The 72,089-nt window shown below is 38.6% G+C and overlaps 2 protein-coding genes and 2 long non-coding RNA genes across 7 annotated transcripts; 1 reads left to right on the top strand and 3 right to left on the bottom strand.

Moving 5' to 3' along the window:
* Window positions 1-17,838: 17,838 nt before the first annotated feature.
* Window positions 17,839-26,213, top strand: LOC147487494 (magnesium-chelatase subunit ChlD, chloroplastic-like; the record flags this gene model as incomplete). The annotated part of the gene is made up of 14 exons (XM_086570826.1): window positions 17,839-18,126; window positions 18,294-18,472; window positions 19,034-19,118; window positions 19,200-19,516; window positions 19,744-19,867; window positions 20,822-20,914; window positions 21,606-21,703; window positions 22,065-22,209; window positions 22,387-22,587; window positions 23,480-23,635; window positions 24,014-24,121; window positions 25,461-25,559; window positions 25,661-25,814; window positions 25,912-26,213. Coding segments are annotated over 13 exons (1,923 nt in total), but the record flags the coding sequence as incomplete, so codon positions are not given.
* An 810-nt stretch (window positions 26,214-27,023) lies between these two features.
* LOC147487493 (uncharacterized) lies at window positions 27,024-29,012 on the bottom strand. Its single transcript, XR_015201105.1, has 2 exons — window positions 27,681-29,012; window positions 27,024-27,596 (listed from the first exon to the last, which is right to left on the bottom strand). It is a non-coding gene; the product is annotated as an uncharacterized LOC147487493 (long non-coding RNA).
* A 19-nt stretch (window positions 29,013-29,031) lies between these two features.
* On the bottom strand, window positions 29,032-31,235 carry LOC147487492 (uncharacterized). Its single transcript, XR_015201104.1, has 3 exons — window positions 31,156-31,235; window positions 29,264-29,408; window positions 29,032-29,152 (listed from the first exon to the last, which is right to left on the bottom strand). It is a non-coding gene; the product is annotated as an uncharacterized LOC147487492 (long non-coding RNA).
* Window positions 31,236-32,557: 1,322 nt separating this feature from the next.
* Window positions 32,558-35,699, bottom strand: LOC147487491 (uncharacterized). Of its 4 annotated transcripts, none has more exons than XM_086570827.1 (5): window positions 34,248-35,699; window positions 34,087-34,132; window positions 33,923-33,991; window positions 33,699-33,838; window positions 32,558-32,648 (listed from the first exon to the last, which is right to left on the bottom strand). In XM_086570827.1, the coding sequence occupies exons 2-5, from the start codon at window positions 34,118-34,120 to the stop codon at window positions 32,589-32,591; spliced, it is 303 nt and encodes a 100-aa protein (XP_086426953.1). In that variant the 5' UTR covers window positions 34,121-34,132; window positions 34,248-35,699; the 3' UTR covers window positions 32,558-32,588. The 4 variants fall into 4 exon arrangements, 1 of the variants encoding a protein (XP_086426953.1); XR_015201101.1 differs by lacking the exon at window positions 32,558-32,648 and adding an exon at window positions 33,259-33,356 and having other exon boundaries at window positions 34,248-35,698; XR_015201103.1 differs by lacking the exon at window positions 32,558-32,648 and adding an exon at window positions 33,259-33,356 and having other exon boundaries at window positions 33,699-33,835; window positions 34,248-35,698.
* Between the last annotated feature and the right edge of the window lie 36,390 nt (window positions 35,700-72,089).

Here is a 72,089-nt window from a genome sequence, read left to right as displayed (position 1 = left end):
AGTACTCTAGCCTAGATTTCAGAAACTTACTGCTAACAATCATAGATACTCATGTAATATATTTATAGATAGATGCAAAGATTATTACCTACGTATTAACCTAAGTTTCTAACAATTATTACGATGCATGACTATGTGAGACTTCTAGATTGTTAAAAGCATGGAGAAAAGAACAATACCAATATTCCTAAGTGTATAGCATGACTTATTTATTTATATTTTTAAATTTTTGAAATTTTAACTAGAAAACAAATGCATATTATGTCTATCTATATATCGTATGAGATGTCTTAATTACACGTGTTTCTATGCCCCCCAAACAAGAAGCATGCATGCTTTGTCCTCAAAGCATTGTAAATAAAGAAGGTAGGAAAAATACCATTGAATTGGCGTGAAATTGAAACATCTGCAAAACAATGTTAGAGCGTGCTAATATAGGAAATAAAAACCATGAACTCTATAAGAGTTCCACCCATTATGGGGTTAACCTAATTAAATTGCTTGGGACAAGCGGACACTAACAGAAACTAAAACTTACCTCCACTCCGTTGTTATTCGTCATCTTAGGTCATCCTCTACTTCTATAAAGAAGTGAGGTTCCTTCAGCGATCTGCCATGCTATGATAATTTGCCGGGCTTCGCCATTTATCATCTATGGTTGCTAACCTATTAAGTGCCACTTGGTCCGATGGGGTGTAGGGTGCAACTTTGGTGAGGTTGTATCCGCCACCCATGCCAAGTCATTGCGGAAAGATCGAATAATACTATTGGTGGGTCGCGACCGTGTCTACCTTAATCCAATCCGTGAAGCGTGTACAAAAAGCGGGGGAAAGAAACATAGCATAATCGTGAAATTAAAGCGAGGCATAAGAAGGTACTTATGCCTCATGGTATAGGCTCATGCTAAACTAGACATCAAAGTTACGGGAAGGTCATAGAATCGGCGTCCATTGGCTAAAGCAAGGAAAAATTTGCAAGTGGCGTCATTCACGTAAGAAAACGCCATTCCCTAAAATGTTGAGCATAATCCAAAACATAGCAGTTCCTATGTTCATGGGCCGGGCTACCAAGAACAGCGTTATAGTTCCCTTGGTCCTCAATCTGGAAAATGCCCGCCCCATAAGCCTCGTTCAAAGACTCGTAAGTGTAGACATGCATATTATCGACCCAATAGCACCATGGGTCTTGTATCTCGGCCGGGCATAGCAAGTCCAAGAACAAATGCTAGCAAGAACACGGTAATCTCCATTGGTTCATCGTCAATGTTGATGGAGAACACTTGTTCTCCGTCCGGTCTCTCAAAGAAAATGCAGTTATTATAAAAATAAGATGCAAGTCTTTGGAGAATAAAGTTCAGCCGGTCTTACCATAAGAGGTTCCCAACCAACATATGTGATCACCTCGCGAAACCAAGCACCGTAAGTAGTGCTTTGGAACAAATCTTCGAAAAGACTGTTCGGTATCAATATTGGAGATGTCATCTCAAAAATGCAGCTTTGGAATAGCTGCGAATGATCCGGATACTCTGTGGAAAACTGGAAAATTTCGGGTCGAGAGAAGTCGGTAGTGGCCTTTAAGCGACTTCAACTTATTAACTTAAGGCGGTATCTTTGTATTTTGATTTCCAGTAACTTAGCTGGTCGAATTTTGACTTGAAGCGGGGCTCGACCAAATTTTTTCGACAGAATTGTAGAGTGAAGGCTCAACTAGAGCGGCTTGGTGCGCCTCGAGGTTTGCGATTTTTTGAAAATGGAGGCGAAGCATGGGGAATCGCGGGTGTGAAGGGTGAGTGATGGAGTTTAGGTGTAGTGTGAGTTGTGAGGATAGATTGTATCAAGTTTATATAGGTATAAAGTTGCTAGAATGGATCGGAAAGTTGCCAAAACTAATTACGGCGGTTTTAGAAATCCTAAAATTTCCAAACTCGAAAGCGGAAACAACTCATATCACGGATTCTCGATTCAAACCGATTATCTCTTATTTGGATTTTATGATTGAATGTACCTATTTAATCTAGATTTCATCCTACAATGATTCTCAATCATAGATAGGCCTAAACTCCATATTTTCACCTTACTCATGATGAGAAATTCTAACACTAGGGTTTTATAAAAATACTGACTTGACATAATCAAACCACCCCAAACAAGTTGGGAAGGTGGGGTCAATATGAAACAAGCACACAAAATGAAAATAAACCCTTATATTAAAATTTCATTGAATTATCACTACAAGATTCACATTCTTGAAATAAAAGTTACATTACAATAAAGACAACAAAAGTAAATAAAACAACAACTTATAAAACACAAATAACTACGACTATCACTCCTCATCCTCTCTAAACACCTCGCCATCGGTGGTGGAGGGCCTGTGAACTTCAGTGGTGGCTCACGGGCTCGGAAGGTCCAACAGATCGTCGCCCTTCGGCGATGCTCATGTGTCTCGTGTTTGTGTCCTCGGAGGCAGAGATCCAATGCGAGGTGGGAAGCGTGCTAGCATATCCACTCTAAACGGGGCTGGGCTTCTATCAAAATTCTCGCCCTTTTGCTCCCATCTCTCATCCTCCCCTCACGGGTGCGGATCTCGAAGTTGTGGTGAATGGTCGCCGTCGAGTCCGGAGGTCTGCGAAGTGTTGAGTGACGCGATGCCCCTATGTAGCATAGTCATGCATTTCGGCATCGACCAACACCTCACGGAAGGCATCCGTATCAAAGCAAGTGCCATCCTCCTCATCCTCCTCCGAATCATCCCTCTGCGTCCCCGGCCTCCTCTTCATTCATTCCCAGCTCCACCATCCTCTTCATCTCTATCCTCCCCTCAACCGGACTTGTTGGACACACTCCCTATAGATACGGGTTCTTGTGCGGGGTAATGTAAATCCTCTCGTAAGTCGGAGTTGCCTTCATCTTGACATGATCTTAGTAATAAGCACGAGGGAGAGGTGCCAAAGACCTTCCGACCCCGATCATGCTCAAGAAAAACTCCGGGATACAGAAATCGCGACTTACGCTCACGGAGTACCCATAACTGCGATGGAGGCGAGTCGGACCGATGTCCGACCTTGACCTTCCCTAGGACATTCGACCAATCCATCGGGCTGTAGCCCGGTGGTTGGTCCTCGTGGATGCTGGCACACAATGGGAGTTTGGATTGTAACTCCCATTGATGGCGATGCGCCCATCAACGGCTCTACCCGTCAAAACTGGGGCTCTCGTAGAGTGGCCTCGGATGGATTCTAGGCGGAATGCCTAGAATCTCAGCCAACGATCCCGTAGTCAACTCCGCTTCTTCTTCCTTACCATCACAAAAATCCTACTCTCCTCCAACTCCCCGGTGTTGTAGAACCGTCGGACCAAGTCTTCGTGGTAGAAGTCTTGGTCGAGTACCCTGAACTACTCCAGTCTCTACTAGCCATTTTCACCGTAAAGAAAAGCGAAATGGTGCGAATGAAAACCTGCTCGGTATGATTGGCGTTGAGCCATTTAGAGTTTGATTACGGTTTGGGGGTTTGTAGAGGTGTGGTAGTTGTGGTTTAACTTGACCGACCTAAAGAAAAGTGGTGGTGGTGGAGGAGGGGCGGCGCAGCAACAAATTTTTGAAATTTTGGTCGTTTTTGTTGGGTTAAATTGGTGGAGTTTGTTTTGATTGGTGTTTGAAGTCGATTTGGGGTTGGGATTTGATTTTTGGCGTGGGTTTATGGTATTTCTTTTTAATTTTGATTTTTCTAGGTTTGGAGGTTGTTAATGGCGGTGGAAGATGGAAAAGATGAACTGTTGCGTGAGAATGTAAGCGCTGGCCTTGGCTCTCCATGGGCGTGGTGGTATGAAGTTGGGCCAAGCCCAAAATCGAAATTTTCGATTTTTCGATTTTTTTTCGCGAATTTCAAATCAAAATTCCCGCTTCGTTACATGTCCGATTTTTGCGAATGATATATGGAAATGATCAGGAGAGAATTTCCTATCCAATGATCCATAAAACACTCTATTCCGACTTCGGATGACATACGAGATAGTGGAAAACGCCTCGAAGTGCGTGCATGACGTAAGTTATGCGAACGAATGAAATCTAAATGAATAGATCATGTCAATCCGAATCGTAATACAATAAAACGGCCTAAGCAACTCTAATGGGACATAAAACATTTTAGTACAGAAACACAAACACTCCACCCCCAAACAAATTTTTTACAACGAAGCTTAGAAAATTTGTTTTTAGCAGTGGGTCTTTTAGAATCAGATTCCCGAGACTTCCTAGATTACTATGTTTATTTTTATTTTTTATTTTTTTATTTTATTTTTAGAAGGAAAAACAATAAGCAATAAAGACATAATTCACACCATAGAGAAACATGACTCAAAAATCCGAGAAAAACATGCAAGAGTGAAAGCGTGAACTATGTGAACCGTGGACTTAGGATCCGGTACTTACAGACCACACACTCCATAGGGAGGGCCCGATTACCTTAATGGTGCACTCACCAATATATTAAAGTGAAAGGAATTGCACCAAACACGAAGTTGAGTCGTTTATAGTCGGATACTTTCGAGACTTTATCTAAAACATATGTATGAATATCTGAGTTGATCATATATCAACAACCGAAATAGTTGTGGATCATTCCATAAATAAATATCGGAGGAAACATATCCAAACACAATGAAACACCAAGATTCCCTATGACCACCCTAGTGGAATCCAAAGCGAAGTCGGATAACCCTATTATTGTAACCTATCATGCACCTTCTTTTTCATTTTGAATGAGTGGGTGTTTTAGTAAATAAGTGTGGAAAAGTGAATGGTTGTGGAGGATATGGTGGATATGGATAAGTTTTAGAAAGGCAGCTTGTACACAATGAGGATGTGGTTTTAGCATCGAACTCATTCATTGTGTGTGTAGGGACTGTCTCAATTCTGAAAATGAAGGTGTCAAATAGGTTGTCCTTCTGAAGTATCCGTTTGCTAGGAGGATTTAAAAAATTATGAAGCACAGAAGAAACAACAGGATCGAGTGCAAACTCGAGATTCCTTTGAAAGGGTGGAAGGAGGGGCATCGAGGTGGATGTTGTGCAAGTTAGTTCTTGATAGGGTGAAATTTCACCTACTCGAAAAAACTCATCAAATTCCTCATCTAGATTGGTCATATCCACATTACTATGGTAGTCCTCTACATCTTTGAGAAAGTCATCTATCCCGTCCTCATCAATAATATGTGTATCGACTAGTGTAGGAATGGAAATATTGGAGTCTGACTTTCCAAAGGAAAGAATTTTGGGCATATGACTATCGGGGAACGTGTTGTTGAAATAATCTCGAGCAAAGCTCTCGATCATGCTAACCTCTCCATCCATAGGCGAATCGGGTAACTGTGTCCTTGTTTTAAAAACATTGACTTCAACAGCAAGATGGCCAAAAGACATGGACATTGAACCATCACGGCAATTAATGAGCGCATTGGCAGTTGCCAGGAAAGGACGCCCTAAAATAATCGGGACAGAGTCGTTAGCGACTTCCTCAGATCGAGGACTACAAAATCAGCCGGATAGTAGAAATCCCGCACTTTTACAAGCACATTTTCGACTACACCCTTAGTGGTACTTAATAGACCGATCACCTAAATGCAACGTCATTTTAGTGGGTTGCATTTTGTCTAGACCTATTTGTCTATACAAATAAAATGGGAGTAAGTTAACACTAGCCCCGTGTCTAATAACGCAGATCGTCGATAGGAATCTCCTAAGGTGCATTATGCAATGGGGCGACCGGGGTCCTTGTACTTAACAATTCCATTATGTTCGGATAAGGTTGGGAATTGTTACGTTAAAAAATCTTTCGGTATATTTGTCTTACGCCCTAGTAGTACACAATTCCTTAAGAAACTTAGCATGATGTGGTAGCTTTTTAATAGCTTCGAGGAAGGGAAGGTTTATAGTTAGATTCTTGAAAACGTCCCTAATCTCCTCGTAACTTGTATCTCTAGTTAACATGGCTAATTTTTGTGGAAACGGTGGTTTCTGTCGATATTTAGCAATGGTATCACTTGGATGTTTAACCATGGCTTTCTGTTTCTTAGGTTGTGTTGTAACTGGGACCTCTACAGTGGTAGGCTCTTCAGTTTCTATTTCGGTATCTAGTAAAATAGCAGGTGTAGGGGCTACTGGTGGGGTAACTATAGGCATAGTTACCTTGTTATCAACCACTCTACCCGAACGGAGAGTGGTGATGGCATTTAACTCACCTACATTTTCATATTCATTACTAGTATTATCGGTGACCTCAAAGGCTGTGTTTGTTGTTTTAGGATTAGGTATTGCGTTACCCGGAAACACACCTTTGGGTTGGGCTTTATCTTGAGCCAATTGTTGGTTAAATTATTTACGGATTGTAGAAGTTTGTTGGTTGGATTGAGCCATGGTTTGGAAAAGTTTTTGGCTCACTTGTATAAAGGTGTCAAGACGATCCGGTTATGTGGGTGTAGTGGTCACGGGTGGTATTCTTTGGAACTATTTCCGTGAATTATTTATTAGTGGATTTTGATAGTTATTATTTCTGGAACGATACCTCTATTAGCATTATAATTATTATAATTACTTTGACCTTGTGCTTGACCTTGTCGAGGTTGCACTTGGTTGTTATAATTATTAAAATTACCCCGACCCGTCCTTGTCGTAGTGGGTCTTGGTTAAAGCTTTGCGTAGGCCTAACATATTGATTATTGTACCCTTGAGGTGTGGCGTTTTGGTTATTTCTCCAACCGAAGTTGGGATTTTGTCTCCAGGCGTTAGGTTCACTATTAATGGAACAAGCCTGTTCATAGGCTATAGGGACGGTGTGAATCGGGATGCTTCGGGACTCAAACGAAACTACATGGATTTGAATTTACATTCATGACGGGGATTGGCTTTTGTTGTGCGTGAAATGGCATCTACCTTTTTAGTGAGGGATTCAATTAGAGTTTTAAGCTCAGGATCGATTTAACCTCAAACATCGGGTAGGTTTTAAGCGTGGAAGAAGAACTAGCGGGCGGGGATATCATCACTACCCCCAGTTGTTATTTCGCTTTAGTTTGATCCTCTAAAAATTTATAAGCCCTCGAGGCTCCTTTACTTAAGAAACTACCCCATTTATTATGTCTAGGACTTCTTTATGGTGATGTTGAAGTCCTTTGAAAAAGGCGCGAACTAACGTGTCTTTTGCTAAGTTATGGTGTGGACACTCTATAAGCAGATCGGTGAAACGATTCCAAGCCTCTGAAAATGATTCATGAGGATTTTGTCGAAAAGAAATGAATCTTGGAAAGCATCTCATCCGTCTTTAGGGGTGGGTAAAATGTTCCATAAACGGTGAACAAGTTTAGCCCACGAGTCCATTGTAATTAGGGCTTTGGGGCGTTAACCAAGGCGCCCTTTATCGGCTAAGGTGAAAGGGAATACCCTTAATTTAATTTGTTCGAACCAACCGTAGGATGGTGGAATGTTGTTAGGACTTGTTCAATCCTACACGCGTGTCTTTGGTAAGTTTTTCATGGTCTAAACCATGAAACACGGGTAACAAATTAAAAATATTTGGAGGGATTCTCGAAATCCCCGGTGGGTCCGCTAGAACGATGCAAGATTTGGGGCTATCGCTCAAGGCTTTGTAGAAGTCCGAGAGGAGTCTCTCTTTCTTCCCCATTATCTCGGTGGTGTGTGTGGAATAGTAGCTAGAGGTGTAGTGTGTGGTATACTAGATAGACTTGATTGTTGATGTTGTTGTGTATTTACGTTCGGTGTTTTGTTCGGCCGGACCTTAATCTCATGCAAGGCTAAGTCGAGCTTAACTAAACATGCAACACTCCAAACAATTTCGATGTACTAGTATAAACCTCTAACGAGGAGATCGCGAGGTGTGGAAGAAAGGAATACCCTGCGGCCCTTGCTTCGCTTATGAATAGCGTCTTGTGTGCAGCGTGTTAAGTGTATATAAGAGAATAAAACACTGAAAAACTTGACAACTCGAAGTTGAAACAAACCGTGGAAATCGAAAATTTCAGCTAAAATGGCGGGCCTTCTATCTTTGCTGGCGGGCCGTGAGTAAATTCGAAATTCGGTAACTTTAGCGTGGTCGCTCTTCTTTGAAGCGGGCGCTCGGTTATAAACGAGTTCCAAATAAGATAGCGCTGGTCGCGCTCTTTGTATGCTGGCCTTCGTGTATTTCCTCGCTGAATTTTTCCAAAACTCAAACGGCAACCACGGTATGAATCAAACAAGGGTGGGTGGGTGAAATGGGACTTAAAAATTACTAATTCTATTATGAAAACAATGCTAAAGTGCAACTAAGATGGCAGCGGCGCCATTTGATAACTATAAAAATGAGTAGTCTACCTACGAAATGAACGATGACTTCAATCCGTAAGTAAACTATAACTTCTAGTTTTACGTGCCTAAGTTATCAAATCTTCAACTCTCGAATCTATCGAAATAGAATGGAGTACGAAGTTCGTTCCACTCCTAGTTCCCTAGCATGGATGTTTTCTAATCTAACTAGTCGCTTTTAAGTCCATGAGAGTTTTACTGAAGGGAATTATACTACGATGCAACTACCCACAAGATGCAACTAGTCGGTTATCGAATACTAAGGGAATGCTACGTTGATTCTATGATAAGGAGTTAGGGGATTGATTCCACCTTAACTCAACTTAATCCACTAACGACGAATCGTTAAGAAATCGAATTGAATCGCTTCCGGCAAACAATTGGTTATTCCTAATCTCTAATTATACATGGCATTTCTACCAATCATAACTAGCATGTGAACAATTAAACCCATTCTCATGGTGAACTAATCATTTCTAGAGTGGAATAGAAAATACGACGACTCTACGATAATCGGAATCAAGCTTTCATCAAGGCTTCACAACCCCCTAATGGAGGTTTAGCCTTGAATCATTCATAATCATTTCCATTTATATTAAAACTAAACATAATATAAAGCATTGAAATTTATTTAATTAAACAATAATGAAATCTAATTTAATGACTAAATTGAACTAAGGACATGAATTGAAATTAGATCTAGAATTGGAATTGACAAAATCGAAATGGATAAAGAATACTACTTTATTTATCTAATCAATCAAGAACAATGATTCAGAGATTTAATCTAAAACAAGAATTTAAATGGAACTAAAACTTAATTTAATTAATAAAACTAGATCTATAATTCTATATCTTAATTTAGGTCTAACTAGCTACCATTAACAAAGAGCTAAGCTTTTGTTTTTATACATCCAGATCCAAAATTCGTGCATGGGCTTGGAGCCATGGGTTGGGCAAGAGAATCAGGCCCAAAACCCAATTCTTTCAGTCCAAAAAGGCCTCTTCAGCTGCAGTTGACTTCCACAGACTTTTCGTCCACTTCTGCTCCTCTGATTGGGTCAAGGCTTGGATCATTACAAAGCTCTTTCTGAGCCGGTCGTTTTGACATAAGGTATGCCCAATTCAGGTCCGAGTCCAAAGATACGGCTTTCGGAAGTTCTGGCGACTTTTGCTCCCTCAGTATCTCGCTAAAGTGGTACATTTTCGCACATAATGGACTTTGAAGCCCGAAATGCATAAAAGCAGCGTAATCAGTGTTAACTCTTACTTATTATTCACATAATTGGTCTAACAGTATGATTATTAAGGGGTTAAAACTACAGTTTTGGGCTCTTATCAGCTAGTATTTGTTTGCAAAATATTATAGTGGGAAAATATGAGATTTGCCAATTTTGTCAGTATTTGTTTGCAAGGTTTTTTTCGCAGCAAATAATATTCAAACTTTTTAGAATTATTTTTTTTGGTTTTCAAACTCAATGAAGTATAAAAAAAAAAAAGCAAAAAACAAAATAAAATGATAATAAATAAAGAAAAGTAAAGACAATACACACAATCAAACACTTCAAATTAAGGGATCCACAATCATTGAATAATGCAGTTGTAGTGATGTTAGGTTAAAAACCTTTTAGACAAATTTCATGTTGTGATGATACTCAAAGACAAGTTTGCAAATGCAAATTCATTACAAACCAATCTCATAAATGTTATGAATGTCGCCGCATGATAGTCAGGTGTTACGACATGGGAATATGGGATCGAGTATGAAATGCTGGCGTAGACCCAGAAGACCTATGCACCAGTCTTTTGTATGCAAGCCCAGCACCTTGTAAAGAAGTGTTGTGAAGTAGGTCACGCCTTGGATATACAGGAGAGTATTGATAAGAGCCCAAAACTGTAGTTTTAACCCCTTAATAATACTACTTTTAGACCAATTATGCGAGTAATAAATAAGAGTTAGTGCTAATTATGTGTTTTTATGTATTTTAGGCGTGGAACTCAATTATGTGCAGAAATGTGCCACTTTGGCGATATAAAGGAGCAAAGGGTTGGTTGCTAAGAAGTTTTGTGATAAAAGCCAAGATTCAAGGAGACAAAGCCTTTATGAAGCCCAGTCAAAAGCTGAAAAGTCAACACGGGCAGAAATAGTGCACAAGTCAGCAAAACTTTCGAAGACTATATCTTTGGACTCAGGCCTCGGATTTGGGCCTACCTTACGTCAAAACGATCGTCTCGGAAAGAGTTTTCTAATGGTCCAAGCCTTGACCCAATCAGAAGAGCAAAAGTGGACGAAAAGTCTACTGAAGTCAAAGCCAGCTGAAACGGGCTCTGTGGACTGAAGAAATTGGGCTTTGGGCTCGATTTTCCGGCCTAAAACATGGCTCCTCAGCCCATGCACGAAATTATGGATCTGGTCTCCTCCTTTACATAAAACAAGACTTAGCTCTTAAGAAAGAGATAGTTAGATAGCTTAGAATAGAAAGTAGCCATTAGAATAGCTTGTAGATCTAGTTTTTGAATTTCAATTAGTAATTAATTAGTTTCATTCCTTGTTTTAGATTAATTATTTGAATCATTGTTCTTCATTCATTAGATAAATAAAATAGTAGTTCTTGTTAATTTCGATTTTGTCATTTAAATTTGTTTAGATCCAATTTCAATTATTGTTTGTTATTCATTTCCTAGTTATTAATTTGGATTTCAATTCTTGAGTAGTTAAATTAGTAAAGTTCAAATCTTTATATTTTGTCTAGTTTTAATTCAATTAGAAATGATAGTTTGATGAATCAAGGCTAAACCTCCATTAGAGGGGTTTGATGAAGCCTTGATGAAAACTTGATTGTGTAGTATAGAATCGTTGTAAGAATCTATTCCACTCTAGAAGGTCGTTGATTCGCCATGAGAATGGGTGTACGACCTCACATGCTAGTTATGAATTGGTAGAAATGTCATGTATAATTAGGGATTAGAACGACCAATTCTTATCGTAAGAACATAAGAATTGGTTTACAACAAATCTATGCTAGTTTATTAAGTTGGTAATCAAGGTGGAATCAAATTTCCCTAATTCTTTATCTAGATTCAACTCTTAGCATTCCGTCATTCCGTTATTTGTATCTTGTTATTTGAATTCACATTGTAGTATAAATTCCTTTCGTAAATCTCTCATTGACCTTGGATAGACCATCAATTATAGAAAACTTGAATGCTAAAAGACTAGGACTGGAACGAATCTTCTATTCCAACTCTACATTAATAGATTCGAGAGTAGAAAACAAATATCTTTGATAAGTCTAGTATAAGCAACAGTTTATAGTTTTACTTTCGTTTAGAGTTTCATCGCTTTATTCATTAGTAAAACTATCTTTTTACAAATATCAAGTATCATATTATTAAGGGGGGATAACACACCTTTAAGAAGTGAAATATCAAAAGAAAACTGGCATATATTATAAAATGTAAAATGGCATATATTCTTTGAGTCAATAGATGCTTACAAAAGCTTGGGATGTTACAATAGAAATGAATTACAAATGGAAATTAAAGGCATCTCTCTTGCACTCAGTTTATGCTGGAGCCAGAGGAAGAAGTTGATGCATCTTATATCCCTCTCGTGTAATTGTAAGAAATATGGAAAACTTGTAGCAGCCGTAGCAGCAGCAGTCCACTACACTACTAAACCACCTGCCACCTACACTACTACACCATCACACACCAGTCCACACACAGATACCAACCAGCACACTCACCACACTCCCACCACTAGGCACCAGGCAGCAGCAGCTGTAGCACTAGGAAGCAGCAGTAACAACAATAGTAGCAGGCAGAAAACAGCACCTAGCACACAGCAGCAGCAGCACCCAACACACACATCAGCAGCAGGCAGAATGAGAACCAAGCACACAATAGCAACAACACCCAACACCCAACACAACACCACACACACAACACAACACCACGCCACACATACAACACTCTCTACCACATGACACACAACACACACACACACACACACACACACACACACACACACACCTTCACCACACCATACACTACCACCTCCATCACACCACACCACACCACACCACATCACACACGCACACTACCACCTCCACCACATCACACAACCACACACTATCACCTCCACCACACCACACACAATACATCCTACCACCACACAGACACACACCTAATAATCGTTACTTCTAAGAATTAAACTAACACTATTAAACTGTTTGTTACTTCAAACAACAATATTAATACTTTTAAGATCAAAATGCTAAGGCCCTGTTTGGCAGCATGAATTGCCCAACCTGTAGAAGGAATAAGGCCATGTGTACTAGGTCTTAGTGTTTGGTCTGGTCCATTTTATGAATTGGGACCACAACTAATGAGTAGGGTATAAACCAAGTAGATTGTGAAACCAGCAAAAACGTGTATAGTGGATCTTTAGGTTTAGGTGAGATACCATAATACACGAGAGAAATACAGGAGAGAGAAAGCATCCTTTTATTATTAATTCGAGTTATACACTCAAAAGATCGAACCTTCTCCTTACCCACTCATTTTCTTCTCTCACAAACTCTTCTCTTCACCTTTCCAAATTAAAATTAGAGGTCAGAAATAGGAGCAAGCAACAAAAAAAACATAAACGGTCTATGATTTCTTCTTCTTCACCGTCTCCATTCTGATCGATCGACCACCACTTTGATTCTTCCATGAAATTATGTTGAATTGAAGTTTGGTTTTTCTTTTTGAAGTTACTAATACGTTTTCTTTGGTCGATTTGTGTGTGTGTGTTTTTGGGATTTTTATTCAATTGGGAGAGTTTAAAAAAAACAATGAAAAACAGTACGAGACAATCCCTCTAAAAAAAATGGACCAAACAGTTTCTAAAGTAATTACTTTTGGAGTATCCACCACTTGTTTTCTATACCCTAAACATGGTCAAGTACTACCGAATTTTACATGGCCAAATAGAGCCTAAATAGTCTCATATTCAGTAGTCTTCAAACAACAGTATTAATACTCTTCAATATCAATGTCAATGAAATAGTCTCATATCCATTTGTCCATCAACGAAATAATTTATATCATATCAAACCATGTCCAGTCAAACAACAGTCAAGCATATTACCATATCCATCAACGAAATAGTTCAACAAAATCCACGCGAGCCTTGTTCAACAAACACAATTTTCAGTAAAATCAAAACCAAAACCAAACCAAATAATACTAATTACAGTGAGAACGAAATCAAAACAAAAAACGACCCCCTTTAAATCAAAAACAAAAAAATCATACCTGATGGCGGCGACCTTAGGAGAGCTAGAGAGAGATTACAGTGAGAACCCCGAATCCAAATCTGAGAAAGAGAGGGAAAAAAACAGTGAGAAAATGAGAGAGAGAGAGAGAGAGAGAGAGAGAGAGAGAGATGTGCGATTGTTAAATTTACAACCAAACATGTCAAATTTCTTGAAATTATTGGTTGATTCATAACATATTGAATTGATTAAAGAGATTGTTAAGGAAATCTCACTTGGCTGTTTGAGTTATTTGAGTGAGAAATTAAGCGAAATGAGAGAATACCTGTCGAGAGAGAGATGCGAGCGAGAGAGGTGGAGATGAGTGCAATAGATAGTGGCAAAAAATTTTGCCCTAGTGGGAAAATTTGGGTGATTTTTCTGTTGGCAAAAGAATTTATGGGGGGAGGTGGATTCTATTTTCAGTGTTAGTTTTATCTTCGGCAATAGAATTTTAACCTTTTTTCATGAGTAAATATATTTGAAAATGTATTTAATTGCTTGTTTTCGCTAAGTGTACAATCATTAGTACATGGATAAAAATTTCAAGATCTAAAATAAGTAAAAAGTTTAAAACAATGAAGAAGCAGGCAAGGTATTCATGCTCACCTTGATGCTCTCGGTGCATAGTGATTTTTTATTTGGGAAAAAGAGGACTAAGAAATGGCATGGAAGGTTAGCAACTACTATAAAAGGTTGTATTAAACTATGATGGAACAACATTGGAACACATTCCTTGCTAACTCACTCGGTTATTTACATTAAAATCAAGTATGGCAAGAAGTGCCAAGCATAATGAAATTACACAAAACTGACAAAGATAGATTTACAATTACATCAATATCAAGTGTGCATACCGAGAGGCTCTTTGAGGGAACGACTGCTAAAGGAGTTAACATATTGGGCTACCAGTTCAACCGAGGCAAGCAATGTGCCTTCCTCATTTGCATCGTTTCCCACTTGAGCAAGTTACGACAGGAGTACGTCCTCACAAAGAAACTACAATGAAATTTTTATTCTGCCTTCAAATGAAGAAGTCAATCACATTTTGTTGCTATGTTACTTTACCGGTACGAAATGAAAATCTACCCAAACTGTTAAGACTGATGTTCTCTTTGAAGTCTGCTGCAACTAATTTGTAGAAGTTGGTACCCCCTTAGATAGTAATGCTGAGAGCCACAGAAGCAATTCTAGAAAATATGTTGTAGTTAGAAGTGATTAATTTACATTATTTAGAATTCACCCAAAAAAAAACATTATTTAGAAAAAGAAAATGGCACTTACCATAACTAATGGGATCCTACAAAAAAGAAAGTGGTAGAACTCTCTTAAAAAAAATAATCAAATGGCACTTAGGAAAAATTGAATTCGATCAGAGATGAATTCTCTCGTACCATATATGGTGAATGATTGTCACATTCAATCATGTTAAATACAATCAATTCTAATATTCATTATTGCCAAAAGTTATGGCTTAAAAGCGCACAATGTACATGCCATGAGAACTTGATGGCTACTGAAATGCATTGTCCACAACATAAACAATCACCTATTCAGTGGATACATGAGGAGGGCTCACATGCACCAAATCCATTTGTTAATATGCTTAAAAAGAAAAGGATAGCATATAAAGAGACATTACTTTCTTTTTTATGGTGGACAACAACAACATAAAGAGAGGTATCCATGCACCCAATAATGTTCCCATTCATTTCATCATGCTTTAGCAACAACAACATCAGTAGAAAATGCAACAAAGCCATAGTCCCTGCTCTGCCAAGGAGAATCAAACACTGCCTGAACAAAACAAAAAATATAATGGTTATATAGTTCTCCACATCTTAAAACATGAAAGAAACTTAGCTCAGTAATAAAACACAAAATGGGTTAGAAATCTCCATGGGTTACAAACAACTTTAAAAAGTTAGTGTATTATAGATTTGTTAACTTTTTTACCGTTTAGATTAAAACATAAATTATAATTATAAGTAATGCACATAAATCCCCACGAAAAAAAAACAACAAAAAAAAAAAGCATGAGTAGTTAGTACACATAGCGATAAAATAATTTGGAATTTGGAACTATCCTCCACATTAGTTTTTGAAGGCGCATAACTGACTAAAACAAATATAAGATTTAATCCAAGAAAAATGGGTAGTATACCATACCTCTACGTTTAAAACAAAAACTTGTGGGGTGCAAGTATCAAATAGTCGAATAGAAAGAACCAAAAAGATGAAGATACGAACTCCATCCAATATACCCAGTATAATTTAATTGTACTCAGCAGACTAAATACAAATTACGTATGAAAAAAAAAGAGTAAATGGAAGATAGATAGAACCTAGAATTCTCATTATGATAAAGCTTGGTAATTTTTTCACATGAGAAATATTAGTAGAAGTGATGAATTGAATCTTATTCAATAAATAATAAACAGTAGTGAATTATTAGTACAAGTGGTGAATTGAATCTTATTCAATAAATAATAAACAATAGTGAATAAATAAAAATATTCAATATTATTCACTAAATAATTCAAAAACATAATAATCAAATAGTCAATACACAGTAGTGATTAAAGCATTGGCAACGTTATATATACTATCCCGAACAGTAGTGATTAATACATTGAAAACCAAATACTATCCCAAAAATATAGAATTAAATTCAACATTCTGTACGATAAACACATAAAATTAGTTTACAGTTTTGTAGCGGTGAAATTAAAAGTTTTGAAAAGAAATGAAGGGAACCATAAAATAAAATATAAATTTGAACTTCGTGATTTCGAATACGCTTTTTGAAACATAAATTTGAGAGTTGCAAGTCTTGGATTTGGAACAATGCAAAAAACAAATGGATTTGGAAGTCGCTAAACAAATGGATTTGAAATTATAGTGATGATAACAAAAAGATAAGTGTATCTCCCCTCTTCCATGACGAACGAAGTGGTGGCCGAGCAATCAAAAGTTGAAGAGACCTTTGGACGGTATTATTTTCTGTTCGTGGGAAAATAGTTAAGACCTTCGACCTTGTGAGAAATAAAAAAGAACAGTTTTAGAAACCTGAAACGATGCGACAATTTGGAAAGTGGGAAACTGTTTAGGTTTAGTGTATAATTACATATATGCCCTTCTAATGAAAAGCAAAATTTGAATTGGCTGTCCAACTTTACGGTACCCTTGGGATTTAAAACTTTAGCCTAAAACCAAAAATACGGGAACTAATCGAAAAAGCTAGTATCCACTTTATATATAAGATTACTAGTATACTGCGTAGTAGTGGGGGCGTGAGCGGAGAGATTGAAAGGGCGTGGAGAGTGGAGAGGGAGAGGGGAGAGGGGAGAGGGGAGAGGGAGAGGAAGACGACGAGAATAGATGAGGACAGACAGAAACCAATCAAATGACATTTTGGCCACATAGCCCCCCCTTGCCCCAGAACGTTTATTATTATTATTATAATTTTTATAAAAAAAAAAAAAAAAAAAAAAAAAAAAACAAACAGGGTGTTATAGTAACTTTCTTAGAGTTACTATTAAACTTAATTTTTTTGGCTATTTATCGTTAATAGTTTTGAATTGATGAATGTTGATACATTTAATTTAGTTTAAATGTTCAATTTATATAAAATAAAATTATAAATATTAATTAATTTCCGCGTCTTTTGCCGCGTCTGCGTCCTACTTTTTTGAGATATAATCGAGTCGCTGTGTCAGTGTCCGCACGTCAGTGTCCATGCAACATAGGTAGGAATAGTTTCCACTAAAATCAACAAACAGGCTAAGATTATATACTATAGCTCTTCAGTAGGCACAGTAATATCATTAGTAATCAGATTTCTCTATGTATTATTTAGAAGGGACAAATAAGAATATCCCATTCAAAATCAAATCTATTTTATGTGCTTCAAGAAATAAATAACTTAAACAAAAGTGGAAAAGTAATCAAAATAAGGCAATTGAATAACAAAAGTGTACCTTTACATGGATCATGGATGTCAATGAAGATCCATATTCCACAAAATTGTTATTGCCACCAAATCTTGGTAAAAAACAAAATAGATTGGGCCAAAATATATGAAACGTTATTGCAGTTGGGCCAAAATGAGGACATGCAGAACCTCATGTAATCTTTAGCCTTTATCTTAAAAATCAATCATTCCAATGGCATGTAGATAAGAAGACAATCAGTTATATCAGTTGCTTCTTCACTCACCCTCTCAAAATGGTTACCTTGCAAACAGCTTCAACCTCTTCTTCTTATTCCATTTTCTTCCTTCTTTAAAACCAACTCGTCTCCTCAACCATTTTCTTAGACCCACTCCTCTTGTTCGTCCTTTTCTTGTTTCTGCTTCATCTGCAACTATTGAGTCAGTCAATGGAGCTGCTTCTGTCGTCTCGGAACCGAAGAATGAAGAGCAGACTCAATATGGTAGACAGTATTTCCCACTGGCTGCTGTTGGCCAAGTGAGTTTTTTTTTTTTTTAACTTTTGGCTTGTTTATAAGTACTGCAATTATTGATATTTTGTGAAATATGTGAATGCTTGGCTTGTTTTTGTTGGTGCACCTTTGAATATTTAGGCAATGTATGAATTGTGTAAGAAGAACTAGTGTTTTTATGTTATATATATAGGATGCAATTAAAACTGCACTATTGCTTGGAGCTGTTGACCGTGAGATTGGCGGGATTGCCATCTCTGGAAAGCGAGGAACTTCCAAGACAGTAATGGCGCGTGGGCGACATGTGGTTCTTCCACCAATTGAAGTAGTTGTTGGTTCATTTTCAAATGCCGATCCAACCTGCCCCCAGGAGTAAGGACACTGATTCAATTTAAAGTAGTTTTAGCATTCATATTCGACTAATAAACATGGGACGTAGACATCGACAATTCGACATAGCTTAATTCTGAATGCTTGAGGCATCTGAATGATCAATGTTAATCGATTTCATTTAGTAACAACAGCAGATATATTGTGATACTACATGAACGGCATTTTCATGATCTAAATGCTCACCTAGAGCTGGATGTAGAATTGTGCACTGGCATTATTTTGGTGGACACTAAATTTACTTTTTCAGTTGACAAGGCTACTCAAGCTGATTCCTACTGCTGAAATTGCTAAGTGGGAGAAGTGCCTGTTTAAAAATATCTCATATCTCATTCTCCTGCAAGCCAAAGGGTCTTAGTAGATTAGGTCATGTGCGTAATATCCATCAGGAGAATCTACAACTGCAACTAAAACAGCCTTAGACCTCACAAGTGACATTCACCATATTTTTTCATTTTTTGAATGCTTTGATGGCTTTAAATTAGTGCATTAGCTTAATATACCTCTGTAATTTCTGCTCATGTGTTTAATGTACTGTTGAAGATGGGAAGATGGTCTATCTGAAAAATTGGAATATGATGCTGCTGGAAATATGAAGACGACTATTGTGCGGTCTCCTTTTGTCCCGGTATTACTCATAAATTCATCTGATACGTTTGGATCCTAGATCTGTAGTTTTTCATAATACTATATTTACATTTGACTGCAGATTCTGCTTGCTGTCACAGAAGATAGACTTATTGGGTCAGTCGATGTCGAGGAATCTGTAAAGACAGGAACGACTGTGTTCCAACCAGGACTTCTTGCTGAAGCTCATAGAGGTGTTTTATATGTTGATGAGATAAACCTTCTAAATGAGGGTATCAGCAATTTACTGCTTAACGTTTTATCTGAGGGGGTTAACACCGTGGAAAGGGAGGGAATCAGCTTTCAGCACCCATGCAAGCCACTGCTCATTGCCACATATAATCCAGAGGAAGGTTCTGTACGTGAACACTTACTAGACCGCATTGCAATCAACTTGAGGTAAAAATGTCATTTATATTGGTGAATCACTCCAATTTTCACTTCCCACTTTATGGTTTAGTAGTCTGCATTTGCAATCAAGTACAATGATAGTGTTTTTTCATATCAAGAAAGATACTTCCTTTAAAAGTGTGAGGATACTTTGCGTGGATATTAGACATTCTAAAAAGATGTCACAGATGTATTATCTTTCTTAGTTTACCACCAATGAAACATTTCCTGTACAGCGCAGATCTTCCGATGAGTTTTGATGAGCGTGTTGCAGCTGTTGGCATTGCAACAAAATTTCAGGAGTGTAGCAATGAAGTCTTCAAAATGGTTGGGGAAGAAACGGATCTAGCTAGAACTCAGGTAGCTTTCCTGTAATACAAGAATCTTCTTATATATGTGCTTCAGTGCCTATATTTCCGTTCCATGCAATCGTAGAATAATGTTTAGGATTTGATTCCCAAAAGGATTCAATTCACTATTATGTATATGGTATATCTAAGAGTCATTTTAGCTTGTCATACTTGAATTGTTGCGGTGTGAGTGTTTGTCCAAGAGTTTTTCGTAATTTGCTCGCTCCTTGTTAAACCCACATCCCCTTTTCGTAGTTTTTCGTAATAGTACTTCTCTCTTTCTGCTGTTTTCTCTCTTGTTATAAGCATAGTTTTCATGTTGTGCACAGCAAAATAAGATATTTGACTACCTGCATCCGAGTCAATCCTAGAATAGAATCATATGCGCAAGTTCCGTAAATAACTTCTTTGTTGATTCTTCGATTTACTTCTGATGATTATTGATGCATGGGCATGGAAGCTTCTAATTATATTATTAGTAGTCTTATTAAGTTAGAAGACTTTGCTACTTGTTTTAGATCAAGGTTATTTAGTAAGGTTTCTATTTTGGCTTCTAAATAGAATTAGGAACAAGGTTAATTAGATAAAGGCATCTAGGCCTTCATTGTTAGTGGGTTATTATTGATTATTAATTCTTTGTGAATTGTTCTTCATGTTTGAAGGTTTAAACCCTAGATTTAGGTGTTTGATTTATTATATCTTATCGATGTTCATCCATTGTTGAAGCTTCCGCCAACAAGATACATCAATTATTCTACATGAAATATTTGTCTTATTATATAATTGAACCAGCATGAAGTGTAAGATCATTCTTAAGTCTTGAATGTAGCCATGACTTTGTTTGTCTTGGTGACTGATTAGTTTTTCTCATTAACTTTTCCTCATTACAATGAACATAAACAATACCTGGTTTTCTGGGTGGGCAGTTAACAGTTGAGTTATTTGTAATCTTTTAGTGGTGCAGATCATTTTGGCAAGGGAATACTTGAAAGATGTCAGTGTCAGCAGGGAGCAACTGAAATACCTGGTTATGGAAGCCCTGCGAGGTGGTTGCGAGGTTTATATGCTTGAATCTCTAATGATCCCTTTTCGAAGTTTTAATTCAAATTGGATTGTCATTTGAATGTTTTTAAATAATTAGCTAGAACTAATTAGTTAAACGTTTCCAATTTATTATCCTAGGTCTTACCTTCTCTGTATGGAAAAAGGAAGTTGCATAAACACCTTGTCTATCGTCTTGTTCAATACTTTGAATTTCCATACAGCTATACTTAGACATACAGCGGCAGAAACGTGTTACGAATATGTAGGTGATACGGTTACTAGGTTACTGTTTTTTTGTTCGTTTATCACCCATCAAAGGAATATCAATCAGGAAAAAGTCAGAAAAGGAATGCATATGAGAGTTAACCCTGCAGGCGGTAAACTGTAAATGTGTTATAGCAGAGTCCACATACCTAGGAATCTTGGGCACGTATCATTTTTATAAAAAGGTCCCTATGATAACTTCTATTGTGGGTCCAATGTGCCCATCATGGCCCACAGAACCTCACTACTACTGAACCTGATCATAACTGCATTTATTCTTTATGTTTTTACAAGACAGAAAATTATGACATCTTGTTGAAGATGAATTGTGGTGTTTAACTAATGTTCAACATGATATGTTGGTAAACATTTCTATTCTATTATGTAAATTGTAAAGAAAGATATGAAATGTTATTGTGTAAAGCTTATCATCTTTACAGGGGCACAGAGCATATCTTTATGCCGCCCGTGTTGCAAAATGCTTAGCTGCTCTAGGGGGATGCGAAAAAGTCAATGTGGATGACCTCAAGAAAGCTGTCAAGTATTAATGTTTTTTTTCTTATACATTGCACTCACACAAAACCTTTAGCCAATCATGGATATAGATGGAATGGACAACATAATTATTAGGCTACTGATTTTGAAAGTATATTGGACTTTCAAGCGATACCTGTGCTACTGACATGATGAGAACACAACTATTTTTTCGTAGTATCAAAATGCAGATGATGAATTTAGCTTTTTTCTTCTTTATTCACCCAACTACACAAATGTCCACATGTAGTAGGGGAAAAATATCTCGCTCTTCTAGCCACATATGCACACAAAATGAAGTGCACAGTGCAGGTTAAGTCAAACACAAAATTTCTTGTCTAATTTTTTTTCTCCCATGCAGGTATAGAGCTGGTCATTCTTCCTCGTTCAATGATCAACGAGAATCCACAAGAACAGCAAAATCAGCCGCCTCCACCCCCTCCTCCTCAAAATCAAGATTCTGCAGAGGACCAGAAAGAAGATGACCAGAGTGAGGAGGAAGATCAAGAGGTTTCTGCTAATCAAACGTGCACTTTCGCTGTTTTCTCTTTACATACTGCTTGATGAACCATTTGATTCTCTCCATGATCATTTTTTGATTATTTAGCTATTGTGGCCTCTCTCATATGAAACTTCAATTCCACTATGTAACGCAGCTCTGTTTATTAAAGTTATTACTCTTATCAGGACAATGAGAACGAAGAAAATGAACAACAGCAAGGCCAAATACCTGAGGAGTTTATCTTTGATGCTGAAGGCGGCCTTGTTGATGAGAAGCTTCTCTTTTTGGCACAACAAGCTCAGAAACGAAAGGGAAAAGCTGGACGGGCCAAGAATGTTATCTTTTCAGAGGATAGGGGGAGATACATCAAACCAATGCTTCCAAAGGTTGATTTTTTTATTTTTATTTATTTATATATATATTTTTTGTTTCATTAGTCTTGCTCCATTTCTGAAAATTATGCCCTTCCTGATATTTCGAAAAGAAAAAAAGGTTATGTACCCTCAATATCTTACTTCTCTTGATTGAGACTACATTAGTACTAATCACTTAGTTTCAACCTTCCTATGTCAACCTGATTCCTCTAAAACGCCTCTAGTCACAACCCAATATGATTAGCTAAGGGATCTTAGTCTAATATAGCTTAGCAGTAACATATGTATTAGAAATTAATTTGATTTATTAAGCTGGCCCCAAGGGTGTAGTTGCAGGAGTTGTGCATACGTATATTAAGTCCAGCACCCTCATAGTAATCATAAACTGTGCACCAACAATGTATATCGAAGGGATCATGGTAAAAACAGCAGGCACAAGACTGACCACATACACATTGCGGGCAAACAGTCTATGTGCATCCTTGCAGCTTCAGCATTATTGCTCGATAAATGAACAACAAAATCTTATTTATAGTGATAAAATTAGTCAAAGGATGTGGTCGAACCTTTGAACTGTATCTAAGTCATGTGTCCTTTGAACTATACAACAAGTATAGCAGTAAGTTCTGCTAAAAGTCTGATGTTTGCTCATGGCTTATATGTACGACTATTCCTACAATTTGATGGTCTGAACACTGAAAATACACAAAGAGATCACATGTGCATTGGCTTACTAATTGTGTATTCCTGGAATATAGAATTGAACATGGAAATTGGAGAGAAATCAAAGTTGCAAACTGAAAATTCCAGTTAATTTGAGTAAAGTGACTGTAGATAAATCTTAGACTTTTCATTTTCTCTACAGATTGCCTATTTTTCTGAACCTGCATTTTGGTCTTAATAGGGTCCAGTTAAGAGACTAGCTGTTGATGCAACTCTTAGAGCAGCTGCACCATATCAGAAGTTGCGAAGGGAGAAAGACACTCAAAAGATCAAGAGGGTATATGTAGAAAAATCTGATATGAGAGCTAAAAGAATGGCACTCAAAGCAGGAGCATTGGTAATATTTATATTCTTTACTACAACTAACCTTCTGCAGCTGTTCTTCTTTGAAGCTGATTGTACTGCTGTAATGAAGCAACATGTTTGTCAATGGTCGGGTTCTCTAGTTGGTTATTGCATAATTTGGATTGGTAATGGTATATTGCAATCTATAAGAACTTTAGTATAACGATAATGATTTAACTACAAGCAAAGGATTTAGTTATTAGTGCTGGAAAGATTATTCTCCTTCCATAAGTCCTTGTTTTTTTACCAGTGCTGAAATCAGATCTGAGATCTTTAATCCAGTATGAACCACTACCTACAACCCAATATAATATTATTAGCATCAGTAAGTGCAGATTATTTTGTTCTCTAAATATGCAGTTCATGGCAGGTGATATTTGTGGTTGATGCTAGTGGGAGCATGGCATTGAATCGAATGCAGAATGCAAAAGTTGCAGCACTTCAATTGCTCACAGAGAGCTATACAAGCAGAGATCAGGTGAATTCAAATTATCAATATGATCAATAAATTCTTGTAAAGAAAGTAGTGGTATTCTCCATGCTTATACTGCTAAATGGGGTGTGTATTTTGACTTTATTTGGCATGAAACTTGTGCATGAGATATGTATTGTACATTGGTACATCAACCAAGTAGACCAGTGCCTTAAATCTTCTGGGCTCCATAGTGCCTCTTTGATCTATATAGAGTCCAGAAAAGGTTTGGCAGGCTGATGATAGGTCTCAACCTTGAAAAGTAAAACCACTACTAAACTGAACTGGTTTTTTCTTTTATATTTTGCATTTTGGATATGGATAAACATGTGTTGGAGCAATGAATTCTGGAATAGTATGGTAGACAATTTGTAAAAATTGATGCAGAGCAAATTGCATGAGGATGTGGCATTTGATCCGTCTAAGTTCTAACACAAAATTGCAGAATATGGTACATTCTAACACCTGGGCCTGTCTAATGAATATGTGAGAAATACATTGCATGTTAGTTCTTGAGACTAAACCAGTCTGTCTACATATTACTAGTTTTTCTGTGTTTCTATGTTTGTTTTTATTTTTTTTCCCATGTGTGTGTGCATCTCACTGGAAATTTCATTTCCACCGAAAATGAAGCTTTTAAACTTTAGGTACTTCTTTAGTATTAGTTATAGCTCCAGATAGAGTTGCATGGGTACAAAACCCAGTTAGGACAATTATGCCAATCCTTCTTTTTCTTATGTATCAGTTATATACTTATATTTTACTCTCTAATTGTTAGCTATGAAGCACCGATACGTTCCTAAGGGTGAAGTATCCGTGTCCGATACGTGTCCGACACGGATACGCCCCGATATGCATCCGATACGTGTCGGATACGCGATTTGGAGTATCCGATTTTATAATTAATTTTTTAATTTCCGACACGCGGGGGATACACGGGGGACGGTAATCTCACACATACAAGAAATTTTTTTGGAACTTCAACAAAAAAAAAACAAGTGAAATAAAATCTAAGTTAAGAAGAGATGCAAGAGAAGAAAGATGAAGTGAATCCAAGTTATACATGTAAGTTGTTGCCTAATGTGTTTGAATTGGTCATTTTATAAAGTAGAATTGCCATTTTAATTTGAATTTGGTGAAAAATGCTCAATTATATAATATTTATATATATATTATTTAAACGTGTCCATGACGTATCCGTGTCCAATATTTTTGAAAAATGTCGTGTCTGCGTATCCGTGTCGTGTCATATCCGTGTCGCGTATCAGTATCCGTACTTCCTAGACTGTTAGCACTGATAATATGGCACAAGTTTCTATTATTCCATTTCGTGGGGATTCTGTAGAGGTTATTACCTCCATCTAGGTCAATTGCAATGGCCAGGAAACGTCTTGAGAGACTTCCATGTGGAGGAGGTTCTCCCCTAGCTCATGGTCTTACCACGGTAACCAGTTCTTAGAGATCCCTTGGTTTCTTCTATTGCTCATTGCTATATCGATAGCTGCATTCTTATATGATTCTTCTTACAACTGCTTCGGTTGTTAGGGTTGGGCTGAATATAGAGAAGAGTGGTGATGTTGGTCGGGTGATGATTGTTGTTTTAACTGATGGGCGTGCAAACATATCGCTTAAAAGGTCCACTGATCCTGAAGCTGTTGCTACTGCAGATACACCCAAACCTTCTTCGCAGGAATTAAAGGTAAGGCCTCACATCCCTAAGAAAATTAATATAACTTCTTGTTTATTTCGTAGCTCATATTTAAATAAACTGACTTGGTCGTATAATCTCAACAAAGGATGAAATTTTGGAAGTGGCCGGAAAATATACAAGTCAGGGATGTCTCTTCTTGTAATTGACACAGAAAACAAATTCGTTTCGACTGGCTTTGCCAAGGAAATTGCCAGAATTGCTCAAGGTAACGTTGATTAAGAACACTTTGTAAGATGACCCACCAGTGTTATGTTTATCATCTTTGAAGTATTTGTTTTGAAAAGTTTCATTAGAAAGGGGGTGTTTGGATCCTATTTATTTATTTATTGCCAAAAATTGTTTATTAGGGAAAAAACATTTTTTGAAAAAATAAATGCAGTCCAAAAACTCGATTTATGATAATTAGGTTAAAAAACTGTTTTTATTTGAGGGAAACACTGTGAGCGCTAAAGCAAATTAACTGCCCGATGTTTTAGAATTTAGACTTTAGTATTTTACTAGTTCTTTAGCCTGTGCGTTGCACAGGCTAATCTATTTGGATTGGTAGAGTTTAAATTTAAGAAAGTAGATAAGAGTAACAACATATATAGAAGTGTAGAGTTTAAATTTTGTACTGTTATTCTTGATCCAGCCATCGTGATTTCATCAAGAACATGACTCCGGTACTTCATAGTCTAATTGCATTTGTACTCATTGACTCAACCCCCGGAGGTTTTGAACTGGTATATCCAAGGATGGTCCGACTCATAAGTAATTTCTTGACTTATAACGGTAGTCCACATGCATCTCCTTCTCCCTTTCTCTCTTTCGTTTTTGCCACTCCCTCTAGCAGTCTTCATATCATGTGACTAAAAGTTTGTAATAAAACAGACATCTTATGGAATTCAAGGCATAAAGGGTCGATGAGATCTTTGCATTTGATATACCCGGAATCCTAGATTATTATAAAAACACGCCAATCGAGAAGCACGGGGTTAAACCGCAATTTTTTTCATAGACCCAATGAAGATTTTCGCAAACAGATTATAACTATAACCCCTAGATAAGAGTAACAGATATAGAAGTGTAAAGAGTATATATTATATACTAAGCCATCTGAATTCTTGTATAGAGTAAAGAATTAGATGGTATACAGGCAACATAGATGAAGTATATATTGCGTACTAAGCCATTTGAACTTAAAGTTTGAGTCAATATGTCAAATTCTTATCTTGAGAAAAGACTTGGATGTTATCTGACAACAACGGTTGAAAGTATATGAGGCAAACAAAATAATGGCTCGTGATCAAAGTTATTTATAGTTTCTGATTCGGTAATAAATATTGTCATTAAACATTAGAGTTGTTTGATTTTTGTTAGATAGAAATACACTGGAAAGGAGGAGGATAAGGATTTGTTCTAAAAATAAGGGAAGAGGATAAGGAGCCAAGCTCATATCTAAACTTTGCAGAAAACGAAAGAGGCCAGTTTGCCTCAAACACAACATGAATATAATTCTGACCTTCTAAGCCCTAGTTGCAAGTCTGCAACCTAACGCCCTGTCATATATTAGAGTCCATTCCACGATCTAAATGCAGGATGAAAAGGGAATCTCAATCCCATTTGTATTAGAGTTTCAATTTAAACAGCATATGCGTGCCACCCCTAGTATTATTCATCTATTATTACAAATATTATACTAAAAGAAGTCAAAATAAAATAACTTATATAGATAAGACAGTACACTCCTAGCCAACTTCCACAGTTATCCGACTATCATCAATTTTACTTCTACAAACAGAACAATTTAATTTTGCTTAGTAAGTGATATGTTTATGTTGTAGCTGGTCTTGAAAACTTTGATATCATACTTACTTTATAAGTTGTCCTCTTTATTCTCTTTGACTTGTAGGTCAAGGTAGAGCGATCATTAGGAGCATCATTTGTATCAAACTATAAAAAAAAACATCAGAATCATTTAATTTAAATGTAATACGGTGGGGAAATCATATTATAATATTAAAGTGTCATATAAGTAAAGTTAAAAGGTATCTTTGTATTTGTTTTGTGAGAGTTTACCATCTTGGAAATCAAGACGTTTTCTTCCGAGCAATCATTGTCTTGTTGATCAATAACTATTTGATCTTGCAATACATAACAATTAAGTGTACTTTACAAAGAAAAATTACCTTTTACGCATAATAGTAAGTGAGTCGGATACTAAACCTTTTGGACATTCTCATGTATGCCACCAATCTAGATTCTTTAAGGCGAAGAGGCGCGTTCATTTTGGAAGGGCAACGGATAGCGGCCACATATGGCATAATAGAAATGTCCAGAATCTGTGTGGGCTACATAAGGGGACGCTGAATGTAGCCCATTAGAAGTAACTAAATTATATGCTGCTGCTGAAATGTTTCGTCAAATCATCAGCCCGAATAATAATAAGTGCTATTGGGGGAACAAAAACATAGATATAATGAACCTGAATAATAATAATAAGTGCTATTGGGGAACAAAAACATAGATATAATGAAGAGGTAGCCGTAAACTAAAAAAAAAAAACATTTATTTTAATATATTCTATCGAACAATATAAACAACTAATCTGGAAATGAGTTACATTGTTTTTAAACAGTATATTATATTGTTGATTTCTTTAACGACCAATATACGTAATCTGCATAGATTGCATTAGTTTACCACCGCTTATATGTTAAGATCTTAATGTATATAAGGTCAACAATAGTCACACTATATATAGGAGTATGAGAGAGATGATTGTCCTTGGAATATGTAGAAATAGTCCCACCATCCTTGCATACCTGCATATATATACATATATGGAAACAACCAAGCTTAATTTAAGTTGGAAAAGTGGGCATTAGATGTCTTTATACTCAATTTTAATGATAGTTTAGGGAGAAATGCGAGAATCATTAAAAGTAATAGTACACTTGTTAAATGCTCATAAAGAATTGATATTTTTATTTTGTAAATCTAGTTGCCACTGTACCCAAGTAATTTCTGGGTTGCCTACGTACCTAGGGGATTAACTGTCACCCCACTTACGGATCAAGCGACACGTAGTTCTTTTATCATACAACTAATATGGTTACAAAGTTCATGTAGATGTAACGGCTCGAATTAGTTAGTTCCATGTAGAAATTCTGATGTGAATCCAAGATAGCTCCCTATTCCACTCCTTCAAGTAGTAGTCGGCATCGTGCATCGACCCTTTGAAAGTGTGTTCACAAATGGGTATGAGTCGACGTGTTTTCATAACTCCTGTTGCATTTAACGTTGGCCGAGAAGAAATAGAATCTTTAATCATCATCTGTAAATAACTGAAAAATTTGCACATCATAATAAGCTATGTAGAAGAGAATCATAATATCATTTACAGGGAACAGATACATCTAGGGTTGGTAAGATGAGTAAAATCAAAACAAATTTACCTGATACTGTGCATTTATTTCCATCACATAAGATTCGATACAATTGCAACAAATGAGCGATGGTGTAAAAGTATATCCAAAGTCTTTGTTTGTTTGATTTCCAAAGCCGGCTGAAATTGCATTCAGTCACCAGACTGTAGGAATACTGCGTAGATAAGCAATGCACAGAAAAACATATTAAAGTTTATTAAAGTTTTTCTCCGTAGCGTGTAATGAGACTAAACAATCTATAAGCAATTACTATTTAAGAAACAGTTAAATAATTCATATCAAAATTGTTATTATATACATAAACCAATAACTAAATGTAGCTCATTTTTTAAATTCTTTTTTCATAGTGAAAACTGAAACAGTGGTTTTTTTTTATAAGGACCATCGACAAAAGTGATAAATGACATACACAATTATAATGGAATGTTCTACTCTAAACGTTGATACCTCTAAACCAAGGCAGAGAGCATGTATTCAATAAGAATTAAAATTTTAGACTATCGCAGAAAGAATACTGCGAGCTAGAACTAATTGTGAGACACCAATTGAAGTCGCCGATAATTGAATGAATGCAACAATCTTTACATTAAAACCACCATTGTCACCGGGTAGCGGTTGCTGAAGAGCCTCATGGTGCATTTCGACTGACTTAACTTCATTGGTCTATCCAATAGTGCCAAAGGTGATAACCATACCGGGGTTTGATCAAACCAAAGGCCGACATGACCAACCGACCACGGTTCAATACTACCAATCTTGTAAACATCTTTGAAGTGGGAGACATAGTGGCTTGTCCGTGGGTCTCTTGGGTTCGAGATCAAGTCAAGTGCCTCAAGGAGGGATGAGCCCTTGGAACAATCAAGGTTGGTAGACCTTTCAATCATGTTGTCAATCTCAAAATCGAGATGGGAACAAAGGGTATTTCATCGTATTGTACTCAACCTTGTTGGGGGTAGGTAGAGACTCTCGTGAAATAAGATCCGATTAACCACAGAGGAGAATTCCTCCATTTTTGTTTATCCAATGTGTTCTTGTAATATGTTTTCTTAGCCTATTAGGATGTATATATAGTTCAAACTTCAAAGTACCTAACCCTTGGTTAAACAAATGAAGGAATATCAAAGCTTTAGGATTGGGCGATGGAAATTTGCAAGGCGTTGGCCTATTTATAAGCTGCAAGCACCAAGCTCTGGACACCTGGTTAGTTAATGTATCAAGTTCAGGTTGGCACTATTGGACACCTGGCATTGGCTATAGGATTGGCCTATTTATGTATATACTTAATGCTCTGTTTGGTTCGGTGTACCGACTTGCAAATGACAAATAGTTGCAAATGGCATGTGATTGTATTGCATCTGATTGCATTGCATCCAATTTACTTGTGTTTGGTAAACCCAAGACAAAAGGATGTAAAATTGGTTATATTATCCCACTACTTTTTTTCACATCTTATAAAGTTAGTTATATTATCTCACTACTTTTTTTCACATCTTAAATAAGAGAAAGCACATCTATTGTGTTTGCATCTATTTACACAACTTTTTTGGCTGCAAGTGGATGTCATGAAAACTACTTATATAGTGCATATAATTGCAACTTGTTGCATCAACCGCCTATTTGCATTTTGCTACCAAACACTGTTTTGTGGGCGGTTACATGGAATTAGGTGCAATTGCATGTAAATACATTGAACCAAACAGAGCATTAAAAGTCTAACAAAATGCTAATTAATATCAAACGCAGTTCACCTGCATTCACAATATATTAATTAATAAACTATTTATTTTGTTTTTGAGAAACTATAGTTTCACTAAATTATCAAACTAAAATATAAAGCGGAAAGCAATGTTACATTGATTATTAACTAAGAACTAAAAATGAATATATACAAATTAAATTACCTCGTGAGCTTGAGAAACAGGGAAAGCAGCCGTGAGTGATTCAGAAAGAGCTAGAGAATCACAACAAATCCAATTTGTAGGCTGAAGAAGCAGTGACCGTGAAACCAACAACGCTTTTCTGATGGACCCAACCAAACTTGGAGAACTTCTCTCTCTTTCAATCCCAACACCCTTCAACTTCTCTCGTGAGATGGATCTGTCCATTTTTGGGAAATTTGAAGTCGATATGAGCGAGAAAAAGCTCTGTGATTGAATTTTGAAGATGTGGGGCATCTCGAAGTGAGTTTAAGATCTATTCTAGTGCATTAACCTTCCATTTTAAGAACAGAAAGTTTATGGTTTTAGAAGATTTCTATGAAGTGTATGAGCTTTATACATGTTACACATTGCCTCATCATACATGTGGGTGACAACAGTTCAGTCGTTTCAAAGGCCCAGACTTCTATAGCTTTCTCATCCACATAATTGTGGGAATCTTGTGTAGATAAGCAATGTTAAATAAAATATATATATATATATATATATATATATATATATATATATATATATATATATATATATTAAAGTTTTTCTCCATATCGTGAAATGAGACTAAACAATCGAGAAGCAATTACTATTTAAGAAACAGTTAAATAATTCATATCAAAATTGTCATTATATACATAAACCAATAACTAAATGTAGCTCATTTTTTAAAATCTTTTTTTTCAGTAGTAAAAACTAAAAACAGCGTTTGTTTTGTTATAAGGACCATCGGCAAATCAATCATGTTGTCAACATCAAAATTAGAGATGGGAACAAAGGGTATTTCATCGGGGCTTTACTCAACCTTGTTAAGGTAGTTAGAGACTCGTGAAAATTTCCCCATACCAAGCCTTAGAAGAGTAGTGGCGGGAATATTTAATTGGTTTGAAGTGTTGACTCGTGTTGCTTATGTCATTCTTTGTATAGAGGTTGGGTGGGTTCTATCCGTTGATCACGATATATGCTTGCGAAGGCTGCGATAATTACGTATTGAATAAGATTTTTATGGTGCTTCCTCGAGCACTTAAGGAACTATAGATCAAGTAGTTGCTTATTATATGGGACTATTTTTTTGTCTTAAAAGGTGACTCATCTTTAGGTGGTGGTCTGTGGAGATGTTTCCTATTGCTCTAGTGATGTTTAGATGGTAGCACTAACTATATCGAAAAGCTAACGTAAACCCTCGAACTAAAGTAACTTGTTTATGACGCGTTAAGTAAGCATGTAACATATATAAAATGGAAGGCGAAGTCAAAGCCTATGTTTATCATTTTAACACGATAAATCCTAGCCACCGCTAACATATTGGATGAAATATAAAAAGGACGATGCTTCTGAGCTGAAGCAAGATAACCAGAGTTTAGCGATTCTTACCTGAAGCTTTACTGGATCAGGGACTGAGTTATCAATTATGCCAACTGAACCCTTGATCCTGAACTGCTCCCAAAGTTGGTAAAGTACCAACATATCTGCAAACAACATGATTACAATGTGAAACGTATATACCACAGCTTATAAATTGAGCCATAATTAACAATCACTATAGACAAAGGAATAGAGGATTCGGGATGTCTTCTAGACACTATGCAGTAGAGGTGCTTGTCCATCCAAAGAAAGTGTTTGTCAATGACAACACCACCTTTTCTGATTCTCAGTTCTCACGCATCTTTGAAATGACAACACCACCAATGTTGTTGTTTTTTTCATTTATAAGTTTGTAATTTCTTCTCATTTCTATGTTTCTACCCGGTAATGGATGAGGCCCCATCATCAGTTTATATAATTTATACAGCAAGGCAATGGATCTACGTACGATATTAAGAAATATAAGGAGACATGTAAACCCCCTTATAAGATTTTTAGCATTGGATTAAGTGGATGTTGTGAGCACATCTCGAAATTCCCAAGCTTCCCAACACCACACTTTCTCTATGGCCACTTTGAGTTTCTCGTTTAGCCAAGGAACTTCTATTCTGAACCAAGACCTTTTGCAATACATTCGACTATTACCCGCAACCATTCAACTTAAATTCAAAGTTGTCAGACTTCACCACAAAACCTACAAATATGTAAATTTCTTACCTGCATAAAAATGTCAATGCAACTCAAAGACTCCGCAAGAATAGAAACTGCCAGGGGGGGGGGGGTGTCTTGGCACTGTGATAGTATAATTCGGGCTGCGAATGTACATATATTAGCATACATCAGTTTAATGGAGGGGGAAAAACATTATATTAGCTCCAACTGGAAAAAACTTAACAGAGGCGAAAAACATCATAAGTCTTATAGCATAAGATAAGAAACAAAGATGTTATAACATTAGGATTTTGATAGAGCTAATATTAGTAGTAACAAATAAAAATTTACACTGCATGATTGTCATTTATGTTCTAATAGATATAAAGATAACAAAAAAGTGTCATAGCATAGAAATCAGAACCGTTGCACAATATCCAGGATCCTACGATAAGATGTAGCCTACATTAACATAGTTACATAGATATGAAACGAAATCTTACATCAGGACGGTGATTCAACAATGTTTGAAATGCTTCATGCTTTCCAACACTCGTTGCGCTCTGTATAGGCGTTTCGAGACTTGAGACAATGTTCACCTCAGAACCTCTCAAAAGTAGTAGTTCGAATAACTGGTTGCCTCCTGTGATAATACCAACCCAAGTTAGTGATTCAAAGCAATAAAGAACATCCATTGAAACAGAAAAATTGGCAAAGGAAAAAAAACCTCTTTCAGCAACATAGTGCAATGGAGTAAAGACTGCATCATCTGTTGTATTAGGATTGGCCCCCTTATCTATAAAGTAAAGTGAAGTGGCCAAAAGCGAATTTTATACCTTTGAGAATATTATGGGAGCCCACATAAAAGAAAAGAAATTGGATTGTATTCACAAATGTGAGGGTTGTGACTGATCAGCGTCGGCATCAGACCCAGAATCTGTTATAAAGAAAACCCATGATAATTTCACTGTTTAAAAATAATAGCACTGTTTAGACCAAGAAGCTCGTAATAGCAATATTTAAAAATAATTTAACTATTTCTAAAGCGTTACCTGTAGGCAAATTATTTAAAATCTCTCTGTAAACAATATTTTTTGTATAACCTAGTTTTTCACCGTCAGGGTGATTGATCAAAATTTTAAGTCCATCAGCAGACGACGTCCGTGATACAGGGACATATAACTGGCCGTGTGAAAAGACAGGTTTTGACAAATAAACTCCAACATATCTCAAAGTTTGACCCTGGCTCTTGTTTATCGTCATCGCAAAACATATCTTAACTAGAAATTGTAGACGTCTCAAAGTAAAAGGCCAGCTCGAATCAGATGAAGACAACACTATGATCGGGATCGGTTCCCTATTTACAATGTGGCTACCAGTTAAGATTTCTGCCTCAAAAGCTATCCTTCCTAAAATGGTAACAATCATCCTAGTGCCATTACAAAGTCCTCTGCTCGGGTTTAAATTTCTAAGCAACATAATCGGCACTCCAACTTTTAGCCGAAGAACATGTGTTGGCATACCAGACATTTCCAAAGTGTTAAGAAATTCAGTAGGATACCAAATATCCTGATTTTCAGTTGGCATGGAATCTGAACTAATCGAGTCAGCACTCAAATACGTATGTGAATCTCCAGGTATGAGAGAAATAACATGAGCATTTATGTCATCTACAATCTGATTTGTCGTAGTCAGGATGCATCTATTTTGCAAATAGTCAATATGTTTATATTACTGTTTCAAATCTTCATAGATGGTTGAGACTATCTACTTAATAGGATCAGGACTGCAAGGAATAAGATATCTATCTGGTATTTTAATCCAACATGGTTCATCCTCATCCTCAAACATCCGAATTGCAGGCAACTTCCCTTCTCCAAGTCTCAATATCCATTCTCTGAACTCTTGCATCGACTCCGCGCCAACACTGTCAATCTCGGTATCTCTTAATCTCATATTAGTGGTTAATGTATAAACTCGGCAGTGCTCCCAAATGTATGATCTATTTACTGATGCTCCAACAATTGTTTCTCGGGTTCCACCCCTAACCACAGGAAGAACTTGTCTGAAATCTCCTCCAAAAGCAACTGTTATCCCGCCAAAAAGCCTATTTTCTGAATTAGGATTTATTCCACGCATCAAGTCTCTTAAAGTTCTATCAACTGCCTCAAAAGAATTCCTATGGTTTAAAGGAGCTTCATCCCATATTATGAGGCTAGCTTTTTGTATTAGGCGAGCTAATTGTGACTTAACTGGAATGTTGCAACATGAATCATCATCAGCTATGACCGGAATTTTAAACCTTGAATGTGCAGTTCTTCCCCCAGGTAATAAAAGAGAAGCTATCCCCGAGGACGCCACCACCAGAACTATTTCTCCTTCAGAACGTAACCTTGATATTATTGTCTTCCACAAATAAGTTTTTCCGGTTCCTCCACTCCCATAGACAAAAAAAACCTCTCCTTTTTTCGAATGAACAGCTTCAACGACAACATCGAAAATAATATTTTGGTGAGTATTAAGCCCACTGTGTAACCGAGAAAAATCAGATGCAAGAAGATCTCTGTCAAAACACAGTTCCTCTCTCAACAAACTATTACGCGGGTGTTGATAGGATGAAGAATCCAGTGATGGCATGCAGAAGTCTTTCAGCTTTTTTCCATGGCCGCTCAGAATTCTTTCAATATCTCTCAATGCTAAATTTTTAATTTCAGCCTCACTAAGTTGCAAAGTAAGATCCCTTGATTCCCTCTGTTCTCTATGCAAAATATCATCAGACAATAGTTCCCAATGCCCACTCCAAAGTTCAAGTGGATTTGTGACCTCACAAAATAACAAAAGTGTGACAAACAATTCACGTAAAGAACTGCGTGTAGACCAAGAACCCGCCTCGACCAAAGTTTTCACGCCATTCTTGATCATCTTCTAACAATCCCAAAGCTAAGCATGCCGATTTAAAATCAGGATATGTGACACCATTTACTGTCCGAATATTTTCGTAGCACCGTGGACCTCTAACAACATTTAATAACAAACGAAGATAAAATCTTTCTCCGGATGTTGGATGAGCATAATATAATCTTCCAATTTTTGTCCCACTTTCCTTTCTTGTCCATATTTTTTCATCCTTGTGCCAAACCCATTTAATTAGAAATTCGACATACGTGAGTTCCCTAGCATCTTCATACAAAGAGTTTGTATACATCCACTCTGTAAACATAGTTTTCTGGACATTTGGCCTATTGACTACATCAACTGTGTGGTCTCTATCACGGAAGATAACCATATGTTCACCTTCTAAATGGTAGGAAAGTCTCTACACCGGTTCACTTTGAATCGAATCTGGGAAATTAAATATCCGCCAACATGCTTCGTGAGCAGATACATATCTACAATCAAGATAAGTTTTAATTTCATCCACTTCTTGAACGGTAGATTGTTCCGCTGGCTCGACATTAGATAAATTCTCTTCAACCACAATCAGAGCCCTATCAACGCCTTTGTTTATGTACTTGAATAAATATTTAACCGATCTCCCCCGGTTGCAGATTTCTACACTGATATGAGCATCAAACTTTACGACCAAGTCTCTTTAATAGGGCACTACGAAACCATTGCTCAACTAAATCCCACTCTTCGTAGCTGTTCTTAAATCGTCTTTTCTTTTATACGCAGCAAACCCGGCATCATCAAAAGAAGTTTCACTGCAAAATTTCTTTGGAAAATGCTTAGTACATTTTCCTTTTACTGTGCAAGGTGAATCACTCTTCAATAATCCACATGGCCCATGCATCATGAACTGAACAACATGTTCATATCCCACTGGATCAGCTATCTTATCAGGTAGTTCTGCTGAAATTATTTTATCAACATCGGTAATGGTAGTTGGCTTATCATCACGATGAAGAAACAATAGGATGTGCGCATGCGGCAGTCCCCTCTTCTGAAATTCTACTGTGAAAACCGCTGCAGGGAGGGGAAAATTATATAGTTAATATAGTATGCTACCTTAAGAAGTGAGAGTGTAGCAAAAAAAAACGCGGTGCGAGAATCTATATATACCTGTAAGAACCCGACCAAAGCGCTGACCCTGCTTTAAGTCTTTCATAAGTGCATCCAGTTTCATCTTGAAAACGCGTGCAACAACATCTGGCCTATCCTCTGCCTTCTGTCCATCTATACGTTTCAACCCCTCTCTTATTTCACGCCAATTTGGATTGCAGGTAAATGTAATAAAAAGATCTGGTGTGCCCACCCACCTACAAATAGCAATGACATCCTGATAATTCTGTATCTTATATCATGGACCACCTGTAAATGTCAAAGGCAAGACAATTCTCTTCCCAACAGAAGCAGCTGTAGTGTCGCCTGCAACAACTGCATCCATTAGTCCAATGTATAGCTCTGCTTTGACTTTGGATTGATTATCTATATACCAAAATAAGCGATCTTCTTCAATGCAAGCATAAGCATCTACAACATACTGTTGAAACAACCGACCTCCACGGATCGGCCGACCTTCTTCATACCTCTCTTTGAATCCTATACGATAGAATTCTCTCATCTTCGACCCTTTGACGCTTTGGTAGTCCTTCCTCCACCCGTGTCATCGCGATAAAGGGATTTTGACCATAAACCCATCCTCCCCATAAGGAAACAAGAATGGATATTGCATAGCCATAAAACTTGGATACAAAACACTTATTCTTTTCAAGCCGCATCCTTTCTATCAACAATAATATCCCGTCCGTCGTTGTGTTCCAAAACCGTTGCCCACCATAATAGTAGCAACCTCGCATGAAGTTGGATGCGGTTATATTGCCTTGCATCCCTACTACGACTTCCAATAATCCCGCTGACCTAACATCTAAAAATGACATTGCTGAAACCTGTCTCGTGCCATTCTAAAAGTTCGTGCAAGATGATTATTGTCATCTAATACCTTTATAAGACCTTTAACAATTTCAGGATCCAAGTTGTCCTCCCGGTCATCCTTTTCGAAAGTGAATTCAACCTGTTCTGTACCTCATTTTGCGTATCATGGATGTATAACTGTGCGAACTTGGGTTTATATCCTTCGCTCGGTAGTAAAGTACCAAGCCTATGATAATTATGACCTTTTAGCCGAAAGGCATAGGGTCCCCGGCCTTTATTTATCTTCCTATCTACCTCCCCACCCATTGATGTAAAAGCAAACATCATATTGTAAGCGCGGATATTTCTCCTGAATTCCTGCGTTCTTCTTCCTCCTCTGTATTCTAAAAGTTGACCCAAAAAGTGAGGTGGGTCTTTTAGTAAAGGTAACTGGACTTTTCCCGCTTGGCAACAAATCGAAAAAGATGGACGACGCGGCCGTTTCGATTTCTGGTTCCTTTCTTCATACCAGGCAAATGCTCCACAATGATTGCAGATATATTCCATTGGCCCCAAATAATGCGTCTCCAACAGATGGCCTATAATGAAATTAAAAATTTAAGTCATATCTATGTTACCCATACATAACTCCATAACTAAAAAAAGAACATAACCCATTAATCATACCTGTGTCTCTTTCATTATTATGTGAACATCCATTAAACTGTTCATCTCGCAAAGTCACACTAACTCCATCATTAAACTGTTCAGCTCGCAAAGTCACACTAACTCCATCATTTGCAACGGTGCAACCATGTGTATGGCTTGTGGTTGTTGTAGTCGTGCCATCCGCACAAACAACAGTATGTGAATGTAAACAAACTTTAGGCGTAGAACGTTTAGAAATCGGTCGGGACCTTTTATTTAAGTGCCTATTACATAGACACTCAATCTTCCTCTTGTTGTATCTCTGCCGAAGAATACTTCAACGAAAGAATCTTGACTTTTTCGCCTCCTCTCTGGTAACAATATTCATTTGTGCCTGATCAAATTTAATATTATTTAGAGTCTGTGTATGGATGTAAATGAAAAATAAAGAGATGGAAAAGGGGATGGAAAAAATAACAGATTAGAAATCAGTGAGGGATTGAAAGAGGGAGGGATCAAGCATTTTCTACTCAATTGTTGCAAAGCTTGGATTTTTTGCGAGGGAAGAAAATAGAGAGTGAGCGAAACGCTTTGCAGTTTTTAATTTTTTTTTTTTTTTTTTTTTTTGCGAGGGAAGAAAATAGTGGGGAGCGAAACGGTATGCTTTGCTGTTATCTACTATCTATATACTAAAGCAGAGACCTCTAATGGAAGAATTTCTCTCTCCTATGTGGCACTCTAATATGAGAGTTAGTTTTTTTTCTCTCCTATGTGGTACTATAATATTAAAAATAGTCTTTTCTAATAGCCTACAATCCCACGTACATGGAATCTCTTTGGAGAGTTTGAGTGTATTTCCAATTCTTATATTTGGAGAGTTTGAGTGTATTTTTAATTCTTATATATTTGATCAAATAATTTTTTTTTTAAAAAAATAGGTGATTTGTAAAAGATAATTTCCTATTACGAATCAAACACTTTTAGTGTTCCAATTCTTATATATTTGATAAAATCAAAAAAATTGCTAAAAAATATGTGATTTGTAGAAACTAATTTTCTATTACAAATCATACAATTTTAGTGTCTATGATAAAACACCGACTTATTTCGAATATATTCTTAGCACGGCCTCAAAACATAGTTAAAAACAATTATACAAAAAAATACCATCACAAAATATATAATAGAAAATGAAAAAAAAATAACGGCAAAGCAATAATGACAAATATTTTAAAAAATATATAATACTGAATGAAACTAAAGTTAAAAAAAAACAATTAATGGAGAACTGAAAACTGGATGCAAATGCATCGAACTAACCTCAAATAATATTTAACAAGAAATCGGAAACTGAATGCAAATGCAACCATTAAACTAATCTTAAAAAGTAATTAATAGAAAATGGGAATATGGAAACAACTACATTAAACTAACCTCAAAGAATAATTAACGGAAAATCAAAACTTGGATGTAAATACATCAAACTAACATAAAAAATAATTGTCGGAAAATAAAAAACTGGATGCAAATGCATTGAGCTAACCCTCAAAGATTAAATTAACGGAAAATCGGAAACTGGATGCAACTACATTGAACTAACCTCAAAGAAAATTAATTATAAATTGGAAATATGATGCAAATGCGTAGAACTAATCTTAAAAAATAATTAATGGGAAATCGGAAAACGGATGCAATTACACTGAACTAATCTAAAAAAACTGGATGCAAATGCATTGAACTAACCTCAAGAAATAATTAACGGAAAATCGGAAACTGGATGCAAATTCATTGAACTAACCTCAAACAATAATTAACGGGAAATCAAAAACTAGATACAAATGCAACTTTATCAAATAATAAACGAGAAATCGGAAACTAGATGCAAATGCATTAAACTAATCTCACAGAATAATTAACGGGAAATCAGAAACTGGATGCAAATGCATCAAAGACCTCAAAGAACAATTAATAGGAAATTGGAAATTGGATGCAAATGTTTTGAACTAATCGAAAAGAATAATTAACGAGAAATCAAAAACTTGATGCAACTGCATTGAGATGATCTCAAAAAATAAATAACGGGGATTGGAAATTGGATGCAACTGCATTGAACTAACCTCAAAATATAAATAACGGAAAATCAGAAACTGGATGCAAATACATTGAACTAACCTCAAAACATAGTTGGGTTATATGTTGTGGGAATGTCTCGATAAGTATAGTTTTGCATTTAAAATGGTGTTTATCTTATCTTTTTCCATATAATTGGGAACTCCTTGCTATTCAAGTAGCTTCAATATATATGAACTTCACCTTATTCTCACAAAACTTCAATCAAACTTTTATTATTAAACAACAAAATAAAGTTGAAGGGTTTTATCAAAGGTGAGTTTTTTTTTTAATGGAGAGTGGGGTTTTCACGTTATAAGAAATTTGGTTGAGTGATCAATATAATATTAATATATAATAACTAACGGAAAATTAGAAATTGAATGGAAATCTTTGAAAAATATTTAACGGGAAATCAGAAACGATATGCAAATACATCAAACAAACCTCAGATAATAATTAATGGGAAACCAAAAACTGGATGCAAATGCATTGAACTAAACTCAAAAAATAATTAACAGAAAATAAAAAAACCGAATGCAACTGCATTGAACTAACCTCATAGAATAATTAGTGGGAAATCGGAAACTAAATGCAAATGCATTGAAATAATCTCAAAGAATAATTAACGGGAAATAAAAAACCGGATATAATTGCATCGAACTAACCTTAAAGCATAAATAATCAGAAACTAGATGCAGATGTATTGAACTAACTTTAAAGAGTTATTAACGGGAAATTAGAAATTAGATCCAAATGCAATGAACTAATATAAAAAACTAATTAACGAAACATTGAAAAATGGATGAAACTGCACTGAACTAACCTAAATGAATAATTAACAGGAAATTATAAATTTGATGTAATTGCATTGAACTAATCTCCAAAAATAATTAACGGGAAATCGAACACTTAATGCAAATGCATTGAACTAACCTCAAAGAACAATTAACATAAAATCGGAAATTGGATGCAACTGCATTGAACTAACCTCAAAGAATAATTAACGGAAAACCAAAAACTGGATGCAACTGCATTAAACTAAAATCATAGATTAACTAACGGAAAATCAGAAATTGGATGCAAATGCATTGAAATAACCTAAAAAAATAGTTAACTGGAAATCATAATGCATTGCACTGACCTCAAAGCATAAATGTCCGCTTTTTTTAGCCTTCTCACATGAGTAATTACGAGTAATTAGGAACCCTAAACGACAGTGAGTTTATAAAAATAGACTCTCATATGTATGCAAGATGTATAGAAATTGTAAACTATCGAACTAACCTAGAAAAAAAATTAACGAAAAATCATAAACTAGATACAGATGTATTGAACTAACCTCAAAGAGTAATTAATGGGAGATTGGAACCTGGATGCAAATGCAATGAACTAATTTCAAATACTAATTAACGAAACATCGAAAACTGAATGCAACTGTACTGAATTAACATTAATGAATAACTAACGGAAAATCATAAAGTGGATGCAATTGCATTGAACTAACCTCAAATAATAATTAACGGAAAATCAGAAACTTGATGCAACTGCATTGAACTAATCTCAAAGAATAATTAATAAAAATTTGGAAACTGGATGCAACGTACTACATTAAACTAACCTCAAAGAATAATTAATGGAAAATCAGAAACTTGATGCAAATGCAATGAACTAATAACCCTAAATATATTTGTATTATATGTAGGGGGAATAAATGTCTCGACAGATATAGTTTTGCATTTTAAGTAGTGTTTATCATAATTCTTTTACTGTGATTGAGAATGTCTTGCTATTCAAGTAGCTTCAATATTATCTTCGCCACATTGAGCATTCTCACAAAACTTCAATCAAACTTATATTGTTAAACCTAACCATAAAAAGAAGTCGATGAGTTTTATCAAGGTTTGATGCTTCCTTTTTATAGAGAGTGGTACAAAAAATTTAAATGAATAATTAATATAATTTTCATATCTCATAGCTATGCATAGCTGCTAATATTTTTTATAATAATTTAGTATAATGACACCCGTTCGTAGGATGCGTTCATGTGATAAATCTTTTCAAATGGGAGTAGTGTATTCTTTGAGGATATGGAAACAATTAATCTGTTTTAGTAATTTGTACACATTAGTACGTAAGCTGAGCGATGATGATTTACCGCTAAATCACCATAAATCTAATAAAACTATTATACAAGCTAAATCAAATTTATGATAATTCCATTTGAAAACTACGGATTAATATCATAAACCACAAAGTGAAGAGGCTATTTCAATTTGATCCCTTAGTTTCCAAGTACTTATGCACCATAATCGCTGCTCATTAACGTATATTGGTTTATTTTCAATAAAAATATATTATAATTCAAAAATTTGCCCATAAATCACTATAAATCTAAGAAAATTATTATACAAGCTAGATCGAGGTTAAGATAATTTTATTTGGAAATTACAGATTAATATCCTAAACCACAAAGTGAAGATGTTATCTCAATTTGATCCCTTAGTTTCCAAGTACTTATGCACCATAATTGCTGTTCATTAATGTATTTCGGTTTATTTTCAATAAAAATATATTCTGATTCGAAAATTTGTCACTAAATAACCATAAATCTAAGAAAACTATTATACAAGCTAGATCGAGTTTAAGATAATTCTATTTGAAAATTATGGATTAATATCCTAAACCACAAAGTGAAAAAGTTATCTCAATTTGATCCCTTAGTTTCCAAGTATTTATGCACCATAATGGCTACTTATTAATGTATTTCGGTTTATTTTCAAAAAAAATATATTCTGATTCGAAAATTTGTGTGAGACATTTTGTAAAGCCTTTTCAATACACAAAATATTTAATAGATCCCGGGCGTATGCCCGGGTCCAAAATCTAGTGACTATACTAAAGGACAGCCCTTTAGTAGTGTTAATAGATGCCGTAATATGCCGAAATATGTCGAAAAATATAGTGCGAAATCTGATTTGATAAAATAGATTTTAAGAACCTCAACAGAATCCCCACGAAACGGAATAATAGAACCTCCTCAATGTCAACTTTAAAAAGGTCATGATCTTTGTCGACTGGACTGTAAAAAGAGTGAACTTCCTGCTTCTTCCACTTCTTTTTCCCCTGAACACTACAATAATATATTGATACATACAGGCTATAACTGTAATTTCGAGGTCTTAACCCAGTACCCACTTCTCTCATTCACTGCGAAATGTATTGGTGGTTTTGTAGCACGCTTAGTTTGATACTTGTTCCAGACTGCGAGAATGATCAAATTTAAATTGCAAGTTTGTAATGAATTACTGATGTCCAACCGAAATCATTGAGACCTACTTGATACCTACCACACTGTCCAAGTAAACCATTTGGGGAAAAAAATATTTAACGCCTTCATTGTAAACTTAAAATATCACTAGAGAGCAGGCCATAATATACTCTTATATTTTTATTTAAATAAGTGACACTGAGTCTACATACACATAAGAGTATTTCCAATGCAAATCAATATGAGGAGGAATTGAGAATTTTCACCAAATGCTAAAAAAAACCCTTGCCCAATGCAAGGGTGACTATGGGGGGTGACTTATTCACTAAGTCAAAACGAGAGTGAAACTTGTGGCGAGATAGTAGTTGAATTGGGAATTTCGGACAGAATGGTTTATTCCGTCTCATGTGTTTATTAAAAAAAATTCGGTTTTTTTTTGGACGGAACGTTTCATTCCGTCTCGTATGTTTTTTCGATTTTTTTTCGGTCTCGCGTGTTTTTTCGGTTTTTTTTTAACTTCAGACGGAAAGTTTTTTCATTCCGTCCGACGCGTTTTTTTTTTTTTACATTTAGACGGAATCAAACATCCCGTCCGAAAATAATAGTCACCTTTACATTGGACAGCCTCATCTTGCTTTTCACCAAAACGGTAGAAAAAAAGAGAAATTGAGCCTACGTAAAGGTGAATATGAGTGACTTGCATTGGGAATGCTCTAAAAGATGTTCACAAACATAGCATTTCAAACTCCAAACTAGACAGTACCCAAATCTGATCAGCCAGTTAGTATTGAAGAGTATCTTGAAATGCTCTTTGTCCATGGTCTCTTATCAGCTTGATGGCAGTACGGTATAACCTGTAACAAAGAGAGCAAGATATAGATCATAATAAAATTGTCATCAAATACAAGTATATAGGACAAGTATATTTATTTTTAAAGTTTAATTAACTAAGTTATGTATATTTTTTGCATGCTTGGGATGAAAAAAGATGGAGCAAGTTATTCTTACTTCCACATTTGGATCCATGAGCAGGGTTTGCCACAAAACTGAGCAACAAAGACTACCTTCTCCATGCTGATGATATTCTCAACATCTTTATTTATGTGATTACAAACACATGGAACATCCACTTTCTTAACAATGTCACAAAATGGTTGTGAAGCGTCAGCCTTGTCCCCAATTTTTGAAACAAACCTTGCACACTCCTTTACTAGACCTTGAAAATCACCTTCACAGCCTTGTGCTGAGATTTGTTGGCTGGAAATCAAAATCCCAACCATGACGATAGTTGCAAAAGTGAAGCACGAAATGCTTGAGAGTGATGAGTTCATGCCGTTAAGTAGAAACTTGAAGTGGGCCGAGGCCCAAGATTCACCTATCCAAGCGGCAAGCATGCCACTTTGCATTTTGTCTTTGTAATTAACGCAACAATGCTAGTAATTAGGGAGGAGTATGGGGGTACTATTTTTGCATATGGAGCAGAACTCGACAACTGGTGGTCATTTCGGGCATACAAAGCCACTTTGCAAATTCTCCATTTGGATGTAAAAAGATGCAGAACACATTTGAATATTTGATCCACCAGGTGGGTAGCGAACAGAGTGGGCCGTGATCGTTGTTACCCGTTTGCTTAATGGGCTGGGCTTGGATCTTAAAAAGTATCTCAAATCTGCCCTATTGGTATAAGCCGACTAATTGTCCCAAAATAAAAGTCAACAATTTTGACCCACAAGTGACATCGGATAAGACTGTATGAAACTTGGAATGTGGTGCATCATTTTGTGCCCGCTGCAAAGTACGTGAATACCGAAATTTGATTGAAACTTTGGACATAAATACATGAATCATGCATTCCCAGTAAATAAAATCAACATGAAAGAGACTGAAAGTGATTCTTACTTTCACATTCACATTTCTCATTTGGATCCATGAATTAGGAGTTTGCCACAAAAATTGAGCAAAATAGACGGATAGATCACCTTCTAAATGTCTACTTTGATGATGATGTTAGCATAGTACAAAATATCCCGATATATCACGATATTTAGGGATATCTATTCAGATTTCAGAGAAAGATATATAAATATCACGATATGTTCAGAGATATATACGACTGTAAATATCGGTGATATTTCAACGATATTTGTGATATTTGGCGATATTTTGTATATATAACAATTTTATTTAATATTTACCATTATATTTCAAATAAATATAAATAATATATCATGATATATCAATAACTATCTATGATATTTGTCGATATTTTGGATATATCTACGATATTTGTATGTGAAACAATATCAAATATCCCCAAAGAGGAGAATATATCCACGATACATATTCAGAAATTGAATATCGATAAATACCCATATCCTGACATTTTGTACTACGGATGCTAGTATGTTCACAAAAAGTAGATATTCCACATAAAGTAACAGAGGTCACAAAAATTGAGCAACATAGACCACCTTCTTAATTTTTTAATGTAAAATACAGAAAAGTGCATTGTATTTTAGGTCATTATGTCAAATTTGAAAATGATATAGAGTCATAGAGCCTTTTACATCAATTACTGAGGTGGCTACTGCAGAACAAAACATAGAGAAACTTGTGCAAGTCTAAGTGTTTCCCTGCCTGATTTTCTACAGTTTGACAAATCAAAGGAACATTTACATCATTTTGAAGGGTGCCTTAAATCACAACACTCTGATGATGGTGGAATCATTGGCCCTTTCTTCTACACATAAATTGACGAATGCTTTGCTATGTTAGCAGTATATGACCAAAGCAATCATCCGCCAAGGCTGCTTTGTTAAAACTTAAGAGGATCACAAATGATTCACATAAGTAACATTAGATGCAAATTAAAGAAGTAGCTGTTAATGGTCACTGTTACCACAATTTGCATTATTTGCATTGAAGTTCATTATTAAGTCATCCGATTGGTCCATAAATAAACAGAAGTGGTATAATCATAAAATGGATATCAAGCGTAATATGATCGTACTTACGAAATCTATGAAAATGTAGAGAAGATAAAATTTTGAAGACGAAGCATGGGAGTTTATTAACGGATAACGGGAAAAGAAAAAACAAAAGCGTAGAATGAACACAAAGACTACTGTGAAACCCTTTTGAATTTTGATCCTCATGCAAGTGAAAATAAAATTAGAAAAGAATGTTCGATGATAATTGTAGTAGCCATATTTATAGAAGGAGTATATGTGTGTTGGGCTAAGAGATAGGGCCAACCCCATAGTATGTATTGGGCCCAGAGAAAAAGCCCAAGACCATACTATGCCCCCATATAGTAAACCTAAGAGAGAGCTATAAAAGAGGCAGAGGGGGGGGGGGGGGAAGGTTCATAAGGGAGAGAGAAGTGGGAGAAGAAAAGAGGAGTGAACTACGGCGGCTTGATCCCGAAATGGGTACGAAGGCAACCTAATGGGTGCAGCCGATCCAAAATATAGCTCTAATCAGAGTAAAATTAAAGGTCGCGGCCTTTGGGTGCGACAAATGGCGCCGTCTGTGGGGACAGAAAAGTTTTAAACAGATAAGTTTTCTCTCCATTCTTAGAAAAAACTTGAGCTTTTGACCATTCTCTGCTGTTTCGTTCCTCTGTTACGGTTTCTTGAATGTTACTCTGAGAGATGGGGTGGTGATGTTTTGAGCTAAAAGATGAGGGTCTTAGAAGTGGGGCGGTTAAGTTGAGAAGAAAGATTAGATTTTGAGATGTGGGGCTGTTGGCCGGGTTTGAGGACAAGTAGTTTATGGAAATACTTGAGAGACCGATAGAGAAGTTCTACTCCAGCTCAAATCATTTCTTCTGTCACAGAACAAAATTAACCGAGGTCAATATGTGAGATGGGGTGACATGAATTCGAATCCTTGTGACTGGCCAATTATTACCTGTAATAATGAAAGAGTCACCCGTATATATCTGTCCAATTGCAATATGTCTGGAAACTTATTTGGAAACTTCTATGCTTTAACTGAACTTACAGAGTTGGATCTCTCGGCGAACACAATTGGTGGTGTGATCCCCGGTGATTTAAATGGATGCAGCAAGCTCAAGCACCTAAATTTATCTCACAATATACTTGAAAGAGAGTTCAACTTGAATGGATTAAACAACTTAGAGGTACCGGACCTGACTGTTAATATGCTTGTTGGTGAAGTTTAGTTGAGTGGTGGTCGGTGAATTGGTCAGATATGGTGGTGAGTGGAGAAGATGGGAAATGGGTCAGTTTGGACCCATTTCAGATCTTGGCGAAATGGGCTTATTTAGAGGTTGTTGGGCCTCTTAGCTATTTGGGTTGTGGAGTAGTGTGTGGACTTATGGAGTGTGGGGGATGGTGTAATGTGGGAACTGGGGGTGCAACAAATGGGCATTGGTGGACTAGTAGGGGGTGGACGGTGATAGCGGGATAGGTGTACCACCTCGGGTTTGTGCGGGGATGTTGAAAAGGGCTTGACAATCACGCGAGTATTGCTAGAATGGTGACGGGTCTAACAAGGGGCAACATAGGTTATTGGTGATCTTAGTGTTTGTAGAGTATTCAACGTAATGACATCGACGACGAGGAAGTTAGAGACAGAGGAACAATGAGATCAGTAGATTAGGGTTGAGATCGACGGCTTGGAGCATTTGAATACGGATGGTAAGATGATTACAAAAAACGTAGAGAGGCATACGCCGGGGCAGGTAACTCATTTTTTTTTACCGTCATGTACATAATGGATGGACGAGTAGTGACTCAGCCATCAGCCATAGTTACACTGGGGGCAAGCAAGCTTTGTCCCCGACTTTGGTAGATATGTATGTGGGGACAGATTGGGATTGTCCTCATACTTCATGGTATTCCGCAAACCTATTCGCTGAGCTAGTTACACTGGGGGCAAGCAAGCCTTGCCCCTGTCCTTGGCAGAGATGCATGTAGGGACAGATTGGGATTGTCCTCAGACCTCATGGTATTCCTCGAACCTATTCGCTCTGGGAGGTTGTGGACCATGAATGAGAAACGTGGTTGTACACCTCAGGGTAAGATGGATGGTACACTGTTTGGAGCACAGGATCGCCATTATGGATCGCCATTATATTTGTATGTAAGTATTTATGCTAAATTAATGTTCCTCGTTAAAACTTACGTGTTATTTGTGCAAAACTCAGATATGAAAGTTTCAGGTTACAGAGAAAGAGAAAGATCTGTGGTATCGCGGAACAGAGTTGAGATTGAGCTGGTATTGAGAGATGGATCCATCTCACCTCATTTACTACCTTATTTGCATTTGCATACACTATATTGTCATCAAAGAGTTTACTTTCTGCATTAAAGGTTTATTGCATGATATAACATCAAGTAAGACCGGGGTCGAGCCCTCGTACTAGCTATACGGGGAACCTCGGAGTCTGCTGGTGTCTCTATGTAGTGGTGAGTTACTGTTCACATTAAGGGCGAGATATCTTTGCACTGAGTTACATACATGTACACTATTATCTCTTAATGCCTTGAGAATTTGTCCACATGAGTGCGGACCTCATGTTTGAATGAGTAACGGGGATGGGCCTTTCGCAGACCCTCGTGTCTGAATCCAACATGGGGCAGACTGAGCTGTTCCCGGATGTGCATTCTGAAGGAGAGCGGAGGGGTTCGAGAAGACCCTTTGCGGATATGTTGTGGGGCTATCCGAATGAGTGCGGGGGGGATGAGCCCTGCGCGGACCCTCGCGTCCGAATCAAGTTGGAGGCAAAATGAGTTGCCTCTGAGCCAGAAAGAGTGGGGGGGGGGGATGAGATGCCTCGTGGACATGACGTGGAGTTTTTTACATAACGCCGAAGAGAAGAGGTTGAGACCCTTCGCAGATATACTGTTGAGTTCTACAAATGAGAACGGAGGGGATGAGACCCTTCGCAGAGTCGTTAATGAGTTTGTGAATGATAGCAAATGGGTTGAGACATTTTGCTGGCATGGTGCGGAGTAAAAAGAGTGGGAATGAAGGGGATGAGATCCTTCACAGAGATGGTAATGAGTTCTATGAAAGAGAGATGGTGGCTGAGGTTAGACACTCCGTGGACATGGGGGCAAGCTAAGCTGTCCCTTGATATTCTTTGCGGTTTCCGAATGAGAGCGGAGGGGATGAGACCCTTCGCGGATACAATGCTGAGTTCTACGAGGGAGAAACGGAGGGGACGAGACACGCCACGGACATGGTAGTAAGTTCTATGAAAGAGAGATGGTGGCTGAGGTTAGACACTCCGCAGACATGGGGGCAAGCTGAGCTATCTCTGGATATGCTTTGCGCTTTCTGAATGAGAGCAGAGGGGATGAGACCCTTTACGGATACAATGATGAGTTCTATGAAAGAGAAATGGAGGGGATGAGACCTTTCACTGACAAGATGTTGATTTTGAAGAGTGAGAGTGAAGGGGATGAGACCTTTCGGGGATACGCTACTGAGTTCTATGAAGGAGAGCTTATGACTGGGTTGAGACACTTCGCGGACATGGTAGCGAGTTCTATGAATGAGAGCTTATGGCTGGGCTGAGACACTCCGCGGACATAGTAGTGAGTTCTGTGAAGGAGAGCTTATGACTGGGCTAAGACACTCCGTGGACATAGTAGTGAGTTCTATGAAGGAGAGCTTACGGCTGGGCTGAGACACTCTGCAGACATGGTTGTGAGTTATGTGTGAGAGGTGCTAGCTAGGTTGAGACACTTCACGGGCAGGAGGATTGAGTTTGAAGAGTGAGAGTGAAGGGAAGAAACCGTTCGCTGATATGTGAGTAAAAGGATGGAGGAGAATAAGGATATGCCGATTGAGATTCATCCACAAGGGTACAAGGGGCAACCATAGAGCGCATATTCCAAATCACGAAGCAGATGAGCACACTCGAGAATAATATGGAGGCAAATCAACTATGTAGAAGGAGCATTGAGTCAGTAGGATTCGGATATGAGATGCAGAGCGCCGAGTACAAGTGGAATAAGAGTAGAGATTGTGGAATTTGAGATACAGACATTTGATAGACTGAGGATTTGGCAGATAAGGAAGGTCGAGGACTTCTCGGATCTGTGGATTTATAGAAGTCCGCGCACCCGAGAGGGGGCATTGTAGTAGCCATATTCATGGAAGGAGTATATGTGTGTTGGGCTAAGAGATAGGGCCAACTCCATAGTATGTATTGGGCCCAGAGAAAAGGCCCAAGACCATACTATTCCCCCATAAAGTAAACCTAAGAGAGAGCTATAAAAGAGAAGAGAGAGGAAGAGAAGAGAGAGAGAGAAGAGGCTCATAAGGGAGAGAAGAGTGGGAGAGGAAAAGAGGAGTGAACTACGGTGGCTTGATCTCGAGATGGGTACGTAGGAAACCTAATGGGTGCAGCCGATCCAAAATAGAGCTCTAATCTGAATAAAGTTAAAGCTCGCGGCTTTTGGATGCGACAATAATTAACACTTATACTAAATTTGACATGTAGAAAATTCGATGAATGAATAGAAAACTTACTCCCACATTTGGTACCATGGTGCATTGGTCGACCACAACATTTAATGACATATATCACTTTTTCCATACTACTGATCTGCTCTACGTCCCTAGTTACATGTTTGCATGTGCAGGGAATATCAACATTCTTAAGGATGTTGCAACAACCCGGTAATGGTCAAGTCAGTTTTCCTGATCTCTGAACAAACTGTGCACACTCCCTGAATATCACATTCGTATTGCTGTGCCAAAACTTGGTTGTTGGAAAAAGTTATAGTCAGTCCAACTATTATTACCATGATTACTGAGAACTTAACTACTTCCATGAGAATTCTTCTCTTCTTTCTTACTCTGTTTGCATTGTGGTTGTGTTCATAGTGTTAAGCCTTTCATGGCATTTGTAAAGGAGCATTTTAGTTATCCCTTACAAATGTGATAGGAGGAGAGAATGGAAATGGAAAAACCGAGTTCGTTGCAGAGCGAACTGCCTACGTATCTATCTCTCGATTATGGGGAGAGAGAATAATCAGGTCTGGCGTAGTTTATAGAGGGGGTATTTATAAATGGTGAACATGGATATCTATCCAACACGTGTATTGACAAACACAAATGTATGGTCGAGATTGAGGAGTGGTGAAATGGTGTTGGTAGGAATTTTGTAATGATGGAGAGTGGTTATAGTGGTCCATAATTTGCGGAAATAGAATGTGTAAGCAAGGCTTTGGCAATGATTGCTTCTAGAAGATAGGTTGAGTCATGAGATAGAACGCTCTATGTTAAGATGTGCGAGTTGATCCATTCTGGAGCGATCTCGTAGCTCGTGGGTGTGAGTTGATGATGTAGGTCGCTCTGAAGGCAGTTCGGGGAACTAGGTCAGAGGTCGGTGTGGTATTTCCACTATGCTAGACACGTGCTTGATATTCCTGGATGACGATATCACTCCCTCACACAGCCCCCTCTCAGTAGGGCATACGTGCTGTTCATTGAAGTGACCTGTTGAGAGAAAACGGTGGCGCGTGTTGAGCATGAGTGAAAGTTTAACCGACACGAAAGGAAATACCCGTGCTATGGAAGTCGGTTTCGTGTTGTATGACTAACCGATGTGGGGGTGATAGTTGGCGGCGGGTAATGCATTGAGAGAATCAGGCGGTTGGTGAGGAAACGTGTCGCCACTTTTTCCGGAATTTTGAAAAGTTAAGACAGGTCTTTGGTATACGTGTGTGGGCTAGGGCTTAGGTTGTAATCATGATGCATTGGGAACTGGAGGGGCGGTTATATAAAACAACTTTTGGAGATTCGAAAGTCATTTTTTGTTTTGTTTCTAGAACCGCAGAGACAAGAACTCTTCAGGTTAGTGCTTCCGCCATTGTTGCTGCTCATTTTTCTTGTGTTCTTGTTTGTTTCGTTCAGTTGTTAGGTTGTCTTTAGCTTGTCTTGTTTAGGACTTGTAATCACTAAGAAAAAAGGGGAATGTCTGATTCGGACGATACTCGATCTGAAGAGATTCGCAAAGTATCATTGAGTTGTGAGGAAATGGAGGAGGAGAAGGAGGAATCAGTAGAGTTTGAGGGTGAGGATGTGGAGGAGGAAGTACAATCTAAATCTGTTGCTGCTGTAGCTAGTACTTCAGATTGTGATGAGGGGTCGTCTTCTAGTGGGTTGCCCCCTAAGGCTGTAGATAAACGTGCCACGAAAGCTTTCTCTGATTTAAAGGAAGTGTACGGTATCCATGGGGGCGACCTAGAGATACACGAACTGGACAAGAACGTAAAGGTGTTCAGTGAGAGGTACATACCATCGAACTACGGGATAATAGTCTGCGAGGGGCAGTTGAGGGCTGGTATGAGGATACCGTTCTTGAAGCTGACTTGTGACTTTTTGACGTTCTGTTGGAAAGTGCCCTGCCAGTTTGTGGGTAATACTTGGCGGCTTCTTAGGGTGTTTGATCTGTTTAATGTGAGTGGTGAATACTGCATAGAGGTCGTTGACATTATTGAGCATTACTCAGTAAAGCGATATAGTGCTTTTAACTTAGCTTGCAAACAGTGACTGGAAAATCTAACGTGTTGGATGGTGTAAGCAATGAGACTTGGGAGAGGAGGTCGTTGTTGTTAGTGGGGAACTTCTGTGCCCGAGGATGTAGTTTGCAAACTAGGGTTTGCAATTTTTCGGGTGGGTAGGAGTGAACTATTCTGTTGTTTCAACGTTTGAATTGTTGATATGTTAACTAACATGGTTCTGTGCTATTTTTGCAGAGCTCGTTATAAAGAGGCGAACTAATCAAGAGGTGATAGAGAAGTTTGCTAAGTTAACTTAGGCTTAGAAACGGGAGAAACTGCCGCAGGTCGCACATTATCTTGTAGAGCGAGGAGGTCGCGTGGTCAGGGAGAAGAGGATGAATCAGAAAGAAAGGGCTCGGGGCCTTGCTGTTCATGAATCTTCTGGTGAAGTAGCGATGGAGAAGCGTAAGAGCGATCTGGTGACAAGGGAGGACAAGAACCTAGGTCGTGTTGGTCCTAAGCGACCTAGCGGAGGTGCTGGTGCCTCGGGGGCTAGTGGGTCGAGTAGGCGACCTGAAGGGGGAGGAGGGTCTAGTAGCTCTCCCTTGGACTTGGAGGTTATCAGCTTCAAGCCTCGTGAGCGTAGCAGCTCGCTGAAGAGGAAGGCTGATACGAGTGAGCAGCAAGCTGCTAAGATTGTCAAGGCTGCGAGGCATGTGCTTGGGGATAGCTCTGATGCTGGGGGCACGTCTGGTGGTGAACGAGTTGGTGGTAAGACCACTCGTAGCACCAGTGTCCCAAGAGCCTAGCTCGATAGCAAAGCTGAAGGTCCCAAGGAAGGTGTGTGGGAAGTCTATTATGGTGGATGATGACTTGGAGCGCCAAGTGGTGTACTTGGACGACCAGGGGGTGCAGCAAACTATGAAGCGAACCGATGTCAGCTTCAAGTCGAGTAAGTTTGCGTCTTGTCTGATTGATTACGTGTCTCTGGATGGCAGCCATAAGGAACTGGACTCTAAAGGCCTTGCTGACAATCTTAGGCGAATGGATGTGGCTCACTACCTGGTAAGTAACGCTCTTTAGGTCTTGTTCATTACTTATGTATCTGCGTCACAAATATTGAATGTCGTTGTGTTTTTATATGTGTAGCTTGTGAGTGGATATCAGAAGCTGAAGGAGATTGCTCAGATCGCTGAGTCAGAAAAGGAGTCTGTCACCAAGCTAAAGGAAGAGTTGAGAAATGTTCAAGATGCATATGTCGTTGATCGCGGGGAGTTCGAGGATCTGAAGAAAGCACATTAGGACGTTTGCTTGACAAAGATGGTGATGAGCACCGAGTTGGATGACACAAAGCTGAAGCTTCGTGCTGTGACTGAAAAACTTAATGCTGCAAAGGCAGAAATTGTTAGAGTTACTAGCTATGCACAACACTGTAAAGACGTCGCTTGGGAGGCTACTAAAGCGTATGAAGATCTGGACGCTGAATTTCCCGAGCTGGAGGCAGAATAGAAAGCTTTCAAAGAGGAGCATGAACGAGGGGCTTCCAGTACACCAGCGGTACACATACTGGGTGATGCATGTGATGCTCCTATTTCTGCTACACCTGCTCAAGAGGTCATTAAGTCCCAAGTTGAAGAAGTCGCTGGTGATGTGCTTGTGGATGTGGAAGCTGCTGGTCTCTCTATTGCTGTGGGTGATGGAAACACTGCAGAAGTTGAACTGGATCCTCTGTCAACTGAAAATTTGTTTGTTCTTTCTTGAATTTGTGAGTTGTGAGTGATCTTTGCTTGTTTTGATGGTGTAAGTTATGATACATTAGAGCTGGTTTCATGGGGTAACTTGGGCAGTTCGCTTTTCTTTTGGGTTGTTAAAATATTGAACGAATTGGCTTCCCGGATTGTTCTGGGGAGCTCGTGGAATGATGAATGGTGGCTAACCGAGCTGGATTTCCTGAGTAGACTCAGCAGCTCGGCTAGATGACGAACTGGGTCTTGAGTTTGGTCAGTAGTTCATCCTTTTGCCTTTATGAAATGCCTATTTTTTCTTCTTTCGTTTTGTTTAAGCTCCTTGATGGTTTGAATGTACTATTCTTGATATTGTTGTAATTGTCCGGCTGCGTATGCGACCCTTAGTAAGAGTGGGTGAGGCTAAGTAATTTGTGGGCCTAATTAAGCATTCTGCTGCTTAATTCTAACGTTGTAGGGCTCGAATTGTGAAAGATCGGGGGTGGCGTCTTGCTCTTATGAAGCATTATAGATCGCTCTGGTGAGAGGAGACCATAGTACGTGCGTGGCACGTGTAAGAATATGAACAGTTTGGAATACCACATGATGGTTGCCAGGTGGCCTGACATTTGGCGTCTCGATGTAATTATTATGTTCTTTGGGAGGGTACGTTACTTGACCATAAGTAGAACTGTTACTAGAAGTTCAAGGGTATTTTCTCTCCTTCTTCTTCAAGGTGTTCTGCTCCAAAGCTCTTGTGAAAGTTTCTTTGTTCGCTGCAGGTAAGTGCCTTTCATTGTTTCCCTTATGTTTTGAATGAGAAAGCTTTGTTTCTATGATCGTCCGCTGAACGTTGGGTTGTTCATAGAATATACTATGGCCAAGCGAAATGGAAGTGCTGCTGAAGATGAAGGGGCAAGGGAAGTCTCCCCCCTTGTGATGGAGGAGATAGAATTTGAACCCCGTCGTCACTGTGATTGCGGCAAAAGGAAGGCGGTTGCTCATGATCCAAATAGTAGCAAGCGATCTAAAATTGCAGGTCGCTCTACTGGAGGCATAGTGTTCAGGTCCCCCAGTCGGAGGGACGGGGCCGACCTGACAGCTAAGGAACATGACGACCTGGGTTAGGGCCAAAATGCTGCAGGTGAAAACTCTGCGCAATGTGTTGGTGACATAGGGAGCGAGTTCTTCTACGTTGGGAGGACGGGGAAGAAACGAATGGTCAAGCGTTCTGACTGTAGCTTCCACTCGGCACCCGTAGCGACCTGCCTTCTGGAAGGGATAGTAATGGATGGTGATAAAGCAGAGGTTGAAGATGAAGACTTGGGGAATCTGTTAGGGACTATGGACATGGCTTGTTGTTTGGTAAGCTCTTCATCTGGTTTGGTTTCTTGTCGTTTGATTGGCGAATCTAACCGTGTTGTTTTATTTGTAGTTCCTTGCTGGGTATGATAAGCTGAAAAGTATTGTTCAACGTGCTGACAATGGTGAAAGCGATGTGAAAAAGGCCAAGGAAGAACTGGCGAGGATGCGAGCTACATGGGAGGCTGATAAGAAGAAATTGAGAGCTATGACGAAAAGGCACCAGGACGTTGCTAATGAGAGGTCGGTGTTGGTTAGTTCAATGATGGACTTGCAAGAAAAACTGGCGGTTGTGACGAAGTACGCTAAGCATTGCCAGGGCGTTGTACGTACGGCGCGTATGACCGGGCATGCGGCGAATATGCAGTGTTAGAAGAGAAGTACTTGTAGCTGAAGGAGGAGCAAGATCGTGAGGTTGCGGGTACAACTGCCCTTGTCGTACCACGAGATGTGAGTAATGCTCCTTCAACCAGTGCCAGCTCCTAAGGATAAACACATTGTTGCTGATTCTTGACTATGAATGTTGGATTTGTCTTCTTGTAAGTAAGTCGTGCAATATTTTGAATGTTCTGGTTGTTCTCTTATTAGTAAGAGAGTTATACTATAGAACTGGTTTCCCAGGTTTGTCTGGGCAGTTCGCTTTGCTTTATGATTTCATTGCTACAAAATGAATTGGTTTCCACGTAAGTGGCAGTTCGATATTTCCAAAAATTGTATGCAGACCGATCTGGATTTTTGGGTAGTCCTAGTAGATCGGTGGATTTGTGAACTGGTTTCCTGAGTTTGTTCAGGCAGTTCAAATTATTGATGTTTTTGGAATGCATGTCATTTGCTTATGCTTAACTGCTTGTACCTATTCTTTTGTCCATAATAAATAAGGCATGTAAGGGATAAGGAGCCTGAAAATTAGTTTGAGGAAGCATTTTGCTCGTAGAGAGTGTTCTCACTTAGCTGATCCTAGAGTTGTAGGTCGTCAACTAGTAAGAGTTGTATAGGCTATGGAGCCTGGTAGCTCGAGTGAGCGTGATAGCTTAAGAAAGCGTGTTGCTCACTGAGAGCGTGTTAGCTTAAGGAAGCGTGATGCTCGCTAAGAGCGTGTTAGCTTAAGAAAGCGTAGTGTTCGCTGAGAGCGTGTTAGCTTAAGAAAGCGTAGTGCTCGCTGAGAGCGTGTTAGCTTAACGAAGTGTAGTGCTCGCTGAGAGCGTGTTAGCTTAAGGAAACGTGGTGCTCGCTGAAAGTGTGTTAGCTTAAGGAAGCATAGTGCTCGCTGAGAGCGTGTTAGCTTAAGGAAACGTGGTGCTTGCTGAGAGCGTGTTAGCTTAAGAAAGCGTAGTGCTCGCTGAGAGCGTGTTAGCTTAAGAAAGTGTGTTACTCGATGAGAACGTTTGAACTCGTGAGAGTGCTTGTGGTTTGCGCATGTTGGTGGCTCTTTCAGTACGAGTTCCATGTTTGTTGATGAACTTAAACGGAGTAGGTTGCAATAATATGCATAAGTAAATTATACCAAAGTTTGTAGTAAATAGGAACATGGATTGCAAAACATTACACTTTTATTGATAAAATTTCTTTAACAAATAAGTGTTCCAAAGGCGTAGTAATGGTTTCCCCTCTTGGGTCTTGATCCGGTACGCCCCATTGCTGATGACTCGTTCTACTATGTAAGGACCTTCCCATGTTGGTGCCAGTTTGGGGTCATCTTGAGCCTTTTTCATAACTAGGTCGCTAGGTTGAAAAGATTAAGGATTGACTCGCTTATTGTATGACTTCTTTAGAGTTTGATGGTAAGATGCCACTCTGATGGTTGCTAGGTCGCGGCGTTCTTCCAATAAATCGACCTTTCGAGCTAGGACGGAGTCATTCTGTCCAGATTCGACAAGCTCTGACCAAGTTGGGGTGATTGTCAGTTTGGTAGGAATAATGGCTTCCATGCCATAGCATAATGAAAATGGTGACTCGCCTATGCTAGAATGAGATGTAGTTCGGTGAGCCCATAAAATGTTCTCTAGTTGGTTTGGCCATTGGCTCTTGTTCTTTTCAATCTTTTTCTTCAAGTTTTCCAAGATTGCTTTATTGCTAGCTTCTGCTTGGCCATTGCTTTGGGCGTACTGGGGAGTGGAAAATGAATGAACGATCTTCCACTTAGTCAAAAACTCCTTTACTATTTTTCTCTTGAACTGGGAACCATTGTTCATCACCAATGTGTGTGGCAAGCCAAATCTGGTGATGATGTGTGTCCAGATGAAGTTTTTGACGTGTGACTCTTTGACATGAGCTAGGGGGATTGCTTCAACCCACTTAGTAAAGTAATCAGTTGCGTCCAAGACGAATCGAAAACCAGTGCTTTTCTGTGGGATGAATGGTCCCATGATGTCCAAACCCTACATGTGAAATGGCCAAGGGCTGGCAATGTTGATTAACTCGCGGGCTGGCTGAATGATATTATGGCCAAAAGTTTGGCATTTGATGCATTTAAGTACGTACTTTTTGGCATTGACTTGCATTCGTGGCCAGAAGTACCCCTTGGAGATCGCTTTGTGGGCCAGGGAGCGACCTCCAGCATGGTTCCCGCATTCGCCCTCATGGATTTCTACAAAAATCAACTGACTTTGTTCTGGGCTTATGCACCTCAAGTGAGGGCCGCCAGTAGACTTTCTGAATAGTTTGTTATTGATTAGGCAGTAATGACGTGCCTGATATTGAACTTGTCTGGTACGCTCTTATGGGATTGTACCATGTTGGATGTACTCTATAATGGGTTGCATCCATGTTTGACTCATTTGACTGTGAGAGAGTGGGCACAGGTCGGTCAATTACTTCGATGAGTAACTGTCTAGGGGCGCAGTTCAGTGTTTAAGTAGCCAGATAAGCTAAACTGTCCGCATGATGGTTCTCATCACGCAAGAAGTAGTGTATGGTGGCTTTCTTAAAAGAAGTAACTGATAAACAACTTGAAGGTATTTAGAAAGGTTACCTTCATGGGTAGTGTACTCTTTAGCAATCTGGCGAACAACCAATTGCGAGTCACTAAAGACTTAAAGCTCCTGTACACTGAGCTGTAGGGCTATTCTGAGTCCCATGATTAGTGTCTCGTACTCCGCCTCGTTGTTAGAGGTCGCGAAGTCGATGCGAACTGACTTCTCGAGCATAGTTCCATCTAGAGCTACTAAGACGACTCCAATTCCACTTCCTCCGGGGTTGTTAGAACCATCCACAAAGAGCGACCAGACGGACTTGCCCTATTTTTTCATGGATTGGATATCTGTTTCTGGTTCCCAATTCAGGTCATCGACAGGAAAATTTGCTAGAAAGTCTACAACGACCTGTCCTTTCTGAGAAGTGCGTGGGATGAACTCGATGTGATGTTCCTCGAGCTCTTCTGCCCATACTGCCATGCGAGTTGTCTTATTTTCTTTAAGAAGGATTTTCTTCAGTGGGAGGTCGGTGAGTACTTTGATTGGGTGTGCTTAAAAATATGGCCTGAACTTCCTTGCAGAGTATAGCAATGCGAGTACTGCTCTTTCAATGTAAGAGTAATTCTTTTCAGCTGGTGTTAATGTCTTACTTGTAAAGTAGATCGGCTTCTCTTAGTTGTTGTCCTCCTTGAAGAGAACCAAACTGATAGCAAAGTCTGACACCGCCAGGTAGAGCCCCAATGTCTCCCCATCTGTTGGTTTTGCTAGGACGGGCGGTGTTGTCAAGTATTCTTTGAGAGTAGAGAATGCCTGGTGGCACTAGTCGTTCCATGAGAACTGTTCTCCTTTTTTTGAGAAGTTGTAGGAAAAGTCGGCATTTGTTTGACGCCCTTGATATGAATCGATTGAGTGTTGCAACCATCCCTGATAGCTTCTGTATTTGCTTCTTTGTCTTTGGATTGGGCATGTCTAAGAACGCTTGGATCTGGTCTGGATTGGCCTCGATCCCTCGTTGTGATACTTGATACACAAGAAACTTCATGAAGGATGCTCTAAAAAGGCATTTTTCGGGATTCAGTTTCATCTGAGTTTGGCGTAATCTGGAGAACGCCTGATCAAGGTGAGTGAGGTGGTCACCCACTTTCTTGCTCTTAACTACCATGTGATCGATATAGACTTCCATGGTATCACCTAACATGTCATGGAACATGTCAGTGACGAGCCGTTGATAAGTCGCTCCAGCGTTCTTGAGGCCGAACGGGAGGACGTTGTAGCAGTAGATTCCCTGTTTGGTGATGAATGACGTTTTCTCTTGATCTTCTTCAGCAAGTGGGATCTGGTTGTACCCACTGTATGCATCCATGAATGACAAGAGTTCGTGGCCACAGGTTTGGTCCACAAGACGGTCTATTCTAGGTAAGGGGAAGCTGTCTTTAGGTGTTTCTTGGTTGACATTGGTGAAGTCAATGCAGAGGCGAACTGTGTCATTCTTCTTTGGAACTGTTACTATGTTAGCGATCCACTCTGGATAATCGACCTTTCGGATAAAGCCGACTTGTTTAAGCTTGTCGATCTCATCATTGATTGCTTTTTGAAATCTCAAGGATAACTTCCTAGGTTCTGTCGAACTGGCCTAGCATTAGGGTTGACGTTTAACCTATGGCATGCAACACTAGGATCTATACCAGGTACATCGATATACGACTAAGAGAAAACATCTTTATTCATTGATAAAAAGTTTACAAGCTAAGCCTTGAGTGTAGGGTCAAGGTTAGCCCCTACATAGATGAACTTGGGATCGTCTTCAGTTCCTAAATTCACTCGCTCCTTCTTTGCAGTTTGAACTGCTGCTTTCGAAGATGAGGCGACCTCAGGGGAACTGATCTCTAGTGGTGCTTTGTCAGTCTGAGGAATGGAGGTCTTGGCAACAGGAGTTGGAGCGACCTCTGTGGTTACGACAATAGGGGGTGATGCGACCTCTGTGGTCATAATAACAGGGGCTGGTGCGACCTTTGGAATATGTATTGGTGGACTAACAAATGTTCGGGCGACCTCTGAGGTCTGGACTAGTGGATTAACAAATGTTAGGGCGACCTCTGGGGTCCGAACTGGTGGATTAACAGGAACTTGGGTGACCTCTGGAATTCTGACTGACGAATGGACTTTCTTGATAAAGCCCCAGCGCTCTGTTTTGGATCTTTGGATTTAACCTCAGCGATTAAATCTTTGGCCATTGTGTAGCTGGTGGGCTCGCTCCTAGTGCTGATAAACTGGTCAGCAGCTTTGTTCGCTGAGAGAATCTAATTGCAGTGATAAGCCTCGAGCTGATTGTTGCGAAGCTCCATCATACCCCTAGGGCCAGGAAAGCGGAGCACTTGATGTAGTGTTGATGGTATAGCTTGCATTTGGTGGATCCAACGCCGTCCTAGGATGGCATTATAGGACGATTGGATGTCTAGAACGCTGAAATGCGTGTTGAAGCTGACTTTGTCCTCTCTAGATCCAACAGAGACTGGGAGTATGATGTCACCAATTGGGTCGACTCTGGAGCCATTGAACCCATAGAGAGGAGCTATTGGGTCTATGAAGACGGATTTGGGCAGGTTCATCTCTTTGATGGTATGGTAGAACAAGATGCCACACGAACTACTAGGATTTATCAGAACACGTTTGACTGTCCAGTCGCTGATTTTGACATGGACGATTAAGGCATCATTATGAGGGAGGCAAACTTTGTTGAGGTCGGCCTCTGTGAAAATTATATCACCTGAGCTGCGGCCTGAACTGCGGGCGGCCTGGGAAGAGAACTGGTAGACTTCTTGGAGAGCGCCTATGCGTCTCCTTTTTTCTCTGGAGGATGCCATAGAATCATCTTGGAATGTGATCATGTGTATCGTTCTGTCATTATCTTTGTCCGACAAGTGCTGAAGGCGCTCATGGCGGGAATGGTCACTGGGGCGTCCTCTGCTACGAGAGCGAGTGTAAGTACCCTCCGTTCTACACTACAGAGCACGTGTCCACATGGCAGGACGTCTTACTTCAGCTCATCCCACAACATCAGATCGTACCAACGACCTAGCATCCAGGTCGTCACTAGCAGCAGTTACAGCCATTCATGGAAAGATATCAACTAGCACAATCTTGGAGCTCAATCAATTCCACAATTAAGGAAACATTAACTTTGTAACAGCACATTAATGGCGAATCACCAAGATAGCACACAAGGTGGATCTGCAATCCATAATGGTTCAAACACAGATCTATAAATAGAGAGATATGAACTACGTAAGGCTTGATTCAAGTTGACCTCGAGAAACTTGCTACGTAGGCAACTCTTATCCCAAGAAGAGTGCAGCCATTTCCTATCCAACAGATCATCAGGTCGTAGTCCCAGAGTAACCAACATCTACATTGGCGCCGTCTGCCGGTTCGTTTCCTTAGAAAAGAACAACCACTCTTTTCTCAAGCCCACGAAGCTGGTCAGAAAAACCACAATGGAGCCCAACCTGCAAGCATTGGCAGACCAGATGAAGACACTCCAAGAAGTTTTCATCACTTTGCAACAAGAAAACTAGACAATGCGAGAGCAGGCCAACTCCAACGCCAACAATGGCACCACAGAAGCCGAGGAGCACAACACTGTTGCAGCCCTAACCAACACCACCAATCAGCGTTTAGAAGACTTCGCACAAAAACTAGAGAAGTCAAGCGAAAGAGCTAGCGTGATCCAGATCGCTCAGAAGATGCTAGAGACGTACAAAGCATCACCATTCATCTAAGATATCTGAGACAAACAACCTCCTTCAGAGTTCATCCAACCAAAGTTCTGTTATGCGGCGGTACCCTCCCCGAGTGCGAGCACGTAACTTCGCTTCAGCCAAATCCTAGAACTCTACCAGCCATACGATTCGACTGCACTGAAGTGCAAACTTTTTCCGGCCGGTTCTGGTCGAACAATAGACCGGTTTTACACTCCTCCAGATTCGATCAACAACCCGACAACCTTGCGAGGAGCGTTAAGTAGCGAGTTCGTCCATAACAGAAAGAAGCGCACCGACTTGGACTCCTTATTTCAGCTCAAGAAAGCTCATGGCGAAACGATCTGAGCCTTCCTAGGACGTTTTAAGAAGGACCTCCTCTCGCTGGAGTTAGGACTCAGTGACGGTTTTGCAATTTCTGCGTTCACAAATGCCCTTTTGGATAACTCCGACCTAGAAGGGTCCCTCATGCGCAACAAGCTAGACACCTCAGTAGACCTATACCACAGAGTCGACAAATACATCAAGTACGAAAAGTAGATGCCCAAGCGCAAAGGCAAAGAGGTCCTCGCAGTTAGCAACGAGCCAAACCCCAAGGAAAGCAAGCAATATTCAAACAACAACAACAATAACAACAAGAGATCCAACGCCAGCAAACCCTCATACACAAAGAGGGAATTCTCCAACTTCTCCAGGATGCCAAGTCCAATCCTGAAGAAAATATATACAGCACCATACTTCAAACCAAATATCAACAAGGTGATAGCCATACCAGAGCGTCCATATTGCCATTTCCACAAACTCTACCACCACGACACCAATGATTGCTGGAGCCTCAAGCACTACCTCCAAGACCTAGTGGAGGAAGGCAAATTAAAAGAGTTCTTGCCAAAAAGCAATATGAGGCACAAGCTGGATGCCAAACGCCACAGAAACAGGAGCCGCAGCAATGAATGACCTGCCAACAACAGAAACAGAAGCAGGAGCAGATCAACTCGATGATCTAAGTCTCTAGGTCGGTCAAGGCACAACAAAAGACAACATTCCTCCGACCAAGATGAGGACAAAGTAATCAACATGATTACAGATACCTCAAACGACGAAACCTCAGGTCGGGAGAAGTGCAGAAGAGTGGGAGCAATCCAAGAAATTTACCACCTCTCACACAAAAGCCGAGATGATCAACCCCACCGACCCGAAGAGGACAACAACAATTTCATTCACAGGAGAGGATCTAGACAAAGTGTGCCTACCTCACAATGATGTCTTGGTAGTGCATGTCAAAATTAACGGTTGAACAGTCAAAAGAGTCCTCATTGATCCAGGGAGCTCATGTGACATACTGTTCTATCAAACATACAAGGACATGCACCTGCCGGACTCGGTGATGATAGAGTCCAATGTACCGCTCTATGGGTTCAACGAAGATCACACAGATGCCATCGGAGACGAAATCCTACCAGCCTCCATTGGCGAAAAAGAGGACATGGTCAAAACTTCAACACGCTTCAGTGTGATCGATGTCAGGTCGTCCTACACTGCCATTCTAAGACGCCGTTGGATTCACAAAATCCAAGCAATTCCATCAACCCTACACCAGGTCCTACGATATCCCGGTCCCAGAGGCATCATGGAGCTCAGAAGCAACCAACTAGATGCTCACCGATGCAATCAGGTCAACACTACGACCTCACCCAAGCCTCAGGTCGACGAAGCCAAGGACGTCCCAAAAAGGTAGGATCCTCAAACATCCGACCCTCCAAAGAAGCGGCATCAAAAAAACCCCACGGGGAAAACAAGCTCAGATAGAACCAGGAGAAAAAGTCAATTTGGGCACAACTGATGACCCAAAATTTGTTTATGTAGGGGCTGACTTAGACCCTAAGCTCAAGGAGTAGCTTGTCAAATTTCTATCTCTCAATAAAGATGTTTTTGCTTGGTCGTATATCGATATGCCAGGAATTGACCCTCAGGTCGCTTGCCACAAGTTAAATGTAGATCCAACCATCAAGCCTATCAAACAACGACCTAGGAAGCTAGCACTCAAGTTTCAAAAAGCCATCAACGAAGAGATAGAAAAGCTAAAAAATGTTGGATTCATCAGAGAAGTCGAGTACCCCTCCTGGCTTGCCAACATAGTAGCAGTTCCAAAGAAGAATGGTCAGGTACGACTCTGCATAGATTTCACCAACGTCAACAAGTATTGCCCAAAAGACAGTTTCCCCCTACCAAGAATCGACAAACTGGTAGACCAAACTTGCGGCCATGAGCTTTTGTCATTCATAGACGCATACAGTGGGTACAACGAAATACCACTTGCAGAAGAAGATCAGGAAAAGACATCCTACATAACCGAGCAAGGTACGTTGTACTATAACGTCCTACCTTTTGGCTTGAAGAACGCAGGAGCGACTGCTAACCGTAAAAACAATAAAACACTAATATTAATGTTAACAACACTAATACGTAATCCTACCGTTCTTACGTTTAAATCGATTCTTCTTACTCTCAAAACATAATCATGAAATACAACGAGTAAGGATTTCGTTCCACTCTTAAACCCTCAAGACTTAAATAGAATTCAATTATTCAAACACAAGGAACAGTGAGAGTGATGTGTTTGGTGTTTAAACTAAAACTAATTATAAATTTAAGACAACTAAATCTAAAGATTCTAACTTTATGAAATTTAACAAACAATAATTAAAATCTAACATCAATAACTACGAAATGACTAACAACCAAGAAATGAAATTAGATCTAAGCAATAGATAAATGACAAAATCGAATTTGATCAATAATAAACTACTTGATTTATCTAATGAAGCAATAACAATATTTTAATACTTTAAATTAAAACAAGGGAAATGAAAACTAATAAAAATGGAGATTCAAAACTAGATCTAGATCTAAAAACTAATCTAGATCTATCTTTTTCTAACCTAAACTCCATTAACATTAGCTTCCTAACCTAACTGCCATTAACAAAGAGTCAAGCTTTTTTGTTTTATACTTCCAGATCAAAAATCGTGCATGGGCTTGGAGCCATGTTTTGGGCGGAAAATCGGCCCAAAACCCAATTTCTTTAGTCCAAAATGGGCTCCTCAGCTGCAGTTGGCTTCGACAGATGTTTCGTCCACTTCTGCTCCTCTGATTGGGTCAAGGCTTGGTCCATTGGAAAGCTCTTTCCGAGCCGGTCGTTTTGACATAAGGTAGGCCCAATTCAAGGTCTGAGTCCAAAGATATGGTCTTCGGAAGTTCTCATTGTCTTTGTGCATTTTGTTTACGCTGCGTGGACTTTGACTTTTTATCTTTTGACCAGGCTTTACAAAGGCTTTGTCTTCTTGAATCTTGGCCTTTAATCACCGAACTCCTTAGTAACCAACCATTGCTCCTTTATCTCATCAAAGTGGCACATTCACGCACATAATTGACTTTGAAGCCACGAAATACATAAAACACGCGAATCGGTATTAACTCTTACTTATTACTCACATAATTGGTCTAAAAGTATGACTGCTAAGGGGTTAAAACTACAGTTTTGGGCTCTTATCAACCACCCCAAACAGCATTTTGCTTGTCCTCAAGCAAAGATGAGAAATTAGAATAAGTGACCAAAAATGGAGTTCTATCTACTCACCGTTTTTTTGAGAGTGCGATTGCATTGACCATATGCAACAAGGCCTTAAACCACTAGGAATTCCCTAGTAGGCGAGTTATAGCCTCGTGAGAGTTTTCGAGTGAAGGTACTCACAAACTTCATCTATACTACAGCGACTAAGAAATAAAACTATTGTTTTCTCATTCATGTCTCAACTATCTATACATCTCACTAGCAAATACATAAGAATAACCCGGTCGGAACCCTAAGCTAATATATGCATAATAATCAATCATCTAAAAATAAACATATAACAATGAGTAATACTATGAAATGTAAATAGCAGTCCGTTTGAAAACTTCGAATAAGCGTCCTTAAGTAGGTCCTCACATAAATGTCAAGACAAAAATCACTTTCGATTTTTTTCGCTCAAGTTTTCGCTACTCCGATTTGTGCGGTGGACACACTTTACCTTACAATCTCAATGATAACAAGGAAGCCGGAGTCGATCAAACACATCTGCCACTTACTATCACACTAACCTATTCCTAATTGAGCTAGAGGTCTTTATTAGGTGTTGCGGGGATTAGGAGATGGTTTAAGAAGGAAGGAAATGGATATTCAAAAGGACAAGTCTGAGATAATAGAGTCTTCATATTACGTAACTAGAGAAACCTTGTTATTTACTTTTGCTTCTACACTTTGTTTCCATCCTTAGCCATATTTTTCTTTTTCTTTTCTTTGGCTTTTGACTCCCTTTTATTCTATTTTTGGAGTTTTTATTTTATTTTTATTTTATTTTTTCTTTTCTTTGGATGGAAACTTCTTTTTTTATTTTTCGGAAGCAACTAACTAATTTTTGTTTTACGGGTTTTCTCTTCTTCTTTCTTCATCATTCTATTCTCGGACTTATTCTAAATTGGGTAGGTTGATTTTTTATTTTGTTTTGTTTTGTAACAGGGGTAAAGGAATTGTGGTTTATGGAAGGCTAAAGAAAGGCCGAGGAGGGCTACTAGCGGAAAATAATTCATAGGTTTGAATTTTTGGCTATATCGATCCAAAGAGGGCCTAAATTCGCTTTTAGGATATGGCATAGTGATCAAGCAAGTGGGCGTGTGATTTCTCTATCCGGATTTTACTTCTCCCTTGTGTCATTTCTCAAATATTTCGCTCATATAAGGCTTTTAGGCTATATTTCTCACAGGATTTGTAGAATAAGTACTCTAGCCTAGATTTCAGAAACTTACTACTAACAATCATAGATACTCATGTAATATATTTATAGATAGATGCAAAGATTATTACCTACATATTAACCTAAGTTTCTAACAATTATTCGATGCAAAAAAAGCTACATTGAGACTTCTAGATTGTTAAGAGCATAGAAAGAAAACAATACCAATATTCCTAAGTGTATAGCATAAACTTATTTATTTATATTTTTGAAATTTTTAACTTGAAAACAAATGCATATTATACATATCTATATCCTAATAGATGCCTTAATTACCGTGTTTCTATGCCCCCAAACAAGAAGCATGCTTTGTCCTCAAAGCATTTAAATAAAGAGGGTAGAAAAATACCATGGAAATGCGTGAAATTCTGGAACATCTGCAAAACAAGGTTAGAATATACTAATATAGGAAATAAAAAAAAACTGACGCAACTCTATAAGAGTTCCACCCATTATGGGGTTAACAGAATTAAATTGCTTGGGACATAAGCAGACACTAACTGAAACTAAAAACTTACCTCCACTCCAGCGTTTACTCGTCATCCTCCTCTTCTATAAAGAAGTGAGGTTCTTGGCGATCTGCCATGCCATTATAATTTGCCAAGCTTGCCGCCATTTATCATCTACGGATCCTAACCTTTTAAAACTTGGTGGGATGGGGTGTAAGGTGCAACTGATGAGGTTGTATCCTCCACCCTTGCCAAGTCATTACGCGGAAAGATCGAATAATAGAATTGGTGGGTCTCACAATGTCGACCCCAATCTAGTCCATGAAACGGGCACAAAAAATAGGGAAGAAACATAGTATAATACGGCAAACTAATATAGGCACAAGAAGATACTTATGCCTCATGCTATGGGCTCGTGCTAAACTAGACATTAAGGTCTTAGGAAGGTCATATAGCAGGCATTCCTTAGCTAAAGCAAGGAAAACATCGCAAGTGGCATCATTCACAGAAGAAAAATGTGACCCCCCTAATATGTTTAGCATGATAAAGAATATTACCGTATCACATTAAGGGACAAGCTACCAAGGGCTACATTATATGTCCCTTGGTCCTCTACTGAAAATGTCGGACCCATAAGCCTCATGCAAAAGTCATAAGTGTAGACATGCATATTATCTACCCAATAGCATCATGGGTCTTGTATTTCAGCGGGCATGGCAAGTCCAAGAACAAATGCTTGCAAGAACCATAAGCGGTCCCACCTACGTGTGTGATCACCCTCATGAAACCAAGCACCATAAGTAGTGCTTTGAAACAAATCTTGAAAAGATTGTTCGGTATCAATGTAGGAGATGTCATCTCAAAATTACGCTCTGGAATAGCTGTGAATGATCTGGAAACTACCCCGTGAAAACTGGAATTTTTCTGGTCCCACGAAGTCGGTGGCGCGAAAGGTTTTCAACTAGGCGAAGTCGCTCTGTGTTTTTAGAATTCCGGTGTTTGGCCGAAGTCGCGCTTGGTATGAAGTCGGGCGGTCGGTCGCTCGACAAAATTCTTCAAAAAAAAGTAAAAAGTAGCGCTCGACAAAGCCTTCGAAAAGCGAAACCGGAGTTTAGAGCAAAAAGAAGGTAAAACTTGGAGTGGAAAAGCGTTTTTTTTTTTTTTTTTTTTTTTTTAAAAGGGAGCAAGGTGGGGGTAAGAATAGGAAGTTTAGTGATCAAGCATGGAAAAACCAAACACCCACCCCAAACAAATTTTTGAAAACAGGTTTGTAAAAATTTGTTTTAAAACGTAAGGTCTTTTAAAGTCGATTCCCTAGACTTAAAGTGATATATATGTATTTACATGCGGTTTCCCATATATCAATAATCTAAAAGTTGTGGGTCTTTCCACAAATAATTAACATGGAATGCACCATCAAAGCAGAATTAAGCACCAAGATTTCCTATGATGTAGCTTAGTGGAATGAGAGTAAAGCCTTATAGATCTAAAACCCTAATCGAGCATCTGGGTTTCTTCTTGTCCTCCTACTGAAGGGAATGCCAAGTAAATGAACATGAGAAAATTGATGGTTGTGGAAGATCGTAGGATGTGGATAATTTTGAGAAGGGAAAAATGGAAAAAATGAAAAAGTGTCCGGTGGCTTGTCCTTGGGTGTTACTTCTTCACTAGTTGGTTTTAGATAGTTATGAAGCATAGGAGAAACACCAAGGTCAAGTACAAACTCAATGGTTCTTTGAAAAGGTAGAGGGGCGATGAACATTAAGTGATGGAAGGTGAATGAGTGACATGAGGATGTGAGGTGGGTGAATGGTGTTCAACTAGTGTTCTTAGGTCTATATCATCGAGGAGGCCTTGAGATATGCAAGACATTCCTCAATAGGTGGGTAAGAAGAATCACTTTGGGATAAAAGGGCAAAAATTCTTCTTCCGTCATGGCGTCAAGAGATGAATGGATGTCGATAGGAGAGAACTCGAGTCGAAGGAAATCTTCCTCGATGTTATCTACGTCTAGGGAGTAGAAATTGTGATCCTTGTCTTCTTCCATAAGAGGGGTATCTACTAGTGTGGGGACTAAAGTGTCACCCCGCACTAATGTGAGGTACAAAACTCTCAATGGACTTCACTTCCCCTTCTACGAGGCAAACCTAGTTGTCCTGTGTTTGTCTAAACATGTTAACTTCTACGTAAAGATTTCCAAAAGTAAGAGTCATTGAGCCATCCGACAATTAATTTGGGCATTGGCGGTTGCCAAGAAAAGGGCGCCCTAAGATGATAGGAATGGAATCATGAGCAACTTCGTGTCAAGAATAACAAAGTAAATTTGGATAGTAAAATCACGAACTTTAACGAGAATATTTTCAACTACACCCTTGGGATACTTAATAGAACGATAAATAACTGCAAAGTCATTTTGGTTGGTTGAAGTTTTGTTAGACCTAGTTGTTTATATAAATAAAAGGGAGTAAGTTAACACTTTCGCCCGAGTCTAATAAAGCGGTTGTTATGAAGGTATCACCTAAGGTGCATTATCTGATGGGGCGACCGAGGGTCCTTGTACTTAACAATTCCATTATGTTAGGATAAAGAGGGATATTGTTTGGATTAAGAATGCTTCGTGGGGTATGTTGGTTTTCCTCTTCTTGGTGCACAACTCTTTTAGAAACTTAAGCGTGTCAGTAGACTTTTTATAGCTTCTAGAAAAGGTAGGTTTATAGTCAAATTTTTAAACACTTCCCTAATCTCATCAAAATTCTCGTCCTTTTTAAACACAACTAGTCTTTGGGGATATGGTGCTTTATCGCTATTTTTTAGCGAAGAAGGGATAAAAGTATTATTAGGCTTTTGCTTTATCTCTATCCGTTTTCCATCTAGGTATCCATATTGGAACCTCTACAGGTGTAGGGTCTTCACTTTCTATTATTGGGTCTTGTAATGTTTTCCCTTTTTGGTTGTGGTTTTAACCGGTACTTCTACGGTTGTAGGGTCTTGAGTTTCTATTATAGTATTTGGTATGGTATCATTTTTAGTTTGTGGGTAATCTTTAGGCATAGTCACTTGGTTATCAACTACTGCATACGAGCGAAGGGTAGTGACTGCCTGTAGGTCCCCTTGGTTTATATTAATGCTATTAATTGAATACTTTTTATTTTGAAGGCGGTGTTTGTTGACTTAGGATTAGGCCTTTGCTTGACTTGGAAACACGCCGGTTTGGTTATTATTTTGGTTAGAAGACATGTCAATAACCTTTTGGCACAAAGACTGCATCATTTGCATCGTTTGTTTCATCATATTAGAGTTTTGATCATCTTGATCTTTCATCAAGTTGGAGTTTTGTTGCATAATTTGATTTTGTTTCTCCAACAAGGTCACTACTACTTTGTCGTAGATGGTTATATTGGAATTAAAGCTTGTTGGCGTTCATGTCTTGATGTTGATAGTTCGGATTATGGGTACTAAACCTCTATACGGTCACCTAAGTTCC

This window comes from Coptis chinensis, chromosome 7, assembly GCF_015680905.1.
Source record: "Coptis chinensis isolate HL-2020 chromosome 7, ASM1568090v1, whole genome shotgun sequence".
NCBI lineage: Eukaryota > Viridiplantae > Streptophyta > Magnoliopsida > Ranunculales > Ranunculaceae > Coptis > Coptis chinensis.
The sequence above is the reverse complement of the archived record's forward strand: the minus strand, read 5'-3'. Positions and strand labels throughout refer to the sequence as shown.

Bases quoted from the DNA above. Each gene is read 5' to 3' on its own strand.
- LOC147487491 (XM_086570827.1), bottom strand. From the start codon at position 34,120: ATGCCGACGCTGATCAGTCACAACCCTCACATTT. The intron at 33,992-34,086 runs GTGAATACAATC...TTTACTTTATAG, and splicing joins CAGTCACAACCCTCACATTT to ATAAGGGGGCCAATCCTAAT. The intron at 32,649-33,698 runs GTAAGATTTCGT...TGTTGTTTGCAG, and splicing joins TGTTGAATCACCGTCCTGAT to ATATGTTGGTACTTTACCAA.